Source organism: Lynx canadensis, chromosome D2, assembly GCF_007474595.2.
Source record: "Lynx canadensis isolate LIC74 chromosome D2, mLynCan4.pri.v2, whole genome shotgun sequence".
Lineage (NCBI taxonomy): Eukaryota > Metazoa > Chordata > Mammalia > Carnivora > Felidae > Lynx > Lynx canadensis.
In genome coordinates this window covers 32,132,122-32,204,210 of record NC_044313.2, presented here as the reverse complement: position 1 = coordinate 32,204,210, position 72,089 = coordinate 32,132,122, and the positions used below count along the sequence as shown (strand labels likewise).

General features: G+C 36.4%; 1 protein-coding gene and 1 non-coding gene across 5 annotated transcripts; both read left to right on the top strand.

Annotated features, from left to right (window-relative positions):
- Positions 1-33,295: 33,295 nt before the first annotated feature.
- ZNF518A (zinc finger protein 518A) lies at positions 33,296-61,853 on the top strand. 4 transcript variants are annotated; one of them, XM_030334393.1, is made up of 6 exons: positions 33,296-33,378; positions 35,867-35,952; positions 51,532-51,682; positions 54,409-54,458; positions 54,994-55,117; positions 55,267-61,853. In XM_030334393.1, exon 6 carries the CDS (start codon positions 55,390-55,392, stop codon positions 59,848-59,850), a length of 4,461 nt encoding a protein of 1,486 aa, XP_030190253.1. In that variant the 5' UTR covers positions 33,296-33,378; positions 35,867-35,952; positions 51,532-51,682; positions 54,409-54,458; positions 54,994-55,117; positions 55,267-55,389; the 3' UTR covers positions 59,851-61,853. The 4 variants fall into 4 exon arrangements, with proteins under 4 accessions (XP_030190253.1, XP_030190254.1, XP_030190256.1 ...); XM_030334394.1 differs by lacking the exon at positions 33,296-33,378 and adding an exon at positions 33,565-33,931; XM_030334396.2 differs by lacking the exons at positions 33,296-33,378; positions 35,867-35,952 and adding exons at positions 35,965-36,593; positions 37,268-37,375.
- Positions 53,454-53,556, top strand: LOC115527809. Its single transcript, XR_003973046.1, has one exon. It is a non-coding gene; the product is annotated as a U6 spliceosomal RNA (small nuclear RNA).
- Positions 61,854-72,089: the final 10,236 nt, after the last annotated feature.

The following is a 72,089-nucleotide window of genomic DNA, read 5'->3' as shown; positions in this document are numbered from 1 at the left end:
AATATTCCATTGTATGGCTATACCCCTTATTGTTTATCCGTTCATCAGTTGATGGACATTTGAGTCGCTTTGAAGAGGCAATAATCCTTTATTCTGTTAAGACTGAAATAAAACAAACCAGCAGGTAGTCTACTCCAATATATTAACAATTTTAAAACATTACCTTATGGATTTTTATGGGACTGACTGGGCAAAAATATTCTGTAAAAATATTGACGATCTAAATAACTGTGATTAAGATTCAACCAAGGTTTATGAGAAATGGTGCAGTACTACAACTATTGCCAGTCCCTATTCAGAGTTACATACAGCTCCCAAATTGTTTGTGGAAGACTTCTCAACAATGCTTAAAGATAAGCTGTTGCCTATAGATTATGTGAACATAAAGACATGAGTGTTCTAGAAGACAGTCAGTTACCCTAATGACAATGTAAAAGTTTTCACCATGTATGTCCAACGCTGGAATCTTACATCATTTACATTATTATAAATGTATTCTGTTGAAGTGAGAGAATTCAGAGCCCCGGTCTAAATGTCATGTATGTGCTTTTTTACAAACTGTCTCCATTATTACTTCCTCCTTCACCTAGGACAAACTACAGGAAAGTGCTCTACAGATGGTTCTAAGAAGTCTTCAATGAAGCTAAAGAGAGCAGATTTCTCTAGTGTGTCGCCACCATCCCCCTCTGGAGACTTGGGAAGCAGAAGGATAGCAGTGAGACAGAGTGAAGCTGACATGCATAGAGAAGCTGGGGTAAGAGACCCATGGAAAGAGATCTGACAATTTTTATATCTTTGTTTCTGGGAGTTTCTGAGACCCAGTATCCTTTCTGCCCTTTCAGTAGTTGTGTGTTCAAGTTTTCCTTTCATTACAAAGGATATCAGACCTTCATATTTTTCTAATAAATCTATCTTTTTCAGACCAGTTTGTTTGTTTGTTTGTTTGAAACCAAAAGACTCAATGCATACATGATTATTGCCATATATATATATATGGCAAGAAGTAGGCGGCTTCTCTTTCTTTTAAAAAAATTTTTTTTTCACATTTTATTTATTTTTGAGAGAGAGAGAGAGAGAGAGAGAGACAGAACACAAGTGGGGGAGGGGCAGAGAGAGAGAGACACACACACACACATACAGAATCCGAAGCAGGCTCCAGGCTCCGAGCTGTCAGCACAGAGCCTGATGCGGAGCTCAAACCCACGAACCGTGATATCATGACCTGAGCCGAAGTCAGTTGCTCAACCGACTGAGCCACCCAGGCACCCCGGAGGCTTCTCTTTCTTAACAATTTGTTTAGTATCTTCCCATATTATTTCTAGGCATCTTACACATATGAAATATCCCTTTATATTTACTTTCATTTACATGGGACTGTTTTACTTGGCAGTGCTGTGGAATTCTATGTTAAGATATATAAAATGTACGCTGTCTTTAAAAAAATTTTTTTTAATGTTGACTCACTCCTGAGAGAGAGCATGAGCAGGAGAGGGGCAGAAAGAGGGAGAAAGAGAATCTGAAGCAGCTTTCATGCTGTCAGCACAAAGCTCAATATGGGCTCAAACCCACAAACTGTGAGATCATGATGTGAACCAAAGTCAGATACTCAACTGACTGAGCAACCCAGGCACCCCATAACCCATCTTTTTAATAGGTGCATAATATTCCATTGCATGGTGTGCCCCAATTTATTTAACCAAATAATTGATGAATATTCAAAGGATATTCCCAATTTCATAAGTATTACAAGACAAAGATATAAAATTCATTCATCATTTATTAATTCAGCAAATATTATTGTGCCCACACTATGTGCCTCTTTGCCAGGTAAGGTAATTTCTGCAGTTTCTTTTGGTGTGGAGGAGAAGATAAGCAAGTAAACAAATAAATGTGAACTAAATAATTTCACCTACTAGTAAGTTCTGCGAAGAAAAGAAAACGTGGATATTTGATGAAGAATGAAAAGTGTGGATGTAGCACTTCTTTCTGCGGAGGATCTCAGCTGTTTCTAAAGGATGACATTTGGCCTAAATCCTGAGTGATACAAAGGATCCAGCCGGGTGAGTCAGGGCAGAGGGAGCACCAGAGCAAATGTCCTAAGGCAGTAAGGATTTGGCACTTTAGAGGAAAACAAATGAGGTCAGTTTATCAGTCACAGTTGTTAGTTACAATCAGTAGAAACCAATGTAACAGTTTAAGGAGAAAAAGAATTCACTGAAATATACTAGGCAACCCACAGAATCTCTGGGATGCTCAGAGAACCTATATTGGAGACTGTCTGACAAGACAAAGTCTCAAAATCCCATCACAGAATTGGTATAGTGGGGACGTTGGTAGTGTGACTACTGGTTGTAGACGCTATGGCTTGCACCAACGACAATATTACCACTGCTGGCTCTGAAATTCAAACCTACTTGCCACCATCCCCCTACCCTTATTTGCAGTACGTGTCTAATTTAAAGTCTGAACAAGTGACTCACTAATGTAGACCTTATATGTGTATTTTTGCACGTTTATATTGATACTTCTATAGACTCAATTCATAGAAGTATTGAATTTAAACAGAAACACATCAATTCTTTTTCTACTGAATTGTATTCCCTAAAATATGATAGTAATTTACACTCCCACCAACAGTATATGAGTATGCCAGTTTCTTCAAAGCCTCATCAATTCCAGGTTTGTGTTTCAGAGTAGTTTTGTAAAGCTGGACACACCTAGACTTGATTCTGGCTCCATGACTTAGTAATTGTGTGTCAGTGGGCAAATTTGTCCATTCTCTGGGTTTCATTTACCTCGTAATTATAGTATGGAAGTGATAACCATGTTGCTAAGACTGTTAGTTGTCCCCTAATACTCATTCTCCCCTTCTATATTCATAAGACCCCAATTTTTAGTTAGATCCAGAGATGTCCAGAATCAGTACTAAGTTACTAGCTTTTCTTAGTCATAGCCAGTATCAAAATCTGCAGAATGGGTGTCAGCTGTTTGTAAGAAAATACTGGAAATAATAAGCACTTTTTAAATGTATTTATTTTCAGAGAGAGAGCACAAGAGGGGAGAGGCAGAGAGAGAGGGAGAGAGAGAATCCCAGGCAGGCTCCACATTGACAGAGCAGAGCCCCGTGCAGGGTTAGATCTTACAAACCGTGAGATTATGACCTGAGCTGAAATCCAGAGTTGGACACTTAACTTACTGAGCCACCAGGTGCCCCAATAATGAGGCACTTTTTACAAAAATTAATGTTACAAGCATTCTTTATGATACAGAGGATAACACTGTGTAGAAAACTTCAGATATTTATGCTTCTGAGTTAAGCGATTTAAGAATAGTTAGACTCTGAACATGAAGAAAAAATTTAAATATCTTAAATTATTTCTTTTGCTTACATATCTCTTTTATATATTTTTTTATGTATGGACAAAAGTGGCATATAATTCAATTCATGTCTAAATGAATCAAAAAGTTCTACTTCAATAAATACACAATAAAAATTCTAAGTGATAAGAAAGTATTGTCACAATTTAATTGGAAATGTTTTTTATATTCTTAGATTCCATTAAAATATGAACAGTAATGGTTTCAAATGTTAATTGTTACTTTCTTCTATAGTAACAGAACTCTCAAATTTAGTAGGACATAAGACTGCCAAAAATAAAGATTCAGGCTCCATTGCAATTAGGTCACGTGACTTAGTCTGGCCAATGAGACATGAGTATAAAAGATGTCTGCAGATCTCAAGTCAAGACAGTATGGTACTGGCACAAAAACAGACACATAGATCAATGGAACAGAATACAAAACCCAGAAATGGACCCACAATTATATGGTCAACTAATCTTGGACAAAGCAGGAAAGAATATCCAATGGAAAAAAGACAGTCTCTTCAACAAATGGTGTTGGGAAAACTGGACAGCAACATACAGAAGAATGAAACTGGACCATTTTTTTACACCACACACAGAAATAAATTGAAAATGGATGAAAGACCTAAATGGGAGACAGGAAACCATCAAAATTCTAGAGGAGGACACAGGCAGCAATGTCTTTGACCATGGCTATAGCAACTTCTTTCTAGACACATTCCGGAGGCAAGGGAAACAAAAGCAAAAATGAGCTATTGGGACTTCATCAAGATAAAAAGCTTCTGCACAGTGAAGGAAATAATCAATAAAACTAAAAAGCAGCCTACAGAATGAGAGAAGATATTTGCAAATGACATAGCTAATAAGGGGTTAGTATCCAAAATCTATAAAGAACTTACCAAATTTAACACCCCAAAAATAAATAATCCAGTTAAGAAATGGGCAAAAGACATAAACAGACATTTTTCCAAAGAAGACATCTAGATGGCTAATAGACACATGAAAAGATGCTCAACATCACTCATCATCAGGGAAATACAAATCAAAACCACAATGAGATACCACTTCAAACCTGTCTGAATGGCTAAAATTAACAACACAGGAAAAACAGATGTTGGCAAGATGAAGAGAAAGGGGGACACTTACACTGTTGGTGGGAATGCAAACTGGTGCAGCCACTCTGGAAAACAGTATGGAGGCTTCTCAAAAAGTTAAAAACAGAACAACCCTCTGACCCAGCAATTGCACTACTAGGTATTTATACAAAGGATACAAAAATGCTGATTCAAAGGGGCACATGCGTATAGCAGTGCTATCAGCAATAGCCAAACTATGGAATGAGCCCAAATGTCTATAGACTGATGAATAGATAAAGAATAGTTGTATATATATACAATGCAATATTACTCAGCCATTACAAGGAATGAAATCTTGCCATTTGCAACGACATGAATGGAGCTAGAGTGTATTATGCTAAGCGAAATAAGTCAGAGAAAGACACATGATTTCACTCCTATGTGGAATTTAAGAAACAAAACAGATTAATATAGGGGAAGGAAAACAAAAGAGAGAGGGAAGCAAACCATAAGAGACTTTTAATGACAGAGAACAAATTGAGAGTTGATGGAGGAAAATAGGTGGGGCGGTGGGATAAATGGGTGATGGGTATTGAGGAGGGCACTTGTTGTGAGGAACACTGGGTGTTGTATGTAAGTAATGAATCATCATATTGCAACCTGAAACCAATTTTACCATATATGTTAACTAACTAGAATTTAAATAAAAACTTGAAAAGGGGGAAAAAAAAGAGGAAAAGTTGTGCCCTTTCCTTCTCCCTCTCCCATACTTACTGATAAGAATCAAGATATAGTGATGAACCACGTTAGGGCGTAAACCAAGGGTAGCAAACTAGAAATGACTGAGCAATGAGACAGAAGGAGTTTAGTTACCTGACACTGTAAGTCACCATACCAATCCTAGATTTCTTAAATCTAGGTTGTTATGTAAGAGAGAAATAAATTGCTGTCAAGTATATACTGTAGTATCTTAGATCTCTATAACAGGAGCTGAACTTACACCCTAATGAATATAGTTCACTTACTTGAATTGTGGTGAATATTATTAAATTAGATAATGTATATAAAATACTTAGTAGAGGCATGTAATAAATGTGTGCTAAAGTAACTTGCCTTAAAGTCTCAAAACAAGCCATGGCAGGTTTTAAAATTTAATTAAATTTCTGTTTTTCCTTTATTTGTGCATTTAGTAAACACTTACTGAGAATTTACTATATTCCAACTACCATATTTGACTCTTGGTACAGAATGGAGAACAGATATAATAATATATAGTAATAAAATACAATGAAAAGCCAGGTGCTACAGTATAAGTGTTTACTCTCCAGAAGCTGGTCTTGAGATGAAGCAATATGTCTGATGTTACTGGGTAGAAGTGAGAAGCAACCAAACATAAGAAACTCAGATACCCAAACAGGCAGCCCATCCTCACCCTGCTGCCCATTGTATACCACAGGCAATAACCCTAAGCAACTTGCTTTCATCTCTCCCACCAAGAAGGCTGCACTGAGGACTAGTAGGAAATCACAACTGCAAGGATGAGTTCACGGTCAATTGTCATGAGTTACTTAAGGATTGTAAACTCTGAAAGAAAAACCAAATAAGAAAACTCACACTCAGTGAAAGAACTAATAACGAATAAATAAAATTAATATTCTTAGATAATAAGGTATTTGATATATAAAGCAAGAACAAATGGGTTTTTCAAAAAATACTTACATTTTTAGAAATGAAAAATATAATTGCTGAGAATAAAAGCTCAGTACCTGGGCTGAACAACAGAGTAGACATAGCTGAAGACTGGGGTAGTAAGTTGGTCCATTGGGCAGCAGGAGGGAATGATAATAAGAAAGATAAGAAGAATAGCTTAATATATATATATATATATATATATATATATATATATATATGGCTTACTATCTTCAAAGCATTGTTCTAACCTATTTACTGATCTAAAATTCATATAATTCTCATAATAAGCCTGTCAGGAATGTGCTAGGATTATTCCCATTGTATTGATGAGAAACATATGGCACAAAAGGACTATAACTCATCCAAAGTAACACATCTGGTAAAAGAGCAAAGATTTGAATCCAGGGTCTGGTTTTCAGAGTCCATATTTTAAACTCTAGGCTATACTGGGATGATGGAGTGTTTAAATTAAATATTGAGAAACAAAAGATCAATTGAAAAACATTAACATCCATGAAGAATTTCAGGAGGAGAGAATACAGGGAACAGAGGGAAAGAAATAACAAACAAAAAAAAGATATGAATCCTTAGATTGAAAGGAGCCTTCCTAGTAGAATAAATAAGACATATTGAACATAGTATGGTGAAGTTTGGACAATTTATAGTGAAATTTTAGAAAATCAAGGATTAAAAAACAATTCTAAGAGAGGAGATCTTAACAGTGCTTGCAAAAAAAAAAAAAAGGAACTACTATTTGAGATTATTTATTTATTTATTTATTTTGCATTTTGTACATTTATATCATTTTAGGCTGTATACAATAAGGATTTGAGCCCATTTACAATAAGGGTCAGACATATGGAAATTCACTAAAAAACACTAAAATTGAGCCAAAAGCAGGAGGGGAAAGGAAAGTTTGGGAACTTTAAGGGATAACATAATTCACTTGAACATGGTGAGGCATCACACTGGGATCTGCATCTCCCAACAGCAGGGAATACAGAAATATGAAATTCTGTAACTCTTTTAATCTGAGCAGCAAAAAAGCATAAAAGTTGCTTAAGGAAGATAAAAGTGTTTGTTTTGGGAATTGTGGTAGTTCTACTTTTTTGTTTTTGTTTCTTAATTTTCCTTTTCCCTTTTCCCCAAGGGTTGCATTTTTATTTTTATTTATTTATTTATTTTTTATATATATGAAATTTATTGACAAATTGGTTTCCATACAACACCCAGTGCTCATCCCAAAAGGTGCCCTCCTCAATACCCATCACCCACCCTCCCCTCCCTCCCACCCCCCATCAACCCTCAGTTTGTTCTCAGTTTTTAACAGTCTCTTGTGCTTTGGCTCTCTCCCACTCTAACGTCTTTTTTTTTTTTTTTTTCCTTCCCCTCCCCCATGGGTTCCTGTTGAGTTTCTCAGGATCACTATTTGAGATTATAATAGAGATGTCAATTACCTTCTTTGTGGTCAACAACTCACAATGGATACATATATCAAAACATCATGGTGTACACCTTAACTCTATACAATTTGATTTGTGAATTACCCCTCAATAAAGCCTGGAGAAGAAGAGGCAATCCAAAAAGTTATCAGAGATAACCTACAAAAGGAATGAGAATCATTGAGGTCAGATTCTCATCAGCAATAGTGAAATCAAGAAGAAAAAAAAACCATGAATCAATATCTTCAAAATGGTAAGAAAAAGAATTTCAAACCCAGAATTCTATACTTAGCCAAAGAATCTTCCAAATTCAGTGGTGAAAATTATATTTTAAGACATCTCAACAACTCAGGAATTTATCACCTACAGATCCTCTCTGAGCAAACTGTCAAAGGAGCACTTCTGCAAAGAAGAGTGAAATGTAAGAAAAAAAGGTGGACATATAATTAGTAAAATTTATTATTAAGTAAGTATTGTTTGTAAAGAACTTCTTAATGTTAGTCTGATGTATATGCTCTAAATAATACTGTTATCAAGATTGAGTTTTCCAAAAGTGGACATAGGAAAGCATTACGTAGGAAAGTAATGCTTTCAGTTCCACATGCTTTTCAGAAACTTGTCATTCTTCATCATGATTTATTTCTCCTCCCTTTGAAGGTGGTCAGGTTTGTGATTGTTCTGACCAGTAGAGTGCACAGAAGTAACACTTATGCAGTTACACATAAGCAGTCACTTATGACTTCTGAGGGTAGGTCATAAGGATAGAGCTTCATCCTAGCTCTCTCTTATGGGAAGTTGACTTTGGCAAAACCAGCCACCATGCAGCACAGAAGTCCAAACTAGTTCACAAAAAGAGGTTGTATAGAGAGGCCTCTATGGAAAGGGAATGCACCTCCCAGCCAGCATCCACCACCAGACTTCTGAGTAAATTAATTATCACATGAGTCTAGTGCCCAGTCTTTGAGTCTTCCAACTGAGACACCAGACATTCTAGAGTAGAGACAAGCCATCCCCTCTGTGCCCTGTCTGAATTTGTGAACAACAAAATCCATATGTATGGAAGTTGGTGTTTTTTTTAACATTACATTCTGGGGTAATTTTTCACAGTCATAGCAACTGAAACATGTCAGTATTGTAGATAGTATATATAGGAAAAGATACAAGGGAAGTAAAAGCATTTTGTCATTTTCATCAAATATTTCGTGAACTCTACACTTGATAGAGGAAAGAATAAATTTAATGAAGTGTCTAATAATTAAGGATAGTTATTAAATGAAAGATGCAGATTTAACTTTTTAAGGCTTATTTATTTATTTTGAGACAGAGGGGGAAGAGAGAGAGAGAGAAAGGGGGAAAGGGGCAGAGAGAGAGAGAGAGAATCCCAAACACTCCGTGCTGATCGATGCGGGGCTCGATCTCATGAACTGTGAGATCATGACCTGAGCTGAAATCAAGAGTCCGGCGCTTAAATGACTGAGCCATCCAGGCACCCCCAGATTTAATTTTTTAAATCAGTTTTATTCTGTTTATAAGAGATATCTGGAAAAATGTCATAATGAAAGGCTAAAAGTGAAGAAATAGGAATAAATATACAAGGAGACCTAATCTAGCAAAGATAATATCATAGTAGAGTTTAATGTGAAATTATTAACAACAAAAGAGACAATTTCTTAATGATAAAAGTAATCCATCATCAAAATCATTACCTTTGCTTTGTCCAACTTTATAATTCAACATGAATGTAGAAAAAACAATATAATTAAGAGGAAGAATAAGCAATTTCAAACCACCGATAAAGATCTAACACACTGTTTCAGAAACTGGTTGCTCAACCAGAAAAAAGGTTTATAAAAATGCTTATCTAAATTTATATATAAATTTAAATGAATATATGTAAAACTTTGCATCCAACATAGAAAATGTATTCTTTTCAAGCATGCACAAAGCATTTACAAAAATTATATATTGAGACACAACAGAATCTTCAACAAACACTTTAAAAACTGATAATACAGAGACAGTGTTCTCTGACCCACATGAAATAAAAATAAAAATCAATGCAAAAAAGATAGTTTAAAAATTAATTTGGAGGGGCTCCTGGGTGGCACAGTCAGATAAGCCTCCAACTCTTGGTCTCAGCTCAGGTTGTGATCTCACTGTTTGTGAGATCAAGCCCCATGTCGTGCTCTGCACTGACAATGTGGAGCCTGCTTGAGATTCTCTCTCTCTCTCTCTCTCTCTCTCAAAATAAATAAATAAACTTAAAAAATTAATTTGGGAAACAAAATCCTCACTTCTAAACATCTTAAGGTCCAAATAAGAAATCAAAATGGAAATTATGAAATCTTTAGAAATGAAAGCCAGTGAAATCACTACTTATAAATGAGTAGTGACATGAAGCTAGCTAAAGTGGAGCTTAGAGGGAAATTTATACTTTTTACATATGAGAACACAAGAAATATGAAAAATAAAGTGAGCACTTAACTCGCAAAGCTAAAAATAATTTAGAGTTAGCCCAGAGAATATAGAAGAAAACAATAATATAAAAGTGTAATTTAATTATTTAATAAAACAATAAGAGAAACAAATAATATCACCAAAAGGTTTTTTCTTTTTAAAAGTAAATAGATCAGTATAAAAAGGTAGAGAAAGAAAGAGAAGGATTTAGCTCCTAGGAGAGTAATTTGAATGGCTATATTCAATAAATTTATGAAACTTACCCAAAATACATTATTTTCTAAGAAAATGTAAGTCAAAAAATCTTTTAAAAACCTGGTCAAATAATCATTCAAAAATCATAATCAGTATTAAATTTTCTACTCTCTACAATAAAGATGTCATCTCTACATAGGTTTATAAGTAGTTCTGACAAACTTTCAAAGAACAACTAATCACTGTCTTATACAATCTGTTGAAAACATAACTTAAAAAAAAAGAAGAAGAAACTACTCAATACTCATGAGGCCATATAAAATCAATGAAAAAAATTATAGGCAAATTTCACTTTTGAGCATGGATGTAAACACACTGTACCAACAAATTGAATCAAACTACATACTAAAAAATACATCCAGACCAAGTTCACATCAGAAATTCAACAGTGGTTCAACAACTAAAAATTCTATCATTGTAACTCACCATACTAACATATCAAATTGGAAATATGACCAGTCAATAAATAGGGGAAATTGTTGATGATATTCAAAATCTATTCATGATCTTAAAAAAAAAAAAAAAAAAAACTCTTTAGCAAACTAGGATAAAGAGGTAACTCCTTGGGGCACCTGGGTGACTCAGTTGGTTGATCCTGATTTTGGCTCAGGTCATGATCCCAGCGTTGGAGGAATGAACTCTGTGTCAGGCTCCACACTGAATGTGGAGCCTGCTTAAGATTCTCTTTCTCTCTCCCTCTGCTCCTCTTCCCTGCTCACTCTCTCTCTTAAATTAAAACAACAACAATAACAACAAAAAGGTAGCTCCCTAATGTTGTAACTGATGTCAATGCAACCCCTCCCCAAAACATATTAATCATTACATATAGAAGTATTTTCATCAAAGTTAAGACACAGTATGGATGTATGATTTTTTTTTTTTTTTTTTTTTTTTTTTTTTTTTTTACCACTACTACTCAAGATTCTACTGGAGACCTTAGCCCTCTTCAGATTGCCTTTACATGCATTTAAGATTCTTCCAGGTCTTTCTGCCCTGATAGCTCATTTCTTTTTATTGCTAAATACAATTCTACTGCATGAATGTGCTACAGTGTGTTCATCAGCTTATTCACCTTTCGAAAGACATCTTGGTTGTTTCCAGTTTTGGGCAATTATAAATAAGGCTTCTATATAGACATTCATGTGTAGACTTTGTGTGAACCATAATTCTTTCAATTCATTTGGGTAAATACCTTAGGAGGACAATTCCCAGATTGTGTTGTAAGACCATGTTTAGCTTTGTAAATAACCGCCAAATGGTCTTGGACAGTGCTGTGCTATTTGTATTCCCATCAGCAATAAATAACTCTCCTCCACATCTTCCCCAGTATTTGGTGTTGTCAGTTTTTGGATTTGAGGCATTCTGATAGGTGTGTGGTGGTATCCTATTTTGTTTTAATTTGCATTTCCCTAATGATATATGATGTTGAAAATCTTTTCATGTGCTTATTTGTCATTGGTATATCTGCTCAGGTGAGGCATTTGTTCATAGTTTAGCTCATTTTTTACTTGTTTGTTTTCTTATTGTTGAGTTTTAAGACTTCTATGTATATTTGAATAAACGTCTTTTATACAACTTCTATAAAAATTTTTTGGCAAATATTTTGCAAATATTTTCTCCCAGACTATAGATTGTTTTTGCATTGTTTTAACAGGATATTTTGCAGAGTAGAAGTTTTAAATTTTAATGAAGTCCAACTTAATCAATTTTTTCTTTTATGGATCATGCTTTTGGTGTTGTAGCTAAAAAGTCATTGCCAAACCCAGTGTCAACTAGATTTTCTCCTGTGTCATCATCTAGAATTTTTATACTTTTGCAATTTATATTTAGGTCTATTATCCATGTTGAGTTGTAGTTGTGAAAGTTGTAAGCATCTTTGAGGCTAAAGAACTGAACAGAGATTCAGTAGCTGCAGGGTGCTAGGGAGGCAGGATGGAGTTAGAGATTGGTAAAGGTGGAGAAAATGTCTAAAAGCAACAGACCTTTAGAGGAAACCACAGAAAAGCCTAAGTATCTAAGCTTTAGCTTAAAGCCTAAAATATCTAAGAAGTAATGGCAAAAAAGTAAATCATCTTTAATAAAGCCTAAAAGCAAGCCTAGACAGGGTTAAGATGATCTACTTGCACTATATCTATGTGCCAGAAGACAACTTAACTGGCTCAAGAAAGAGATAGTGTTATTCCAAACCTTTACATTTTTAATGCACAATGTCTGGCATCCAGTAAAAATTATTAGGAATGCTATAAAAAGGTCCACATAACCAAAAAACCATATTAAAAGCAGATGGTAGAAATATCCCCACAGATGATTCATATACTGGAGTTATCAGACAGAGAACTTAAAATAACAATAATTAATATAGTTAAGAAAATGGTGAAAAATATGGAGAATTTCAACTGGTACTTAAAGCCTATTGAAAGGATCAATTGGTTATTTGGAACTGAAACAAATTATAACTAAAATCAAGAAACAAATGCATGACTTTAATAAGAGATTAGACACATCAAAACAGTTTAACTAGAAGTCATATAAGTAGAAAGTATCAAGATTAAAGTACAAAGAGAAAAGAATGAAGAATACAGAACAAGGATAAGAATATATAGAACATGGTGAAATGTTCTAACTGTGTGTAAATCCCAGAAGGGAAGGAGAGAATAGAATAGTAGCAATATTTCAGAAAATATTGGCTGAGATTTTTCCAAAACTGATATAAGGTATAAAATTACATATAAGAAGGTGCAAGGATCCTAGGTAGAATAATCACAAAGAATGTAATGCTTGGGATCATCATAGTCAAAGACTCTCCCGCAGCTCCCCCCCTCAAAAGAATCATAAAAGCAAACTGAGAAAAATAAGATGTTATTTTCAAAGGAGCAGCAACTGAGTTTTCAATGGAATCAGTGGAAGTCAGCAGGCAATAGATTGATACCTTTAAGCTGTTGAAACTATCTATAAATTATGCTAGAATTCTAGGAGCACCTGGGTGGTTCAGTCGGTTTGGTGACTAACTCTTGATTTTGGCTCAGGTCATGATCTCATGGGTTCATGAGTTTGAGCCCAGAATCAGGCTCCACGCTGTAAGTGCAGAGCTTGCTTGGGATTTTCTGTCTCCCTCTCTCTCTGCCTCTTCCCCACTCACTCTCTGTCTCTCTCAAAATAAATAAACATTAAAAAAAATTATGCTAAAATTCTATAACCAGCATAAATATCCTTCAAAAGTAAAGCAAAGTAACAAAGTTACCAAAATAAGGACATTTTCAGCAGCTCCCCTCCCTCAGCAAAAAAGCTGAGAGAATGTATTGCGGGCAGACTTTCACTTAAAGAAATACCTAAGGTGGTTGTTCAGAGAAGAGAAAAATGGCCCAGATGGAAGAACAGAAATGCAGAAAGGAATAATAGTACTGAGAAGGATAAATATGTGGCTATATAAAAATGAATGTTGCCTTTACAAAATGATAATAATAATTCTTCGGGCTGAAAATATATAGAGAATGAAAACTATGACAACAAAATGATTTAAAATGTGTAAAGTTCTTTCATTGTTTGTGATGAGTTAAAATTACTAATTGCAGAGAGACTCTAATCAGCCTAGAGTGGATAATGTAATCTCTGTGGTAAACACTCAATGAGCAAAAGCTGCATAATCAGGAAAGCAATAAGAAAAAATAAAGAATAAAATAGTTGAGTCATTTAAAAGAAGAAAAGAATTAGTAAATGCATTAGTAAACTGTGAGATAAGTCAGAGGAAAGCATCAGGAATGAGGTACAGAGGGACGCCTGACTGGCTCAGTTGGTACAGCGTGTGACACTTGATCTTAGGATCGTTAAGTTCGAGCCCCACATTGGGTGTAGAGATTACTTAAATATAAAATATTTTTAAAAAAGAATAAGGTACAGAGAGGCAAAAGGGTGCAAATGTATGGAAGAATATAGGAGGCATAGTAAATAAAGTGAAAAGGTATTACATATTGTCTAATATATGCATAATTATGGTTGTAATTCCGGAAAGAGAGGCAAGAGAGAATGGGATAGAAACAGTGCTTGGAGAAATCACAGCTGAGATTTTCCCAAGGTGAAAAGTGCTCCCCAGCCTCAGAGCAATCTCCGCTGATGTCCACCTTCTGGTATTCTCCTCCTATGTGTAGCTTCCTCCCACAATGTAGAGGGCTTAGTTGTATAACAATAAGACGCTGGAAATGAGGGAGTGTGACTTCCAAGGCAAGGCCAGAAAAGACATGAGCTTTCTCTCTTGCTCCCTCAGATCGTTTTCTCAGGGAAACTACCATGTCTTGAAGACACTCAAGCAGCCCTATGGAGAGACCCATGTGGCAAGGAACTGAGGTCCACAGCCAGCAACCAGTGTATGCACTTGGCAGACACGAGTAAGCTACCTTGGAAGCAGGTCTTTTAAGCCTCATTAAACTTTCAGATAACAACATTCCGGGCTGACATCTTATATATAACCTCAGGAAAGACCCCCAAGTCAAACCCAGCAAGGTAAGCCACTTTGAAATTTCTCACCTACATGAGCTATATGAAATAATAAATGTTGATTGAATTATGCCACTAAGTTTGGAGTGATTTGCTATGCACAAACAAACAACAAATACAGATAGCTGAGCCTGGAAGTGGAGTCTTGCTATAACAAAAACATAAAATATGGAGTGACTTTGGAACTAGGCAGTCAGTGGTACCTGGGTTAGGGAAAGCATGAAGACCCTTTATGTGTTTGTTATAGACGCCTGATGGCCTTCAAGGAGACAGCAGGTGAGGACTTAAATGAAAGTGAGAAAAAAGTCTCCTGAATGTTGAAAAAAGTGGATTCTAGTTGTATGGAAACAAAGTTTAGCAAACAGTTGCCTATAGTAACATGGAAGTTAGAAAATATACCAGAAGAGCTATGTGATCCAGCTAAGGAGAATTTTCAGGCAAACTATTGAGAGTGCCTTCTTTCTTCTTAAAAAAATATTTATTTATTTATTTATTTATTTATTTATAATTTATTTTCAAGTTAGCTAACATACAGAGTATATAGTGTGCTCTTTGCTTCGGGAGTAGATTCCCATGATTCATCACTTACATACAACACCCAATGCTCATCCCAATAACTGCCCTCCTCAATGGTCATCACCCATTTTCCTCTCCCGCTGCCCTCCCCATCAACCCTCAGTTTGTTCTCTGTATTTAAGAGTCTCTTATGGTTTGGCTACCTCTCTGTTTGTAACTTTTTCTTCCTTCCCTTTCCCCATCGTCTTCTGTTAAGTTTCTCAAATTCCACATATGAGTGAGAACATATGATATCCATCTTTCCCTGACTGAGTTATTTCACTTAGCATAATACCCTCTAGTTCCATCCAGGTTGTTTCAAATGGCAACATTTCATTCTTTTTCATTGCTGAGTAGTATTACATTGTGTGTATATACCACATCTTCTTTATCCATTCATCAGTTGATGGACACTTGGGCTCTTTCCATAATTTGGCTGTTGTTGATAGTGCTGCTATAAACATTGGGGTACATGTGCCCCTATGAACAGCACTTCTGTATCTTTTTTCTTATAGTAAAATATAAGAGGGGAGACATAAGCCAAAGGTAAAATATTTTTAAAATCTGGGGGAGAAGAGTCAGAAATCATTGAATTAAAAACTCCCAGCCTCTCCAAATGACACAAAATGCTAAAATTAAGAAATAGCTTCCTAGCAAGGTTCAAATTCAAGGCACTTTAAAAAAACATGACCTAACAATGGACTTAAAAGTATTACTCTAAAAACCTTTTGAAGGTCTCAGATGATGTCTTAGTGACATTCAGTCAGAAGATAGGGGTTATATGAAACTTAAGTGTGTTTCCCCTCAACAGTATCAGCAGAAGCAAAAGGTAAAGAAGGGCTTACCTCAGAGAGATTTGTGGTGTGTCTTCTGTCTAATGGAGTAAATTCCAATAGCATCCACAGCATAGCCACAAAGTTATAAAGATATTTGTATTGGCAGAAACACCATTAACTTGGACTTAAAGAATCAGAGACAGTAACAAGGAAAAGAGCCTTTGGATTCTGAAACTTTTATAAGCAGGAAGCAAACTGAGAAAATCGTGTGACCAAAAATAGTGGTATGTTTCATAAAAAAGAAAGATAACTCAAATTTAAGAGCCAAGAGCCCAAATGGAGGAGCCATGAAACAATGTGAATCATGTCTGTGCAAGAGTGGAAATGAGTTCTAATCAGAGATCTTCTAAACTTTGCCCAGTGAGATTTCAGAATTGCTGTGGACCATGTGTTGTGCTCATTTTCTCCTTTCTGAACAAGAGCTTGCATAGCAGTTATCCTCTGCTATACCAACCATTCTATGTTTGGCATGGAAGGGGCAGATAACTTGCCTCTGTAGTTCACATGACTTCAAATGAAAAGGAGCAGTACTCAAGGGGATTGTATTAAGAACCTACACTCATGACTCATGCACACCTGGACCTGATCTAGATATAGAATTTTGGACTTTGAACTCATGGTGTAATGAGATGAATCTTTTGAGAATGAGTATGTTTTGCATCTGAGAGCAAAAGAGGGCGGAATGTGGTAGCCTGCCACCAAGATGGCCTCCAGTGATTCTTGTCTCTCACTATTAACACACTCATGTAGTCCCCTCCAACACTGAATGTAGTTGAATATATAACCAATAGGGTGTTATAGAAATGAGGGAGTATGACTTCTGAGACTATGTCATGAAACACACTGTGCCTTCCATCTTGTGGTCTCTTGGATCACTTGCTTTAGTGGAAGCCAGCTGCCATGCCAGTAAGGGCACTTAGCTAGCCCTATGGAGAGGCCCACGTGACATTACATTGAGATTATCTGCTAATGACCAGCATTTTTTGCTTACTAAGCATTTGAGTTAGACACCCTGGGAATAGATCCTTTTTTTTTTTTTAATTTTTTTTTTTCAACGTTTTTATTTATTTTTGGGACAGACAGAGACAGAGCATGAACGGGGGAGGGCCAGAGAGAGAGGGAGACACAGAATCGGAAACAGGCTCCAGGCTCCGAGCCATCAGCCCAGAGCCTGACGCGGGGCTCGAACTCACGGACCGTGAGATCGTGACCTGGCTGAAGTCGGACGCTTAACCGACTGCGCCACCCAGGCGCCCCAGGGAATAGATCCTTAACCCAAGTCAAGCCTTCAAATGACTGCAGTACTGGTAAGTCTCCTGACTGCTATCTCATGAAACATCCAGCTAGAAACATCTAGCCAAACTTCTCCTGGATACCTCACCTACACAACCTATATGAGATAATAAATGTATTTTGGTTTTGTCTGCTAAGCTTCGGGTAATTTCTTGCATTTATAAATAGCTCATACATGAAACATTTCTAAAACTGAGGGTTTTTGTATTTAAAAAAAAATGAGCAGGATAAATATAAGAAAGAAAATCATACTAAACACATAAGAACTGACTGCTGAAGTCTGAGACAAAGGAAAATTATCTCCTTACAAAGATTTTAAGACACATTAACTTCAATGAAACAAATATTGGATAGATAGCTGTGACTTTGCAATAGGAACAATGGCAGCCAGAGACAACAAAGATAATTTCGGGGGTGCCTGGGTGGCTCAGTTGGTTAAGCATCTGACTTCAGCTCAGGTCATGATCTCACAGTTCGTGGTTCAAGCCCCACATCAGGCTCTGTGCTGACAGCTCAGAGCATGGAGCCTACATCAGATTCTGTGTCTCCTCTCTGCCCCTCCCTGCTCCTGCTCTGTCTCTCAAAAATAAAAATAAACATTAAAACATTTTTAAAAAGATAATTTTGACATAGTGCAAGAAAGCAATGACCAACCTAAAATTCCATACCAAACAAAAATAAGGTGAAATAAATGTATCTTCAGAAAAAAACCTGAAAAAAATTAATCACCAGCAAATCCACTTAAAAGACATAATAAAGGGTATTTCTTGTAGGCAGAAGGAAAAAGATCCCAGCTGGAAGCTTGGAGTTGCAGGACATTAGAAAGCAAGAAATTTGAATCAGTTATAAAACAGTAATGACAATGTACTTGGGGGTTTAAAATATAAGGAGAATTAAAATACATGAACAAAAATAGCACATAAGTCAGGAGAGATGGGATTGAATTGAGATAAAATGTTCTCTATTCATTGTCCAGAATAAGAATAAAGTACTAATATACAGTAGACACTAATAAGTCAAGAGTGAATAAAATAAGCTATAGATAAAGCACTTAAAGAATAAAGAATAAATTAATACCAATCTGTTAAAAGACAGAAAATAATAATAAAACGATCAATTCAAAAGGAGAAAAGAGAACACAGAAAAGGTAGGACACATAAAAAACAAATACACAGTAAATTTAAATTCACAAAGGACCATGAGAATACACAAGAATTTGAAAGAATAATAAGGGAAAGTAGAAAGAATTTCTCATCATATACCAAGACATATATACAGTATTAAGAGAGTGTTCTTTTGATATAAGTATAGAAAAATAGAACAATTGGCCAGAAGACAGCCCGTAAATAGAACACATTCATGTGGATACTTGATAAAGGAAAAAAAAAAGTTCTGTAGAACAGTAGTGAAAGGTCTGTTTTTTCAATAAATAATGTTAGATATCTTGATGGGAAACACGGGGTGCCTGGCTGGCTCAGTGGGTAGAACATGCAACTCTTGATCTCAAGGTTGTGGGTTCGGGCCCTGCATTTGGGATGTGGAGCCTACTTAAAAAAAAAAAAAAAAAAAAGAATCATGGGCCTCGATGGCAAACAAATGAAGCAACTACTTCTAAAAGTACAAATTAAGCAATAACACTTCTAGAAAGTAATATATGAAAAACTCTTCTTTTTTTGGGGTGGGAACACAATTTTTTTTAATTGAGATATGATTTATATATAACATTATGTTAGTTTCAGGTGTACACCATAATAATTTGATATGTGTATATATTGCGAAACAATTGCCACAAAAAGTCTAACATTTATTACCACACATAATTACACATTTTTTTCTTTTGATGAAAACTGTTAAGATCTACTCTCTTAGAAACTTTCAAATATTCAATACAATATTATTAACTACAGTTGCCATGCTGTATATTACATCCCCAGGACTTATTTATATTTTAACTGGAAGTTGTAACCTTTGACTGCTTTCATCTACTTCGCCCAGTCCCCGACCCCCATGTCTGACAACCACAATACGTTGTATCTGTGAGTTTGGTGGATTCTTTTTTTTTTTTTAGTCCCACATATAACTAAGATCATGCAGTATTCGTCTTTCTCTGTCTGACTTACTTCACTTAGCATAATGCCCTCAAAGTCTGTCCACGTTGTCACAAATGACAAGATTTCCTTCTTTTTAATGGCTGAATAATATTGCATTGTATATGTATACCACATTTTCTTTATCCATTCATCCATTAATAAACACTGAGGTTGTTTCCATGTCTTGGTTATTGTAAATAATGCTGCAATGAACATGAGGGCGAAGATATCTTTTTGAGTTAATGTTTTCATTTCCTTCAGATAAATTCTCATAAGAGGAATTGCTGGATCATATGGTAGTTCTCTATTTCATTTTGGGGAGAACCTCCATACTGCTTTCTATAGTGTCTACACCAACTATATTCCCAAAAAAAGTGCATAAATGCTCCCCTTTCTCCATATCCTCACATAATTCTTAAGCAACATAAAAAGACCCTAACTCTAAAACTGGACTACATTAAAATTTAAAAGTTCTGTTCATCAAAAGATACCACTAAAGGAAATCCTACCATTTGTAACAACATGAATGAACCTGAAAGACATTATGCTAAGTAAAATAAATCAGTCAAAGAAGGATAAATACTGCATGGTTCCTCTTATGTGAGACATCTAGAACAGTCAAACATATAGAAGCAGAGAGTAGAATGGTGGTTACCATGGGTTGAGGGGAATTATTCAAGGAGTATAAAGTTACAATTATTCAAGATGTGTAAATTCCAGAGATCTGCTGTACAACATAGTGCCTATAGTTAACAGGATGGTATTAAAAATTTGTTGGGAGTGGATTTCATATGAAGTGTTCTTACAACAAAACAAAACAAACCACAAAAGAAACACAGAGAGACCTTTTAAGGTTATGGATATGTTTATTACTTTGATTGTGGAGATAGTAACATGAGTGTATACATATGTCCAAACTCACCAAATTATATACATTAATTGAGTGTAGAGTTTTGTATCCCAGTTATACTTCAATAAAGCTGTGGGAAAAGGGAGACTGAAAACAATCCATGAAGGATGAGACTATACTCATGACACATTCCATCTACAGAGAACTCATATGCAAAATACTGTGTCTAAAGAACTCCTTTAAATCAATAAGACATACAACTAAACAGGAAAAAATGGCCAAAGACTTAGACACCTCACAAAAGAGAATCAAGTTAGCCAATAAATATATATATAAAGGTGCTCAACTCATTATGAAAGGTAGAATACAAATCCAACCACAATGACGAGTATTAGTGTACCTATGAAACCACTAGTACTCTCATACATTCCTGGTCAGAATACCAATTAGTATAATCACTTTGGTGATGATATGGCAAAATGTGCTAAAAATAAATATATATGGGGCACCTGGGTAGCTCAGTTGGTTAAGTGTTGGAATCTTGACTTCAGCTCAGGTCATGATCTCATGGTTGTGAGATCAACCCCCAGTTGGACTCTGTGCTTAGTGTGGAGCCTGCTTGAGATTCTCTCTCTCCCTCTCCCCTTGGCCTTACTCAGCTTGTGCTCCCTCTCTTAAAAAAATACATATACACAATCATATGATGTAGCAGGTCCGCTCCTACATATATATCTAACATAAATGTGTGCATATGTGCGGCAAAAGGCATGTATAAGAATGTTTACAGCAACATTATTTGTGATTATCCCACACTGGAAGCTAACTGTCCATCAGCAAGAAGGATAAATATATCTTGATATATTCAGACACTGTAATAGTTCACAGTTATTTAAAAATTACTATATGTTTGCTATGCAAGAAAATGGATGACATGTTGAATGAATAAATTCATACAAGTACACATCATACTGTGTGATATCATTTATATGAGGTTCAAAAATGAGGTGGCTAATTTACGGTGAATATAAGTCAGGAAAGTGATTAGTTCTTGGTAGGGGAGAGTGTGTAGAGACTGGGAGAGGCTATGAGGGGGTTTCTGGGGTACTGACTTTTTTTTTTACATCTGTGGTGATTATATAGGTGTTTTTGCTTTGAGAAAATTCATTGCACTATACGTCTGTGATTTTTCTACTTCTTCGTATTAGAGAAAGCATTTTGAATGAACTCACTCTTCCTAAGACAACGACTACAGAAAGACACCAGTTCTTGGCAGCCATGTTATGGCACGTGCCCTGACAGCAATTGCTGGCTCTGCTACTTGCTTATCCCTGGAGAATCATGTTTTCCCTGGTCTCCAGTTGAGTTTCTTACTTTTCCACCAGATCAGCAATATTTTTAAAATGGTTTTGAAATTGAGGTAGCATTTTTCAGGACTGGACAGGGAGATGCTTCTCTACACATATAATTTACGAAAACATTGTTTCAGAAGATGTTAAATCATTTGAATTCCGAAATCTATTTTCTCTGAAGGCAGATTCAATATGACTTTATGAAAACGTTGGTACTTCTTCTAGAAAAGCTGGCCATTGAAATATGATTCTATCAAAATACAACTATTACTACAAATGTGACTATGGAGCTTATGGTGAAAACACTAGCTCTGCAAAAATCCTCTCTTTCCAGACATAGGCGCTACATTAAGATATTGAATTAAACAAATGTTTGTGTAATCTCCATATTCCTCCAGAGGAGAAAGGAAAAGACAATCACTGTAGTTTTTATTTTAAGATTATTACTCCAGGTCAAAGAATTTTCTTAATGACTGGAATATGAACAGGGCAGCATTAAAATCAATATAGATAATTTTCTGTGGACTCTTATTTACTTGAGATAAATTAAAGAATATTAAAACTTACTGGAAGTGTTTTCTTGGAAACAAAATGGTAACAGTACTACTAATGAAAAATATAGTTTCAGAGTCATCAAATAGAGATGGAATTATTTGGCCATGTAGGAGGATAGAAGAAAAGATTTGACATGAATTGTAACTACCTTCTCACTATTTCCCCATCCTCATATACAATCAGAGATATTTAAACAGCTGGAAAAATGTACACAAAATATACCTACAACCTAATGATGTCACCAATGACACATGGTTTTTAGGATTTCACTTTCCAAAAATCGCTAAATGTTACTTCATTTTCTGTTTTTCATTTTAAATCAAATTTTTATCCCTTTTGGAGTAGTGTTTAGGTATTTTTCAATAGCTTATTATTAGTTATTGCTCAAAAATGTATATTCAGATGATAGGCAGGTTTAATGTTAATAAATTTTTAAAATTGTGTTTTGCATGCTGTTTTATAACAGATGAAGTATGTTTAATATTTAGTTTTCCTGTTTTCAAAATTTCATTGATTTTGAAAGTTGTAAAGAAAATATTCATCCTACTATCCATATTTCAGTGTTATGTGTAGTGAAATGCAATACTGTTTATAGTGTCATTTTGTCCTCATTTTGGAATCATTAGGTTGTATGGTATTGATTCTAGGATATGTGTTAAGATGTTCTTCATGTCTTAAATTGTGTTCAAATTTTGTAAACACCCCATTTGTCTCTTCTTAGCTTTTAAATGCTGGAATGTAAAATTAGACCAAGCTTGCTGATTTCACTATTCAAATCTGTATCCTTACTAATTTTTTTTTCTGCTTGACCCATCAGTTTCTAATAGAGATATATCAAAATCTTCCTCTATGATTGTGGATTCCTCAATGTTTTTCTTTTAATTGTTAGTTTTTGATTTATAAATTCCAATCCTCTTTTGTTATGTATAAGTTTAGGATTGTGTTACCTTCTTGGTGGATTGTTCCTTTTACTATTAATATGTAGTGATACTTTTACATTTCTTTTTTTTTTTAATTTTTTAATGTTTATTTATTTTTGAGAGAGAGAGAGAGAGAGAGAGAGAATGAGGGACAGAGGGGCAGAGAGAGAAGGAGACACAGAATCCAAAGCAGGCTCCGGGCTCTGAGCTGTCAGCACAGAGCCCAACGTGGGGCTTGAACTCACAAGAGTGCAAGATCAAGACCTGAGCTGAAGTCAGAGGCTTAACTGACTGAGCCACCCAGGCGCCCCTACTTTTACATTTCTATATAGCTTCTATCTTTAAATTCTATTTCAGACTCATTAATATTTTAAACATATCTTCCTTTAGTATTTTCTTAGTGTATCTTTCTATCCTTTACTTTCAAACTTTCTGTATGGCTTTAAGTTTTCTCTTGTAAACACCATATAGATGGTATTTATTTTTGTGATGTATTCAGAAAATCTACCTTCCGATATCTAAGCTTGATCATTGAAATGATTATTGATATACTTAGATTAATTTTTGTTTACCATAGTACTTGCATTTTCTATTTATCAACCTTTACCATTATATCTTTTTTTAAAATGTTGAATTGAACACCTTTACTGCCTTTTGATTCCTCTCTTGGTTTGGAAAATATAGAATATACGTCTATTCTTTTAATAGTAGTCCTTCATTTTTTTTTTTAATTTTTTTTTTAACCTTTATTTATTTTTGAGACAGAGAGAGACACAGCATGAGTGGGGGAGGGGCAGAGAGAGAGGGAGACACAGAATCTGAAGCAGGCTCCAGGCTCTGAGCCATCAGCCCAGAGCCTGACACGGGGCTCGAACTCATGGACCGCGAGATCGTGACCTGAGCTGAAGTCGGACGCTTAACCGACTGTGCCACCCAGGCGCCCCAATAGTCCTTCATTTTTAAAGTACATGTATATGTATAAAATTTTCTGATAATATCTGTAATTACTCAGTATTTCTATTTTCTGAATATAATATGACTTTATTCATTGAATACCAAGCCTAACTCCAAATCCTGTAATTGTATAAATTTCCAGCCTCAACTTTTTTCAAAGATAAGAAAATGTTTTTTTAAAGAGTTCATTAATTTACAGACATATTTTGTAAGTTTCAGAACTCACTGTTTTCGTTAAATCTCATACCTTCCCCCAGGTTTATTTATCTTCTGGTTGAAGTTCATTCTTTTAATAGTACTTTTGTGGAGGATATATGGGGAGTAAATTAACTCAATCTTCATATGATGGCAAGTATCTTTATTTTGCCCTCATTATAATAGTTTACCTGGTTATGAAGTCTAAGTTGATAGTCAATGTCTCTCTCTTTTTTTTTTATAATTTTTTAAAATGTTTATTCATTTTTGAGAGACAGAGAGAGACAGAGCATGAGCGGGAAGGGGCAGAGAGAGGGAGACACAGAATCCGAAGCAGGTTCCAGGCTCTGAGCTGCCAACACAGAGCCCGACGCGGGGCTCGAACTTACGAACTGTGAGATCATGACCTGAGCCAAAGTCAGACAGACGCTCAACTGACTGAGCCACCCAGGTACCCCAATAGTCAATGTCTCTTAATACTTCAAAAGGTTAAGCTATTGTCTTACAGCATCTACTATAGTATTGAAAAATTTGTCATTAGTCTGTCATTCATATTTAATCTGTCTTTTGTAGTTGAAAATTTTAAACAATTTTCTCTGTACTTTTGACATTCTTAAATTTCACTATGGTGTGCCCAGGTATGTTTTTTTTAATTTATCCTACTGAGTGCTTGTAGTACATTGTAAAATGAAGAACTCTTACATTTCTTCAATTCAAAAAAATGGGCAGCTTTTGTCAGTTCAAACGCGGCTTTTCTACCATTAACATATTTGCATACTTCTGGTACTTTTCTAATAGATATGTGTTGGAGATAATCTATCTCTGTGTATATTAACTGCTCTTTCATATATTTTAATGTATTTAACCCCCCTTGCTGCATTTTGGGAAAATTGCTCAGTGCTATCTTCACATTTATTCTCTTTTCTATCATAGCCACTATAGACTTTCCCCAGGCTGTCACATATTATTTCAATGGCTATTCCAGGATAGTTTAATTGTATTTTTAATTGATGCTTTTTATTTATTTATTCATTTTTAATTTTTTAATGCTCATTTATTATTTTGAGAGAGAGAGAGATTGAGAGAGAGATTGAGAAAGAGCAGGGTCCAGGCTCTGAGCTGTCAGTACAGAGCCTGACTCAGGGCTCGAACTCACAGACTGCAAGATCATGACCTGAGCCAAAGTCAGACGCTTAACCAACTGAGCCACCCAGCCATCCCTAATTCATTCTTTTTAAAGAACTCAATCTATTTGAATTTCATTTCTTCCTGCTTCATAATTCTTTGCTTATTCTTTTTTTTTTAATGTTTTTATTTATTTTTGAGGGAGAGAGAGAGCAAGTGGGGGCCGGGGACAGAGAGAGAGAGACAGAGGACCCAAGACAGGCTCTGTGCTGACAACAGACAGCCTGATGCGGGGCTAGAACTCACAAACCACGAGATCGTGACCTGAGCCAAAGTTGGTCACTTAACTGACTGAGCCACCCAGGTGACCCTTGCCTTTTCTTTTTAACAACATTATTCCTTCGTTTACCTTTTTGAGGCAGTTTATTTCCCCCCAGAGTGAATTTGCATTCTGAAGTTTGATTTCATAGATTACTGTCATAGCATTAGATTACTTTATGCAATTTGGAATTTAATTTAATTCAGTGGGAAGTTTATCTTTTGTTTGTTATTCCCCTCCCCTCTCCTGTCTCTCTTCCCTGTCTGGTTATTTCGAAGCTGTTTTTCTCAGCCTAGCCAGCCCATGGTGAACAAGATTTTATATTACAGATTGTAGGTCTTCTATACGATTGGGGCTGTCACAATTCCCTATAGAGCCAATGGAGAATTTTGTTTTGTTCCTGGGTCTTCCTGGGCTTTTCTTGTTCTTTCTCCTGACTTACATTTCCTATTTCCTACTTTCTGTATCTTCCTCTTTCTTGTGAGGAAGCAATATTTTAGAGAAGCATTACTTTTTTGGTAAAGAGTACAAGAGAGGTATATTTGGGAGAATTTCCCTTTCTGAAAATGTTTTGAATCCACTCTCGTGTTTAATTGATAGTTTGACTGATTATAGAACCCTGTGTTGGAAAATCATTTTTTAAGTATTTAGACTTTGGAGGTGTTACTCCATTGTGGTCTAGCTATTTGTGTTCTCGTTGAGAAATCTGACTCTATTTTTATTCACAATCTTTTGCATGTGATTCGCTTTTCCTTTCTGAAAGATTTTATGTTTTTTATATCCTGAATTTTACAATGATATATCTTGGTGTGGTCATTGTGGTGGGCATTCAGTGAGTAAATTCAGGATGTAAGTTTATGTCCTTCAGTTCTGGGACAAGTTTCTTGTATTATTTATTTAATAATTCTTTCTTGTTTCTCTTTTTTTCATTTTCTAGAGCTGCTATTAATTGAATGTTGAATTTTATTTTTTTATGTTTTCTATTTTTTAATTCTGACTTTTTTTTCTATTTTGGAGAGACTTTTTACAATTTTATTTTCAAAACTATACTATTTTACAGCATACTTTAAATTTTCAAGAGCTCTTTCTTAGCCTCAGGATATCCCCTTTTCACAGTATTTCTATTCTTTCATAGATGCAATAGCTTTTCTTATTTATCTGAGGATATTATAATTGCTTTTGTTTTATTTTGCTTTCTTCTCCTTGCTGCATCAATGCTCTTTCTTCAGAGTTACTTTCCTGTTTTTGTTTTTTTTACGAAAAACAATCTATATATTTTTAGAACCTTTTCTTGAATTTCTGCTTATCCTTGGCTCCTTAAAGTTTATACTTAAAAGTGAGGCAATTAGGGACACGTGGGTGGCTCAGTCAGCTAAGCATTTGACTCTTAATCTCAGCTCAGCTCTTGATCTCAGGGTCTTGAGTTCAAGCCCTGTGTAGGGCTCCACACCAGGTGTGGAACCTACTTAAAAAATAAGTAAAAGTGAGGTGATTAATTAAACATTTACTGGATTGGTTATTAACCATTGGACTTTATTTTGGAGTCTTAGAGTTTTATTGGCAAAACCCTAAATGTTCATCTCTATGAGTGTTTTTCTTGAATTCTATCATTTCACCAGAGGGGAAAAAGGCAGTGGTATAATTTCAGATTGGCCTCTTTTTCATTTAAATCTTTTGGATCTTTGCCTTTGTTCTGAGAGCCAATTTGCATATTCCTCGTTTCTTGAGTTTGAGAAACATTGTCCATCTTGGTGATAGGATTAGTTGAAGTGAAGACCTATTCTCCATGGACACATTTCTTACTTTCAGTTGACTTACTTGGTAAATGCCAAACTGTCAGGATAATGTCTTCCTTTTCTGTTGTGGTCCAGGTTTCCTCACCTGTTAGGAAATCTATGAAATAAAAAACAGCTTGTTATGGGGTCTCCTTCAGCTTCTCTCTTCACTTTATGCCAACTTTAAAAATACTCTGGAAAATGTAGAACTATAATGCTGTAAGCAATTATAAGTATATAAATAGAATTCTGCTGTTATTTCTCAGGTGGCAATTCACTTAATCCCAGAGTATAAATCATGATTGGTTTAAATCAGTCACAACAACCCTGTTTTGCTTTGCCATTCCCTTTGTTCTAAAGGGGAATATAGGACTCAGTCTGGCCAGGGAAACATAAGAAGGTTTTTGGAAGAGATTTTTCTCCCTGATAAGAGAAGACAGAACTTTTTTGCTTCTGTCTTTTAATATTTCTACATTTTTCAATGATTTCTTGTTCTTGCTTTGTATACTATCTTCCCCAGTATCTTTAAATATAGTTAGCATGTTTATTTTATTTTATTTATTTTTTTATGGTAGGCTTCTTCCTTAGTTTTCTTTTCTTTTCTTTTTTTCAATATATGACATTTATTGTCAAATTGGTTTCCATACAATACCCAGTGCTCATCCCAAAAGGTGCCCTCCTCAATATCCATCACCCACCCTCCCCTCCCTCCCACCCCCCATCGACCTTCAGTTTGTTCTCAGTTTTTAAGAGTCTCTTATAGCATGTTTATTTTAAAGTCTAATCTGTTTTAATTCTTTTCAGATGGTATATGTTATTTGGTTTGATACCTTTCTTTTGGTTAATTTTTCTTATGAGTCTTGGGAGCTTGAGTTCCTCTTTCAGGTGATGTGTGTTTGGGTCGGATGAAAAAACTGAACCCTAGTTAACGTGTGCCCATTAGTGTGTGTCCCTTGGTGTGTGAATTAATATGAGAGGAAAGAAAGAACCCCAGAGCTGAGAGACCACATGCCCAAAACCACTGCTGAAGACTGTTGCCCACCCACTCAGCCCATTACATCATGAGCAACTTTTTCCTTTTTGTTGATTAGCCTTCAGTTCACCACAATAATTCTTGTTATTGCCTTTCTTTCCTACTATTAAAGAATTATTTAGTTTCTCTGAACAACAGCAAGGCAAGTCAAACATTTCTGAGATGATTTGCTCTTAACAGATAAGATTTCTATCCGTTTTCCTTTATCGCTACAGTGATGATTCAGTTATCACTAAATTGAGATATTTTTGACTGAAAATGTAAGAGCTAGGGAAAACAGGTATAAATGAGGGCTTTTTGGGGGGAAAACTGAGTTATATGATCCCTCTATTCAACCTTATGCCTGAGGACAGAGGCAGGTATTTGTATCCTCTGGCACTAGGAAGACGTTCTGAAATATTAATTGAACTCTGGGCCACTTTTGTAATTTATATTGTGATAGTGTCATCTATCTCCTCCATCTGTCTGAGGCATTCTGAATCTATTCTTATATCAATCCTGGCTCTGGTTTTGTATATTCATCTCCATGCTGTCTTCTGTGTTTTCAGCTTCCAATTGATACCTTTCCATATATATCTATAACGTTTTCAAATAGAGCTTTTCCTTCTTCCTTGCATTTAATACTTTCCTCTTAAACAAGTTATGCTTTTCCTATTGCTGCATTATACTCTTTACTCCTACTCTATCCTGGCTCTCCAGGATTACCTCACTGCCTTGGAGAGTCCTGATATCAATAGAAACAAGGCACGTAAAGCTAATTTAAATGAGTTACTGGTTTTTTTTCCATCTTTAAAAAAAATTTTTTTTAATGTTTTTATTTATTTTTGAGACAGAGAGAGACAGAGCATGAGCAGGGGAGGGGCAGAGAGAGAGGGAGACACAGAATCTGAAGCAGGCTCCAGGCTCTGAGCTGTCAGCACAGAGCCCAACGTGGGGCTCGAACCCACAGACCATGAGATCATGACCTGAACTGAAGTCGGACGCCCAGCTGACTGAGCCACCCAGGCGCCCCTTTTTTTTCCATCTTATAATTGTTTCTCATTTACTTCATCAGGCATTCTAGGATATACTGCAAAGATTTACATATCCCCTTAACTTCCACTCCCCCAACAAACAATATTAACAAAACATAAACATCAACGTTAATACAACTTCAGGACCACTGAGGCACTATATATAGTAGTATTAAGGAATATGTTTATTTAAAACAAGAAAATCTGGGGTTTTGTTTTTGTTTGAAGGGAGAAGTTAGAAAAATTTGCAGGTGGATGCAACTTGGAAATTTTAGAGTAATGAGTCAGATGATTTACTCTTACAAGTTCTTAAGTGTAATTTATTGATGTTAACATGGTCCGGTGTCACAGGTCTCACAGAAATTAGAGTTACCCTTAAAAAAACTTTCCAAAGCAATCAAATCAACTTACATAGTATTTAATCTCTACCAAACAGCATGCACACACACACACTCCAAAAAAAGCCTTATACTTCTTTATTCTTTTAAAACATCAAATAATGAAATGTACTATACTTATGAAAGTATATACAAAATAGCATATATAACATATATGTGTACCAGATTTGTTTTCTTAAAAGAAATATAATTAACAAGCATTACATTTCCTCTTTTTATTCCTCTAAAGACTTGAATTATCTGTGCCACCTGCTCTCTTGCCCGCAGGATACAGGGATTCTTAGAAAGAATTTGATGTGATTGGGGATAAGGAGAAATACCCTAAAATATTTCGGTATAGTTTATATAGTTTAATGTTCTTCATTGATGAAGATAGTATCCACTGAAAGAACTAAGAAAGAGTGACTATATCTTTAGTAACAATTTAATAAAAATAGCAGCATATCTAAAGTCTTAATCATCTAGGAAGTATGAGTTGAGAGGAAACTGGCAGGGATACCTATCCTAAAAAGATCATCACCTGTTATATTTGAAATCCCAGTTTTGGAATTGCTCTGTTGAATCATTAAATCTTTTAGATATTAAGAATCTGCTACTGAACGAGTTACTCCTTGAGAGATCACATCTTATTTATTAGAAGCACAGTTTCTAGCGCATGGTAAGGGGTTCAAGAACATATCTGCTGAATGAATATTAAAGAACAACCATGCAGAGGACTTTGGCTCAACTCAACTAACACTTGTTTGATGGCTTGAAGATAGTAATCAACCTATGGTATTCTTGACCAGAGAGTGGGACCATTTTAAGCTAGATTACCAGGTTCTTGGCATTTTTATTTTTTCAATTTTGGTTGTACTTGATTATATTATTGGAAGTAGGGAGTCTGGACTTGAGAGATCAGCAAAAAGGAGAGAGCCTTTTTCAGAGACTCTTACTCTTTAAATATTATTTAATTCTTTAGTTACAATTGTAACAGCTATCCTTTATATAATATTATACAATACTTATGACATACCAAGCTATCTACAACTAAAAGCATGCTGTTTTTGTAAATATACTGTATATATTTATGTAAATATATGTATGTATAGGCTTATTGTAATTTTATTACAATATGGCATTACCTATGATTCAGAGGTGTGAATCCCTAAAGTGAAATGTAATTCCCACTTGTATACTATTTTTTAGGAGAAAATTTCACTGTCTTGAAGTGATCTGCTTCCTGACACAATCACCATTATTTATATATTTAAAAGGAGAAAGAGGTTTGTAATCAAGATGGAAACTGTGACTATCACCTCCATCATCACTTCTACCATGGGTACTGTGGGCGCCATGGAGTTGATTTCTGTCTTCAATCTACCAACTGTTATGTATTGCATAATTCTGTGCAACTCAGAGATTAAGTGCCCTCAGCTAGTAAATAGCAGATTTAGGTGTTCAGAGGAATCAACAATTTACAGCATTAAATTAACTCTATCCCCAATAACTATCCTTCTCAACTACAAAATATTTTCTTAAACTATGATTCCATTTTCTCTGCTTTGTATTCTTTCTTTCTCTCTCTTTTAACATCTCTTTCCTTCCTTTCTGTTTTACTCTTTTTTTCTGTGCTAACCCAATGTTCAAAATCCAAAAAGTGGGCAAGAAAGTGGGTGGAGGTTGTATGATATGGATGATGAAAAAGGGAAGAGAGAAGTTTGTGGTTGAATGATATCTTATTTACTTTAAAAAAAAAAAACAAAACAACTCACACATATTCCAGTTCTTCCATATCATATATACAGGTGTGCAATGTTTTCAGATGAACATATATGTATAAGCAAATATGAAGTTAATAATGCAAATACTGTGGAGGAGAGGGGTGCAATTTCTTAATTTGAAAAACAAAAAAACAGCAATTACATCAAAACACAAAACAAACAACTCTATCATCTTCCCAGCTATCATCTTTTTTGCTATTAAAAATAAAAACTCCTGATCCTTTCTTTACTCTGTGATATGTATGCGTGTGTGACTTGCATGCAAATGAAGACCAGAGAGAGGGGGATGATGTTTAATGCAAAATAAAATCCATTTTGTAAACATGTTCTCTATCTGATAAGGGCCTCCCTTTTGGTATTTACAGAAGATTTCTCCTTGTGTATTTTATACAGGCATATGAGTACAAGATACATAAGTACATCTAAGGTGGATTACTGCTCATTTGCGTTTTCCAGGAGGCATCGTGCAGACCAATAGACCCAGTGATAAGAAATTTCCTTAAGGACAAGGAGGATTCCTCAGTGTGCTTTTTATTAAAGGATGCAGAAAATCTTGTGTCTGGCTACAGGTTGACATTTTCAAAGCATACTCTAAGACAATAAAAAATGTTTATGATAAACATTAAATTTTTTTTTCAACGAAGACAACTCGATTGCAGTTTCACTTTTAATATTAATATGTTGATGTACACCTCTGCCCCAATCAGATTTTTTTTACAGTGTTTGCTATATATATTTATATATATATGTATACATTATATATATGTATATATATATATATATATATGAAGGTATATATATGTAAGTTTATAATATGTAAAAAGTGAAATTAATAGGTCGGCTTTCAGAAATGCTCTACAAGAGACAAGGGGAGCCATTCCGGCCTTTGGGAAAAACCCAATCATAATATTAATTGGCCTCTTTGTCCAGCTCAGTTGTGTGATGTTGTGGAAGGATTCCTTTGATGGGAATGAAATCTCCCTTGTTGTAACGACAGTTTTCAGATCAATTATTATATATGTGCACGTTTGGAGTTCAGTATGTCTTCCTGAGGGTCTTGGGCAGCTTCCTTCATTGACGTGGGCTGCAATGGCTGCTAAAACCTGGGAGTCAAAAGCAACGAGGAGGAGACGCCATTTGCAAAGCCGGAAATGATTAAAATCTCAGGGTTGAGACCATTCCCAGTTAGTAAGGGCTTGCCAAGACCACAGTTCCTGCTTCTGGTGTCTACTCTGAAGAGCATAGAGTAGAGGTTTGTCTACCCCAACATGGGCAGTAGGATCTCTGCAGCTGCTGGAGAACACAGGGGGAGGGTGAGTCACTGGCGTGGCAGGCATCGGGGAAGCGCGCTAATTTGAGAGGTCAGCGGCAAGTCCAGCTCAATGGCCTAGTCTCGCCAGGCTAAGGCGCGAACCCTGCCGGCCTCCGTCCTTTTCCGCTCGCTTCAGGTACTGCCCGGCGGATCCCTCCGCCGCAGCGTGCGCTACCGGTAGCGCCGCGATCGGCTTTTCGGCAATACCCGGATGGAAGCGTAATGGCCGCCATCGGGGACTCGCAGGCAATGGGGACCACGACAGGTATTCCCTATGAACGGGGCCGCTCAGACTTGTTAGGATGCCGGGACTTCTAGATGGCCAGCCAGAGGGCAAAGTACGAGTTTGTGGGGGTGTCAGGGTCCCCTGAACCGGCTCAGGGATTCGCCTCTCGTGATAGGAAGCGCCTGCTAAATAGTCCCGGCTATTCAGCGCTTCCGCCTAACTTGCCGCAAAGTTTTTCTAGAGAAGTGGGCTCTTTTACCCGGCGCTCCTGCAGGCTGCTAGAGCTAGCCTTCTGTTTCTTAGCTGGGTTTGCACTACGTTCGGGCTCTTTGAACTCCACACTCTCCCACAGCTTAGGAGCTGGAGCGGGAGCGCGGCGACAGTGTGCCTCCGCGCGCCCGAGGGGAGCCGAACCCCGGAGGAAGGGGCGGATCGGGCGCGGTGTTTGGGACGGAGCGGGGCGCGCGGCGCTCGAAGCACCCACTCGGCGCGTTCCGGGGCTGGTGGAGACAGCATGGGCAGTCCTGCGGCCGCACCCCTCGAGCTGTAGATTCGCAGGCCCACGGCAGCCCGACTCGACGGCGTCCCCATTGTGGGTCCAGTTTGTGGTCATTGGAGGTCTTTTCTTGCAGATACGCACAGCTCTCTGGCGCGCGCTCTCTCCTCCAGAGTTGGCCACAGGCGCCCTTCCTTGCAGACCCCAACCACACCCAGTGGCAGATGGATTTCTTTGTAACTGGCTTTCTCACTTGTAGGGTCCATTTTGAGTCTATTCTTAACATGGGGTCCTCATTGTCAAGTAGACAGTCTCTTCCTAGATGGATATGGTAATGGAATATATGTAGGGTGAATGTATATGAGGTAAAATGTTGTAACTTAGGAAGAGCAACAAAACAGATGTGGTAGCTTTAAGGTTCAGAATACAAAAGTTTAGGCTCAGTTTTCTTTTTAGGTTTAAATTTGGGGCGTTTAGTGTTTGTGATCTATTTTAGTGAAAACATTCGTTTAGTATGTTTGGATATCAAAAGTCTAAAAAAACACCAGAAAAATAAAATAAGTCAATATTTAAGGAATTCGTAAGAATGCTTGAACTTTGTGTGGCTGTAGCAATGGTGAAACAAGACGCCAAACTGTACATCAGGGTAGGAATTTCATTAACTAGAGCGTCTGTGTGTTAGGCCTAGTTTACTGTTTGTTTTTTTTTTTTTCTTTTTTCTTTTTTATGCAGCAAGGGATCGGATTTGAGTGTACTCTAAAATTAGTATCCTCAGGTTGAACAGATAGAAACCACTTAAATCGATGCAGTGGAATACCCTGACCTCTTTTAACTGCAAATCCGTAGAAATGGATTATCTTTCAGCAAAACTATATGTTTCTGATATTCATGAAGAAAGGCATTGCATTGTATTAACGTTTTTCAGGCGTTAGCATTTCATGAGTATGGTAAGCGTAGTAGACCCCGTTATTTTTGTTAAAATCCTCATAAATAAGATGATCCCCAGGTTTAGAAAATTGTTAACAAAAGGGAAGGGAGGGATAAAATATAAGTATCTAACCTATATTGCACATCCAAATTTTTCTTTATTTTTTGCAGTGAAAGTAAGTATAAATACCAATTCAAAACGTTTTAGATATGGTTTTTGGAAGGGTAAAAGGATCAACAACCATGATGAATACCTACTATGTGCATTGATAATGTATGAGCTTTTAAATGGTTGAGATTTTTTTCTCATCACTCTTAAAATCCTATCCTATTCTCTGGTAATAGTATGTTGCGGTCCCAAGTTTTTATATCTTGAAGCATTCCAGAGGATATATTTTAGCATAAATACACAATTTGACTTTAAAACATACTTTAAACATGTCATTTAATGTACTTTTATTCTTTACTTTTCTGTTTGGAATTGTTCTTACTGAAGCAATGTTTGCTTTAGATCACTTAATACAACTTTTTTTTTGATGATAAAAGACTTGAGGGTTTTTTTGCTCAGTTCCTTTGGGTACTCTACTAAAAAGTTTTGTGATAAAGCACTATATAAGCAGAAGAAAAGAATTGTAATAAAGTTGAAGTTTTTATTAATTATCTGATCCCAGGTGTGTAGAGGCTATGAATGTTTCAGTTCTACATGGGGTATTGACTTTACATGGTCAGCAATATACATGGGATACTAGCACAATGAGTATTAAGAGGTAGTATTTTGGTAGTAGGATATCTGGGGTGGAATCAGATCTGGATTGTTCTAAGATTGTGATATTGGGCAAGATTCATTTTCCTGATCTTGTAATAAATGAATTGGATGGGGTCTGAGCTCCCTTCTAAGCTTTGAGTTTTCTGATTTTTATAAATTTATGATGTTATCATGGAGTAGCAATGATGGGTTATTTGCCTAAGGGCAGAGAGGTTTTTTTGTTCCTTTCAAATTTAAACACATAAGTTGAATATGAAGCATAATTGAATCACGAGTATAAAAAACATTTTACTAACAGTTTATGCAGTCAGTTTTAAACTCTTGGTCTTCATTTCCAGATATCGTCTCTTCTTTTGACCACTGTTCCTGATTGTGGCTTTGTCCAAGCATTAAATTGCGTGCCTTTTGTTCCTTGAAGAAGGAGGTATGGTAAAGATTGAAGTATTATAGTAGTAGTCTATTAAGCAGTAAGTTAATATGTTTTGATATGGGACAAAAAAATAAGAGTTACGAGTTTTCATAAGTTATAGTTTTATGTTTGGCTTAAATAAAAAATACAGATTTCCTTTTAATGTTGGCAGAAAAGGTAGTTTTGGTTTCCTAGTTTGTTATTTAACATTTCATTAGAAATCTAAAGATAATTTAAGCTGTATTTTTCTAAACATAAAGACAACATTAAGGGCTTCTGGGTAATGAACGATGGAGACATATATGGTAGGAAGATGTTTTGAAGTTGTATAAATGACCAGAAGAGTGTTTGTGTTTTGCTCTGGTAAGTGTGAAGTAATGCTCCTAAAAAAAACCCCCGATATTTATATCATGATTAACGGCATCTACATTATGAATCAGGAAAGATATTTGGGAATCACTGTGGAGTTATGACTTGTTTCCTGAAGGCAATCATCTGAACATCCTGGTGTGAACAAAAAGAAGGGGGAAAATCTGCCATCGAATCCATGGTATTGTAAGGAAAGCTTTGCAAACTCAGTGGAAAATATTGTACTCTTGTACAAAAATACAGTTTATCTACCGTGGAAGCACAGTTTTTCTTGCTGTTTGTTTTGGGTAGGTACTGAGATACCACAGTATTATAATTCCCCTCACCAAATGCAATAAGTATACCCAGAAATATAACTCTAAATTAGAAATAAGATTATGTACGGGACACCCGGGTGGTTTAGTTGGTAGAGTGCCCGACTTCAGCTCAGGTCATGATCTCACGGTTCACGAGTTTGAGCCCCATGTCAGGCTCTGTGCAGACAGCTCAGAGCCTGGAGCCTGCTTCAGATCTCTCTCTGCCCTTCCCCAGCTCACTCTGTCTCTCTCTCTCTCCCTCTTTCGAAAATAAATAAACATTAAAAAAAATAAGATTATGTATATAACTACTAAAAAAGTGGAAGAGGACTATACCAACTGAAATTATTACTTTACTAATCATAACCATGTTTTGCCATGAGTTTTACTAGCAGATGGTTTTCTTTTCAGGGTCATTTTTCACAAAGGCAGGAATGTTTTATTTTATTAGAAGTTAATATCTAACAACTACAGTGAGTACAAAGCAACAAAGCTTAGATACCAGGTTATTATTTATGTTCATTTATATGTGTAATTTCTTCCTACATAACAATTGTTTGACCTCTAACTGAATTAGGTTTGCATGGGTACTGTGTTGTTTTCTGAATAAAGTAAATGCTGAGTGCTAAAAATTTTCTTTACTGTGTTTGATCCAAAATTCTCAGAAGAAGTTACACAATGAAGAGTGAGAACTTCAAATGTAATGAAGTAAACAAGAGGCTGCTGTATGATGACTTACCAAAATGATTTGGATTATTCCATCTTGAAAAATTGTGAGCAGAGTCTGACTAAATTTTAAATTTACTTTTTATTTTTTTAAGTTTACTTACTTATTTTGAGAGAACACGTGAGAGAGAGAGAGAGAGAGAGAGAGAGAGAGAGAGCAAACAGGGAAGGGGGCAGACAGAGAGGGGGAGAGAGAGAATCCCAAGCAGACTCTGCACCTTCGCAAGGAGCCTGATATGGGACTCGAACCCATGAACCATGAGATCATGACCTGAGCCAAAACCAAGAGTCAGGCGTTTAACTGACTGAGCCATCCATGTGTCCCTGACTAAATTTTAAAATCGTGATCGGTATGACTGCATGAAATAGGTATCAGAATTAAGTTGCATGACTTGAAGCTTAGGATAATTAAGTAGGTCTCACATGGGTCTTATTTTAAGAAGTGGTAATAGCCAAAAACAAATATTGGCTTTGTGGAAAGTCTAGTAAGTGCAAAATGTGGTAAAATCGTCACCAATTCCTAATTAAAATTGGGTTGTTAGAGGTTATAGCTGGTAGAAAAAAATTAGGCATATATATGTTTTTGTTGACCTTGAACAATGTGGGGGTAGGTAGATTTCCAATTCCATGCAGTTGGAAATCTGTGTGTATTCTTTTGACTCCCCTAAAATTTAACTGCTATAAGCCTTCTGTTGATTGGAAGCCTTACTGATAGCATGAACAGTTGAATAACACATACTGTGTATATGTGTTAGAGGCTGTGTTCTTAAAATAAATGAGGATAAAGTAGGCTAGAGAACAGAGAGTGTTATTAAGAAAATCATAAGGAAGAGAAATATATATTTGTAGTACTGTATTGAAAAAAATCTGTGCATAAGTGGACCTGTGCAGTTCAAAGCTGTGCTGTTCTAGGGTCAGCTGTATGCTAATTTGCTCAACTCCGTACCTCTTCATTTGGGGAATCATCTCTTCGCCTATCATGTGTGGTTGATAGGCTGCCTGTCAGTCGTATACTCTTATAACCCAAACCTAGTCATCCCTATTGCAACAGTGATTGCGTATTGATCCAGCAGAGCCAATTAGAATCCTGTGACATTGATGTATGAATGCTAGGAGAAAGATGCTCCCTTTTTTCTGAAGTTATTAATCTGGGTGTTAGTAGGATTCTTATTAATTAATTCAGATTAACTCTTATTAATCTGGGTGTTAGTAGTAGGGTGTTAGTGCATTCTTTCCCACATGTATAAGAACGCTATCTGTAGTAGGAGAAAGTGAAACCATAAATAAATGGGAGATAGGTTGAGGTAGCATGCCAATTTCAGTTCCAGGGACTGTGGTATGAGATATCTATGGTTTTCTTTTGATTCTGTCAGCTACCGTGGTGTCCTTTCCAGTCCCATGAGCCAAAATTTTATATATAAATTAGTTTGAATTGGATTGCAGCAGAAAATGTTCTGATGAATGTTTGGCCCTTATGAATTTAAGGTCTATAGCTTCAAGTTGACCATGTCCATCTACAATTTGCCCTTTTCTTCCACCTTATGAAGAATGCCCATTATTCATTCATCATTCATGTATACATTTAGTCCTTCATTCAACCTACAAACATTTGTTGAGTGTCTACTATGTACAAGTATGTGCAGCTGCCTGGATAGTCAAGGATTGTACCTACTTGCTGAGGATGATGGACTTCCTTTAATGTAGCACATTTTTATATACTTAGGTTACACAGGTCAACAAGAGTGTGATGAGAATAATCAGTGCTGTGCTCAGCATTTTAGTAATATGAAAGAATAAAAGGAATTGTTTGCCTTCAAAGTGTTTACAGTTTAGTTAAGGAATCCAGATTAATGTGTATGAAATGACACAAACAACAGGTAAATGCATATACATTCATGTAGTCTGGATATTAAATCTGAGTTCTGATAGAAAGGAAATTAGTGAGGGCTAGAAGGTTTCTTCAAGGAGGTATGAGCGCAAATAGGTTTTAACTTATGAGTCATTTTGATAGGCACAGAATAATTGAGGAAAGGATGGAGTTGAAAATGACTAAGGACTGATCCAAGATAGGGAGGAGATTGGTTTGACTGTAACGGTTTGTATTTTGGGGAAATGAGAGGTAGTGATAATAAGGTTGACTATTTTAGGTAAATCCACGTATGAGGCATTTGGAAAGCCAAACAAATTTTATTTTCTGTTAAGGTGGAGATTGCTTTGAATAAAATGTTTATATTTCTTTGATGCCATTTTTGTGATGCTAAGGTGCAAAATAAGTGTAATCAAGTGATGGAAATTTACTTGTTGTGGAAAACAACTTGTTATATTTTCTGCCTTGGAAATTTTTTATTTTTATTTAAAAAGATTTTTTTTAACATTCATTTTTGAGATAGAAAGAGTGAGCGTGGGAGGGGCAGAGAGAGAGGGAGAGACAGAATCTGAAGCAGGCTCCGGGCTCTGAGCTGTCAGCACAGAGCCCTATGCGGGGCTCAAACCCACAAACCGTGAGATCATGACCTGAGCCAAAGTTGGAAGTTTAACCGACTGAGCAATGCAGGCACCCCTGCCTTGGAAATTTTTTAAAAACAATCATTAATTTGCGGTGTTGTTCTGTTTTATACATATTATACACATATATATAAAATTGGTTTCTTTTTTCTTACCTGCCCCTTTTTGAGAGATCCCATAGTAACAGTGGCATAACCATACCCTTCCTCTAGAGAAACAGCCAGTTCAAAACTAACGTTGCAATAGATGTAAAAGCATTCTGAAAGAGATAAGGAATTAAATTAATGTTTGATTGCTCACATAACAATTGTTTTGAGCTCCAGATACTAGGAATGACGTATAGGTTAATGTGTCATTCTTTCATTAAATGCTGTTGTTAACTTCACCTTTTTTCAGTAACCAGTTAGCTGATATTCAACTCAAGAGAATTAACATTTGGAACATTCCTGTATACCAGGGTTGGCAGACTTTTGCCGTAAATAGCCAGGTAGTATATATTTTAGGCTTCGTTGGCAGTATGATCTCTACACCTATCAGCTGCTGTTGGAACACGATAGCAGCCATAGACCATATGTAAATGAACAAGTGTAGCTATGTTCTAATGAAACTTAATTTACAAAAAGCAGCAGGCCACATTTGGTGCACAGGGTGTTGGTGTGGACCACCTGTCATAGATTTAATGAGACATTTTATGCCACAGCTTCTCATAATCGCATCTTCCCACTATCTTCCTCTCTAGTAACTATGGATCAGTTATCTTTATTATTTTCTAAGTTTACCTCTCCTACTTGTTCACTTTTTTTTCCTTCATCATCACTTCTTATCTTTCTGTTATATCATTTTCATAAGCACGTAATCATACTGTAATTTCTCCCAGTTTAAAAAAACAAACAAAAAATAACTCCATTTCAATTCCTTTGTCTTTTGGCCTTTTATAGTAAAACTCCTTAAAAGGGTTGTCTCCCTTTTATAGTAAAACTCCTTAAAACGGGGCACCTGGGGGGCTCAGCTGTTTGGGCGTCTGACTTGATTTCAGCTCGAGTCATAATTTCACAGTTTGTGAGATTAAACCCATGAATTATTGTTAACATGTCTCTGCTGGTGATGTGGAGCCTGCTGGGGATTCTCCCTCCCTTTCTGCCCCTCCCCTGATTGAGCACGCTCTCTCTCTGTCAAAATAAATAAACATTAAAAAAAAAAGTTATCTGTACTGCATCTATATCTCCCTTTTTTTCCTCCCATTTTCTCCTAAATCCATGCTAGTCATCCCTTCTATATAACCCCACTGAAACCATTCTAATCAGTGTCACCAATGGTCTTGACATTAAGTCCAGTGGTCAATTCTCAGTCCTCATCTTACTTGAGAGAGTTGATCAATACCTGATCCTGGAAACACATTGTTCACTGCTTTCAGGACACCACTCTCTTTACTTACCTCATTGGTCATTCCTTTCATCCTTACCAGCTGGTTCTTTCTCCTCTTTTTCCTGTAAATGTTGTAGCATCTTGAGGCTCAGGCCTTGGACTTCTCTCTTTGTGTACTTACCCCTTGGTGATTTCATTCAATTCTATATACATGAATACATACACACACCAGTGATTCCCAAAATTTTATCTTACATCCAGACCTCCATATTCTGTATTCAGCTACACATCCACATTTCCACTTGGCTGTCAGCTAGATACCTGAAATTCCACTAAAACTGAACTCTTGATATATATTTTATACTTATTGTTCCCACTCTGTCTTTTCTGTATTAATAAATAGCAGTTCATTTCTTCATTTGCTGAAGTTGGAACTTTGGGAGTTATCCTTGACATGTCTCTTTCTCACAGACCAAACAGAGTCTGTCAGCATATCCTTTGGCTCTATCTTCACAGCATATCCACGGCCTAACCGTATCACATTCTCTCCACCAAGCCACCGTCATCTCTGACCTGGATGTTGTAGTGTAATTATCTCCAAAGTGGTCTTCTTGCTTTTACTCTTACTTCCTTCCCAAATACTTTGTTCTTAACATTGTAGCCAAAGTGATCTCTAAAAAATAATTCAGCTTATGTTACTTCTTTACCCCAAATGTTCCAGTAGCTTTTCATCTTGTTTATAGTAAAACCAAAGTCCTTGTAGTATCCCTCAGGCCTTGTGTCAGTTCCCTCATTACTTCTTTGACGTCATCTCCTACTGCTTTCTTCCCTGTGCTGTTTTCTTGTTCTAGGCCTACCGACCTTGCTCTTCTCTGAACATGCTAGGGACGCTCCATACTCAGGGTGTTAGCACTCATTATTTCTTTTCTTGGAATGCTTTCTGCCTCAACGTTTTAAGATCTTGGCTTAAATAAGACTTTTTCAAATGAGGGCTACCTGACTTCATATTTAAAATTGCAACTCTGAATTCTGCCTATTTTTCACCATAGGTATTTATCACCTTTGAATATGTTACACATGTCATATGTAATAGGAATTTACTTATCTTGTTTATTATCTAAATAGCTAGTAGAGTGTTATGTCCGTGAGGGGAGGGGTTTTTGTCTGTTTTATTCATTGCTGTATTCTCAATACTTAGAACAAAGACTGGCACAGATTTGGTGCTAGCTACATGCCCAACACTATGTCAGATGCTGGTGGTATAGCAAAAAACATGACAGATGTGTTCCTTATACTTATGCAGTTTTTATTTCAGTGGTAACGACAGATAGAAAATAAATTGTCAAATATATAAAATATTGCCAGAGGAAAAAAAAGTGTTATAAAAAAGAAATACAAGGAGCTTAGAGAATAATATTTTTCTGGTTGAGAAGCAACGCTTTATATGTTGGGGAGACCCTTCTGAGGTAATGACATCTGAGCTGAGACCTAAAAGATGAGAAAGATCTAGGCATTTGAAAACTAGGAGAAAGACCAATTCAATTCAAGCAGGGAACAGCAGGTGCAAAGGTCTGAGATAGGAAAGGAGTATTTGAGGAACTGAGAGGCTATCTGTGGTAGCTTGCTGGAGTGCATTTACAGATGAGGAAATTGGTATGAGGTGAAGTTTAGGAGAGAGGTCCAGGACCAGATGTCACTGCTCCTTGTAAGTCTTGGCAGAGATTAAATTTTGTTTTAAGTGCTTTGGGAAGCCACTGTAGATTTTAAAGCAGGGAGCGTTGTGATCTATTTTATATTAAGATCACGTTTGCTCCTGTGTGGAGAATGGATTCACAGGAAGGTGGTGGGCAAGAGAGAAGCATGAATGCCAGTTAGGTTATTTTAATCCAAGTTATAGATGGCAGTGGACTGAGAAGATGGTGGTGGAGGTGGAGAGAATTCAAGATGTATTTTGGAGATAGAATTGACAGGACTTGCTTATGGATTAGTGTGGGAGTAAGAGAAAGAAGGCGCAGAATGATTCCTTCACTTCTGGGATGAGTAACTGGATGGATTGCGGTGCCATGTTACTATGGTGGGGCAGCCTGGGAAGTGGAGTTTGTTTCTGTCCTTGAGGCAGGTGCTTTATAGAGCCAGAGAAAAATGAAATAGTTTATATTGTTTTGAGAAGCAGAGGGGAAATGGATTACATGTTGATACATGTTCTCCCAATCGAATAGCCATAAATCTTGATTCCCCCCCCACCATGTGTTCCAAAATCTTAAGTAAACTCTGCCTACTCTGAGTTACTGCCACAACAAAATGACAAAGAAGAAAGGCACGAGAGATGAAATAACCTTTCTCCTTCCCATACTAAATTTGGTGGTCTTTATTTCACTTTGGATAGATTACTTTGATTTTTCTCCCAATTCCTACATATTGAAAATGTGATTTCTGACCATGTGAGAGAGAACGTGCACGTGCGCGTGAGCTTGTGTGTGTGTGTTTAAATCAAATTCCATTGCAGCAAAAAAAGTTTACGTGATCTGTAATGTTTGCTATTTGCTATAAAGTCATTTAATCTGAAATCACAGGAAGTCAGATATTTGGGTTGCAAATAAAAGAATGAGTCGGGAGTGTGTTAGGACCCTGTGTACCAATCATCTTGACTTTCGTGAGGCATAAATGAAAAATATAAAATAGAACTTCTCTTTAAGGGAGGTAAAACTTAAAAAATGAAATGATATAACTATAAAGCAGTGTAATGAAGTGGTGAACAATGGCTGTACTTTAAATGGATATGCAGAGAAGGGAGAGATTAATGTGTATTGCAGAAGGTTTCGTGTGCCTATAGGAGGTAGAATTAGACAGGAAGTTTGACTAGTATGGAATGAAGATAGAAGGGGATGACAAGCCTGGTGAGAGGAAGCAGGATGAACAAAGATAAATAAAAGTGTATGTGTAGGTAGTGGATAGCATCTTAGATATTGGGCACTGTACCTTATGGATAATGAGCAGTCATCATCTCAGTAATAAGAAATAAGATTAAGGGGTGTTTGGTGGCTCAGTCGGTTAAGTGTCCACTCTTGATTTCCGCTCAGGTCATAAACTCGAGGTTTGTGGAATCGAGCCCGGTGTAGGACTCTGCGCGGACAGTACAGAGCCTGCTTGGGATTCTTTCTCCCCCCACTCTCTGCCCCTCCCCTGCTCATGCTCTGCCCCTCCCCTGCTCATGCACAGAGAGCATGACAGCTCTCTGTCTCTCTCTCTCAAAATAAATAAATAAGCTTTAAAAAAAAAAAGATGAACCTGAACTGCTTCTGTATTTTAATTTTTCCATTTTGTACTCCTTCATAATTGTATCAGTGTCACTAGCCTACCTGAGTGGTACATGGCTCACATGTATTCTCGCATTTTGAACATTTCTGAATCTGTACTTCCTTACATCTGCATATTTAACTCTTTATTTTTCTTTTCTGTTTAAGTTGTTTATTAGGCCACAAAGATTTGGAGGGAGCTGGCTTTTATTATGTGTGTATATGTATACAATATGTATGTGTATATATACATATATACATATATATACAAAATAGATACACATACACATATATATGTATTATATATGTGTATGTATATATATATATTCTACAAAATTTATTCTTTCACTTGTTTAAAATATGATAGGTATTAGGGGCGCCTGGGTGGCTCAGTCGGTTAAGCGTCCAACTTCGGCTCAGGTCATGATCTCGCGGTCCGTGAGTTCAAAACCCCGCGTCAGGCTCTGTGCTGACCACTCAGAACCTGGAGCCTGTTTCAGATTCTGTGTCTCCCTCTCTCTCTGACCCTCCCCCCGTTCATGCTCTCTCTCTGTCTCAAAAATAAATAAACGTTAAAAAAATAAAAATAAAAATAAATAAAATATGATAGGTATTATTAGCCCTGTAGGTGAACTTTTTAAAAACTTAAAAAACAGCTATAAAAAAAACTAAGCCCAGAGTCTATGTTTCAAGTCATGAAAAGATTATTGTTTTGAAGGCGTTATATGGTTCTGCTTTGAAAATATGTTTTAGGGTTTTTTGTGTTTTCTTCTAGATCCCTTTTAGACAGAACTTTACATTTTTTCAGTAAGCTCTACTGATGCATGCTGCTTTTGTTTTACCTCTAGTTATATATTCATATGACTGTTTTGAATTCAGTTATCTCTGTAGAAAAAATTTGGTGATTCAAGGAATGAAATTGTTATACAAAATAATGACTAATTATATTAGTCTTTCTATCTGTGTAATGTGACAAGTTAGGTTACAGAGCTACATGCTAAGTTACAAATGGGGCAAAGCTAAAATCAGAATTTTTTAGTTCTTTGTTTACTGTTTAAGCAACTGGAATGTAATAAAGAGCATATAGATTCTTCCTTTTTATACCATTTCAATAAAGCTAAAGACTGTAAAATGTCTTTGCTTTTTAGTCTGTTGTAGACAGCAAACGAAACTCTAAGAATGACGCTTTTTGATTTATTCTATTCAAATGTTCTTTATCCTTGGTGTTTTACTTTGGGAATCATTTTTTTAAAATTTTTCTGTGTGTTTCTTAATATGCGAACACTGCCAGTTCTGTGGTTCCTTACTCTTTATGTGGATTGTCACTTAGTTCTCTGATTTTCCAACTTCTATTTTTACTGTCTCCAATATATCTTGCTTTCTAGTAGCATTCTAATAATATTTCTAAAATAGTGCCTTTATAACTTCTCTCTGCTCATGGGCTAGCCATGGCTCCTGGTTACCTTTCATTTCAAGTTCAAATCTGTCCTCTGTAGTCTGTTCTCACTTAACCTCCCTATTATACATTTTCTCTGTGATCTCAATCCTGCAGTGCCATGAGAGAAAAATGCCTTTCTTCAGTGTTACTCCATTTTTCTGGTCTGGATAGCCTTTGCTCCTTTCTTGCAAGTTTAAGTCCTTTCCTCTTTAAAGGATCATCACAAAACCTACCTTTCTTTGAATTAAATGCAGTCAGCATTGATCTATCAACTTAATGCCTTAAGAGTCTTTAGTTACAAGTAATAAAACCAGCTTAAGCTAGTTTAAGTTAGGGTAATCTGAAAAGGAGGAATTTATCTTAAGGATACAGATTTCCTAGAATTCAAGGGCAAGAATAGATGCAGGCCGCAGTAAAGCCTTGGTGGTAGTAACATTGCCCTCTTGGTTCACTCTGGAGTACTTACGAAAGCTGATGATTCTCTCCCTGCTGTTTGGGTACGTTTGTCTTCTGTTATGCCATGCTGTCATTCCCTAAAAGAAATTAATATGTTGTCAGTAGTTTAGGACGTATCTTTCTATAGATTTGTCTATGCTTATGCAAACATACCCTCATACTATCTTTTCTCCTGACATGAAAATGGGGATCTTTCCTCCTAATTTAAAAATGTGTTATATGCCGTCATCTGCAACTTCCTTTTTTAAAAACAAACAAAAAAATTCACAATGAAATCAATTCAGTACGTACATCTTTTTGTTTATAATGTTTTCGTGTGGATGGATGTTGCATAATTAATCATTTTCCTACAAATGAACATTTAAGTGATACCGATACATATGTTGTACTTTTATTTATGTAAGATGGATTGTTAAAAGTGCAGTTTATGGGAGTATACTTAGACAATGTGTAGGAAATTTATCATTTTCAAGGAAAATATAAATTGCCTAAAGTGGCTCAAGCAGTGGAAACCCTGAAGAGCCCAGAAACTGTAGAAGAGCTTGCAAAGGTTGGAAGGCCTAAAATCTAAAGAGGTACCAGGCCCATGTGGTATTTTTGGTGCAATCGTGTAATTTTAAGGAGTAGGCAATTTTCATGTTTAGTGAACTAATTCCAGAGGAGATGAAATTGTGGAAATTATTCCGATTTTATTTTACATATTCTCCATAATGCCAACATCAAAACTATTAAAGATAGCAGAAAATTCTGAATAAAATTTTGTCAGGTCAAAACCAGCACTTTATTAAAGAAAAATATGCTTAACTAATGTAAAAACAGTTCAACATTATACTTGCTGTTCATTTCATTGTATAGTATACAGGTTTCCTTCACTATCTGAAACAAGAGTGGTCCTATGAAACCTTTTGTAGGCTGAAAATGGTATAAAGTGAAGAAACAATTACCATTCCTTTAGGTGGAAAAGTTTTGGGTGTTCTCAGAGCCAAAAAATAACCTTAGTCTTAGGCTTTTCTGATATCTTGAGGCATATCTTGTTGGTGGAGGCAGAAATAATTGCGATAAAAGCACAGATGCTCACAAACACAGTTCAAAGCTATGGCCATGTTGAATGCTGACATGTTGATTTGTAGTTCCTGGGGAAGGAGCTTGGTGGTGCCACTCACTGCTTGGGGTGTGCCCTGCCTCTATAAGAGCTCGCTGCGAACAAAGGCTGAAAGCTGTTTCTGCTCTTTACCTTTTGTGTAAAACCATGTCTTTTGGTCAGCAAAAACATACTAATGTAGGTCTTGTAAGTGAAGTGGCATAATGCAAACTTTTTGAAAAGTGAACTTTCAAAAAGCAGGGGATACCTGTATAAAAAGAAATAGTTGAATTTAGATCGTTACAGTTTTTCCTATTTCTTTATCTTTTTTCTTTTTAAAAAGTTTTTATTATTTTTTTAGTGTCTTTCTTTTAACAGTGTATTGAGATCAGGAAGCATATTGGTTGATTACCATTTGTTTTCTATGTAAAATACATAAAACTTCTTATGAATGTATAACTGCATTTGTAATTGTTACTCTGGTAGTGCCAACTTTTTTACTTTTTTAGGTAACATCATGGCTCACAAATTCTTAAATAAGCAAAAAATTGCTTCTCAATAGCATGAATTTATATACCATGAGTGGCCTCTAATAGCACGATTTTATATTCTTTTGAGCATTATGTTTGCCTCCAAGTTTATGGCTGTTATACAGTCTTTTCTGCAGAGGTGTGATTGGGTACTTGTGTACTGATGTGAGGAGTGTAGTGTTGAATGATACCTATTTTGTTTTGATTTCCACCGTTTAGTGTCTACATCCCACAATTTTGTGCTGGCATCAGGTTTGTTCAGAAAAAACTCAGTTGGTTTATGGCAGAATTCACTTGCTTTGTTTGAGAATTTCAAAATTTTCGTGGCTTCGTACCACTTTTTGATAAAGTTTCATAACTGTGGTCTAGACGCAAAGAGGTCATTCTCCTCACATCAAAATGTAAGCTGTTTGCTTATGCTGTGATAAGGAGGTATGCCAATGTGGAGGCCGTAGTGATCCAAGGACAACATTTTAAGAAACAGTGACTTAGGATACACTAGTAATCACTATAAACATTTTTATGTGTGTATTCCTGACTTCTTACTATGAGTCTGTATGGGTCTATGTCTCTTCTCTATACACCTATTAATTTTTGAGCAGATTAAACCCTAATATGTCTACTGTTTGTTTCTTGTTTTTTTTTTTCATTGAATGCATCTTGGATCTCTTCCTATCAATAAATGTAGGTTTGCAGTATTGTTTTTTTTTTTTAATTTTTTTTTTCAACGTTTATTTATTTTTGGGCAGAGAGAGACAGAGCATGAACGGGGGAGGGGCAGAGAGAGAGAGGGAGACACAGAATCAGAAACAGGCTCCAGGCTCTGAGCCATCAGCCCAGAGCCTGACGCGGGGCTCGAACTCACGGACGGCGAGATCGTGACCTGGCTGAAGTTGGACGCTTAACCGACTGCGCCACCCAGGCGCCCCATGCAGTATTGTTTTTAAAACTGAATAATATTCCATTAAATGAAAATACTATAATTTATTTATTTTACTATTTTCTTTAATCTTTTTTTTTTTAAAAAGCTTATTTATTTTGAGACAGAGAGTGCGCGCACACACACAACTAGGGGAGGGGCAGAGAGAGAGGGAGAGAGAATCCTAAGCAGGCTCCCCACTGTCAGCGCAGAGCCCGATGTGGGGCTTGATCTCACAAACCATGATATCATGACCTGAGCTGAAATGAAGAATTCGACACTTAACTGACTGAGCCATCCAGGCTCCCTGTGAAAATACCATAATTTACTTATTGGTGGACATTTTGTTATTTTTGATTTTGTGATTTTGTAAGCGATGCTGCAATGAGCATGATTATTACCATTAAGATACCTTTCTAGAAGTGAATCAGTAGTTCTATACTTGCTTTCCAGTTGTGTATAGATTTATATTGTATATTAAAAAATATATACTATTGTGTATGTAACTATATGTAACATAACTATGAATTGTTTATAATAAATATAAATGAATATATTACATAGCAAACTGTTCTTTGTAAAGATTGTATCATTAGTATATCATAGTGACTCTGTTACTAGAAAATGAAATTTTAAAAACGAAGGCATACAAAATACAAGTCAAAATGTTTATTATTCGATTCAACAGATATGAATTTAACTCAGTTTGCTACAGTAGTTTCTAAATGCTTACTCCCAGTTTCCATACATACGTCGTCATGGACTAGTGACAGATGTTTTATGGACCATCGGCAGGACCATATTTTTAGTAGCACTATTTTATTTTGGCCTAGGAGTCAACGTAGAAGGGGGCAAAAGAGGCTGGGGTGAGGTTTATATTTCATCCATATACGGTCATTTAATCCTCTTGCTTTTGATATGGTACCCACTCTCTCACCTGTGTCTGGTATCCCCTGTTTAAGAGAGTGTGTTTACTTTTTGCAGAGAATAAACTGCTGCTGTGGTGGGGAAATAGCAGTTACCTAGCCTGGAGTGAGAAAGGGAATCTTGGCATCAAACCAGAACTCAAGCAGCTTTCTCCAAATTTCTCTTTGTTTTAGCTTTCTCCTCCCTTCTTCCCATTTCATAGTTACTTTGTACTGCCAGTTCCTAAGCCTTTCAAAGATTCAGAGTGTAAAATAGGTTAGTTCTTAGCTTTCGCCACTGTCTGTCTGGGATTCAGTTTTCTTGGGTCTGCAGGGTCATTTACTAATTTTTCTGCTTTCCAGCATTTAGGAAGTTGTTGCTATTGTCATGTTTCCTGTTTCCTATTAATTTTTCTTTAAGGACTCCTTACCTACTTGTCATGTTGTGAATGTTCCCCTCCTCTAGTTTTTTTTTGCTTTTCTTAACTATTAACAAAATATTTACTTTTATTTCTATTTTGTAGATTTTGTTCTTGACAGATATTTCTTCTATAACACATTATTCCTTTCTTTTAGTCCTTGTTTTTCTGATTGAAATTTGATTTTGCTGAAGTATTTACTTGAAACTTTATTCCAGAAAGAGTACATGTATAGCGTATTCTCTAAATCATTTTGCACATCTAAAATTGTGCTTTTCCCTCATGCATTTTCCTAGGTATAGAATTAATTCTTTGGTTAATCAGTTTTCCTCAGAACTCTATATATTCTAACATTTAGAATTGTGACTAAAATGTCTGATTAATATTAATTTCTGCTTAAAGTTGGCATTGTTGATGAAAAATCAGATACCTTTTTAGATAATTCTCCCTCTACCTTTTTTTTTGTAGCATTTCATTTTTTCTTTTTAAACTCAAAAATTTGACTAGGATAAGTTGTAAACATTGAGGTTTATATTCTCTTCTCACTAATCTTGCTTGACTTTTGAGGAACTTTTGATTTTGAAAATTCAGGTCTTTAAAAAAAAAAAACCCAAAACTCAAGATTTTTTTCTTGTTTTCAAAATCATTATTCTCTGCTATCTGCTACTTTTTTCTCTCCTTCATGACAATATGTTCTTAGTTTTCTTTTTTTAGTATATCATCTCAGGTCTTGCTAAAATTGCCAATTACTACTTGATTCTTCCCCTCTAAGCCTTCTTTTTTCTGCAGTAGTGGCTTTCATGTAGTTACTATTTTTCATTGCCGAATGGGGGAATGAGGAAGGGTTTCTCAGTGCTCAGTTGTTTTCCCTTTGTTGAGCTGTTTCAGCTAGTGATGTTTCTGCCTACTCCCCTCCCCACCTTTTTTTTTTTTTTTTTTGAGAGAGAGAGGGAATCTTAAGCAGGCTCCACACTCAGTGCAGAGCCGACATGGGGCTTGATCCCACAACTCCAGGATGGTGACCTGAGCCGAAATCAAGAGTCGGATGCTCACCCAACTTAAGCACCCAGGTGTCCGGAGATGAATTCTTTAAGAATGAACCAATTTTTTTTTTTCAGTTTTTTAGTTAAAAGGAGGTGAAAAGCTAATGTAATTTTTTCCTGACAGCTTAGAGATAATTTACTTATGTCGATAAAGGACAGAACTGTTAAACAGAGGAAGATAGGCATGGATAGAGGAAGATTTATCTTTGTTCAGAAATAATTTTCTCTTTATATCTTTCTCAACAGCTGGTGCTAGCAACTCCCAGCTCGGCCCCTGGACCTAGCTCAAAACTCTGGATTCATTCTCTTCCTTCCCGTACCTCAGCCCGAGCTTTCTGTCTCCCCAAAGGGTACCACATGATCTTCCTCTCAAGTCCTCACTTCCTCGAATCCCAAGGTATGTAGGGAAGGAGTAGGCTGAATTATGTCCTTTACTTTCTTACGGCATAATAGATGCTTATTATATGTTAGTTAAATGCATGTCCCCTAGTGAAATTCTTCCTTGAGAGTGGTGCTTGACAGTGAATTAGCATTTGTATTCACTCTCCTCTCTCTGGACTCTATCTTAGCAAACACGTTGCAGTATGTGTATGGAATCTTTTTCTAGTTTCTTGTCATTTTGTAGGTCTTTATTGTATTTTTTGGTTTGTGTTTCAGTGGGCAGTTGGAAGAAGGAAATCAAACGGCTTAAGTTGCCACCTTGATGCAGGAAACTCTCCAGGTTACTTGAAAGGGCCAGGCATACTTTATGCAAATAGTATTATTTCAAGGCTTGATGAGATGTTGGTTAAGTCTTATGAGGTAGTAATATGTAGAGAGAGGACAGTAGTTTCAGTGGCAGATTTAAAATCAGTAATCTTTTTGGTAAGGTAAAGATTGAACTGTAGTGAAAAGAGCATTAGCTAGTAGGTTGGAAGATTATAATTCCTCATTCTTTTTTTTATGTTTTCTGATGTGTTCACAACACAATACATTTTTTTGCCCATAGGTGGTAACCATATTGTAATTTGCTACCAGGTGTCGTCTTTGATTGCTTCCGCATACTTAGGTTGAACATAGTTGAAGACAAATAGATTTTCCCCATTTCAAATTTGAGGGTGAAAAACCCCAAACTACCTAAAATACACAACCCCCCCCAATGCTGTATTGTACATGCCATACATTAAATATAAAAAAATATTGATACTCAGTATTGATTACTTAGCAGTTACTAAACTTAAGTAAAAGCTAAGTGGATTTCTTAATAAGGTGGTCCCTTTTATTAATTGTTTTGCCTATGAGGAAAGGACGTGCACTTTAATGGATGGAATTTGTGAACTCTGTTTTGGCTGCCATGTATCCCACTTAATTATTTTCTATTCTTTGTGTCCTGGAACGGTGAGGTTGCTGAAATGTCAACTCTGAACAAGCAATGTATTCATATATATGTCCTGCCTCTTCCTTTAGACTGTAAGCTGCAGTAGGGTAGAGACCATGTTTTTGACTCTTTCCATAGCACCCAGCAAAATGCCTCACAATCACAGTTGTTATTTATTAGTAAGTTTTGGTTGGTTGACTTGTTTAAAATCCTATTTTTAAACTGGTTGCCAGACTCTGGGGTATGTGTTATGTTATAAGAAAAATTTTAAATTGTACAGATATTTTGAAATGGAATTGATGATATTTAGAAATCCTATCAATCTATTTTTAGCATTACCTATATATTTTTGGACACATGTACTGTTACCGCAAGAAACAATTTGCCTTTTATAATAAAACCCACGATATAGTCTCCTCTTGATTACATGTATAATAGAAAGGCTTGAGTATGGATGGTCCAGAGTGACCATAATATGATATTTAGGCAAATGGGGAAGAACCATTATAGGTGTTCTTAAAAGTTTCACATGTTTGAATCTCACCCTTAGATTCTGGTATGGGGAAAACTCCATAGGTGATTATGATGCTGGTCACCGTTGAGAATGTGACAGTCTGCAGGGAATCTTCTCAGTTGGTGTGGAGTATCCACCAGGTGTCGTGAACTTTCTTCTGGCCATTTGTTAGTTTTTCTTACTTTCGAAGGAAAAGTTTTTACATTTAGCTTTAAATAATATAGTAAATTTTTAGTAAAAATTTTAATAATTTACTGAGTTAGACACAGTCTGTAAAAACATTTAGGAAACCAGTGTGTGCTTTGGCAGCACTTATACTAAAGTTAGAACAATACAGAGAAGATCAGCATGGCCCCTGCGCAAGGATGACACGCAGATTCGTGAAGCGTTCCGTATTTTGTGCAGTTCCCGAGTGTCCTACCACCCACGGCAGATTAACTCTGAGGAAATGATATGAGTCAGAGGATGGTGTGTAGCACTGAATAGTGAAATTCTGATTTTTCACTATTAAAAAAAAATTCAGTAGACTGGTACCCTACTAATGAATTATCAGTTTAGTATTTATATATTTGAGACTACTAAAGAATGTGTTTTTTAGACCCAACCAAAATTACTAAGTGTGAGAAATATTAAGAGTCTCTTAATATGTAATGTGATGTAACTTTTATCTATGGTTTCTTAATAAAGGACTTCTGAAATAGTAATGTTTCTTGTTACTTAGATTAATTGAAAACATTTTTAAAGTTTTTATTTATTTGATCTCTCTGCCCAGTGTGAGGCTTGAACTCACAACTTCGAGATCAAGAGTTGCATGCTCTTCCAACTAAATCAGCCAGGTGCCCCTAGATTAATTGAAATTTAAACCTGAGACCTTTGAATAGACATTATGGGTGAAGCTCAATGTGATTTACACTTTATTTTCTTTAGTTTATCTAGTTTTCTGTTACTCACAATATATATTTAAGATCACAAAAGTAAGAGAAGACAATTTTTCCAGTACACATTTTGCTATTCTGCGGAACCTTCAGTATTCAGATTTCAATCTCACCGATGTATTATCACATCTTACTATTTTACTATTTTTTATTCCTTTGCAGTTTGACTCATAATGTGTCATTCCGTGGTCATCACAGTAGTGATAGCTACAATTTATATAGCACTTTACAGGATACCGTTACATATATTTTCTTATTTAATCTTTACAACAACCCTGTGAAAGGGGAAGTGCTAATTTTTCTTTTTCACTTTATAGATGAAGAAACGAAGACAGAGATTGAGACTTGTCTAGAGTAACACAAACCAGTAAGTGTTGGAATTAATGGAGGCAGGTAGTAATGGGTGCCTTCTCCTATGCCAGGGGCTTTCCTTGCTGCCATGTACCTGGGTTCTAGGGACAAAGAGCCAAGATGGTCAGGAACCAAAAAGGTAGTAGGTGGACTTAATCGTACCCCAGCAAAATGTGTTATTCCTTCTCATTTTTTTCTCTCTCTCTCTCTCTCTCTCTTTTTTTTTACACCATTTAGTAGTGATAACTTGAAAGAGCACATAATATCTTTTTGTTGTTGTTGGATAAGTGAAACTTATTTTAAACATAAGTTATCCCTGAGGCACTAAGGAAGTAGAAAATCTGGAGGGAAGTCTGTTGAATTTCTCAGAGGGTAATAGCTATAGGGTCAGCTAAGGAAGGGAGAAAGTTACTAGTACATGTGTGTAATTGGAACTGAAATTTTTATGGCTCTCATTAAGATTTTTCAAATCCTGTTTAAAGATTGTAATATCAATTTCATATAGCAATCTTAGAGCTTAAGGGTGCTTATCCACTTGTGGTTTTCTTTAGATGACAGAACCGAGGTGCAGAGAAGTCGAAGCCTGCCTGGTGTCCCAGAGAGTGGCTGCAGGTAGAGCTTGTAGCTGCTGACTTCCTGATTAGCGCCATCTCTGCTTCCAACTCTTACCTCTTGGTAAGCTGTCCTTGAAGTACTCCACAGTCTTTTCTATCTCTTTTTATGTGTTTGATCAACATTGGCATTTTGTATCAAAATGAACTTTAAAATTCATGAAAATTACTGATGCTTACGTGATGAAAATTCAATTCTTTGTTTGATTTCAGGTGAGTTAATGTGGGAAAAATCCTCGTATTTTGAAGATGTCTTGCAACAGTATTGTTTCCTGTTTAAGTTACAAGTAACTTCAGTTTTTAGAGAAAAAAGAAATTGGGTTTTTTTGTTAAATCATGCCATCTGAACAGAAACAGTTATTTTTTGATGAAAAACAAACTATTTTAAAAAAAGATTATGATGTGAAAAATGAGATAGTTGATACTATTAGATCAGTGCTTAGGCCAAAAATTTCAGAAAGTCGTTTTCATTATGAACTAAAAAATGTGAAAATCGATTTGCCGAAGATAAATATTCCAAATGAAGTCTTTTTGAAACATGAAGTTGACAAATACAGAAAGTTATTTCAGCGTCAACCACAGACTGCAAGAAAATCTATCAGTATAAAGACTGTAAGCTGTGTAGAGGAGTGTATGCTGCTCCAGAAGTCTGAGAGAGTTGAAGAAGAGGGTTTAAAAATGTCGGCAAAAATACTCAATTTCAACTGTTTAAAATGCCGAGATAGCACTCGATATAGCCCAAATGATTTACAGAAACACTTTCAGATGTGGCACCGTGGTGAATTACCTTCATATCCTTGTGAAATGTGCAGTTTTTCAGCAAATGACTTCCAGATATTTAAACAACACAGACGGACACACAGAAGCACTTTAGTAAAATGTGACATTTGTAACAATGAGAATGTGTATACTTTATTAGACTTGACAAAGCATTTTACATCCACACATTGTGTAAATGGTAATTTTCAATGTGAAAAGTGCAAATTCTCCACCCAGGATGTTGGCACATTTGTTCAGCACATTCATAGACATAATGAAATCCATTATAAATGTGGTAAATGCCATCATATATGTTTTACCAAAGGAGAGCTTCAGAAGCACCTTCACATTCATTCTGGTACATTTCCCTTCACTTGTCAATATTGTAGCTATGGTGCCACTAAGAGAGAGCACCTCGTAAGACATGTTATAACTTTGCACAAAGAACACTTATATGCGAAAGAGAAACTGGAAAAAGACAAATATGAAAAAAGGATGACAAAGACTTCAGGACTTAAGCTGATACTGAAAAGATACAGAATAGATGCATCAAGGAAGACATTCTGGAAACGCAAGAAGATCAACAATGGAAGCGACCGAAGTATAGAAAAAAACACTCAAGTGCTAAAAAAACTGAACAAAACACAGGCTAAATCTGAAGACCAGAGCCATCTTGTTCAAGAACATTTAAATGAAGAAAAGGACGAAAGACCACACTGTGAGAATAACGATAAACCTGCTGAGTTAGGGTCAGAAAAGCCAACTCTTCTGTCCACTGGGCAATATAATAGAGCTGAAGAGGGATCACATTCGACTCTAGGTTTCTTGAAGACTGCTGTACAAGGACCTACAGTGTTGATGGTGAAAAATAATAGAATAACAATTCCTGCTAACTACAGTGCTGATTTTATGGGTTTTAAGATGGTGGATGGAAAACAACATATTGTAATAAAATTGTTGCCTACCAGTAAACAGAATTTATATTCACCAGGCTCACAGCCAGGTGCTGCAAAGGATGGTACTGGCAATTTGCAGCCCCAGACACTGGACACTACTGGATTTTTAGCAGGAGTAACAACTGAGTTAAGTGACACCGTTTACATGAAAGCAACTACTCCATTTTCGTGCTCATCTCCTCTACTTTCAGGGAAAGTCCTATCAGAAAAAGAAATGGCTTTGCTATCTCAAACGGGTAATATGCTTCAAACAGTGGATGATGAAAAAAGCGTGTCGTCTTTGTCAGCATCAGGATTGGTTACAGCATCAGTGAATTTGGCCACAAAAGTTGAAACAAAAGATAATATTGACTTATGGGGAAGTTACATTCCTCAGAGTCACCCTGAGATACCAGGTGCTGCCATTAGAAGTCCAGATAAAGTCAACTCTGCTACCAAACAAAATGCATACAACAGCGGAGATATGCATAACTATTGCATTAATTATGTCAGCTCTGAGTTACCTGTTGAATCTTCCAACCACGGATCATTACCCTTTCATAATTACTCAAAAGTAAATAATTCTAATAAACGTCGTAGGTTTTCAGGAACAGCGGTGTCTGAAAAAGAACCCTCATCAAGCAAAACAGTTGTTCAACAACCAATAAGTGAATCGGTTTTATCTTTGGTGCGAAAGGAGAGCTCAAATCCAGATAGCATGTTAGCATCTCTTAGCCTGTTAAATACTAAAGATGGAACTTTAAAAATGCAAGCTGAAATTGAAGAACAATGTGTGTTAGAAAAAGGACAAAACATTGACGGACAGAACTTCTACACTAATGAAAATCAAAATTTAGAGAATGTGACTGAAAAATCTAAGTGGGATGACATTTCTAATGTTGAGTCACCTATGATGCCTAGAATCACATCTGTTTTCTCTCTCCACAGCCAACAGGCATCAGAATTTTTGCCCCCTGAAGTAAACCAGTTACTTCAGGATGGGTTAAAAACAAAATCTGATGTAAAACAGGACTCTAGTAAGACTCCAGATAAAGGCCTGCCACTTCATTGTGACCAGTCCTTTCAGAAACCTGAGGGAGAAGGCAAAATAGTTGAATCTTCAAAAGACTTCAAAGTACAAGGTGTCTTCCCAATTCCATCTGGTGGTATAGGGATTAATGTGCCTATAAATGATCTGAATTTAAAGTGTAGTGGAAAAGAAAAACAAAATCTGTCAATATCACAAGATGTGAGAGATTCAGAAAAGGCACCTAGAATTTCAGGTATTGGCACATTACTTAAGACTCAGTCAGATGCAATAATAACACAGCAGCTCGTAAAAGATAAACTGCGAGCCACTACACAAAATTTAGGTTCTTTATATAGGCAGAGTCCACTTCTAAATTCAGAACCAAAAAAAGCTATATTTGTTCAGACTCCAAAAGGCTTTTTTGTACCACTGCACATTGCTAACAAGCCTGGATTACATGTTGTTTCAGGAAGACCACTTCCATTGGTTAACACACAAGGTGTACCTGCTTCTCTTCTTTTAAACAAGAAACCCGGGATGATTTTAACATTTAATCATGGGAAACTTGAAGGTGTTTCCACTGTCAAAACTGAGAGTGCTCAAGCTTGTGGAACTACAGCTAAGGAGCCTTGCAGAACACCTTTTTTAAAGGTGGAACCAAACAGTAATTGTCTGACACCTGCACTATGTTCCAGCATTGGCAGTTGCTTGAGCATGAAAAGTAGTTCCGAAAATACTCTGCCGTTAAAAGGCCCGTACATTATTAAAACGTCAGCAAGTTCTTCAGTGAAAGCTGTTCCTACTCCTAATGTAGCTTCTGAGCACCAGGGCACCAAGTTGAATATTTTGGAATCAGTAAAACAGCAGAATGAGATTTTTCCCAAACCACCTCTTTATACCCTCTTGCCTGATGGCAAACAAGCTGTTTTTTTAAAGTGTGTGATGCCAAATAAGACTGAGCTGCTTAAGCCTAAATTAGTCCAAAATAGTACGTATTATCAAAACATACAGCCAAAGAAACCTGAAGGAACACCACAAAAAATATTGCTGAAAATTTTTAACCCTGTTTTAAATGTGACTGCTGCTAACAATCTGTCTGTAAACAACTCTGCATCCTCATTGCAGAAAGACAAAGTACCATCTAATCAGACTACAGGAGGAGAGCAGAGAGAGCCAGAATCTTCTAGAGATGCCTTACCCTTCTTACTAGATGATATGATGCCAGCAAATGAAATTGTGATAACTTCTACTGCGACATGCCCAGAATCTTCTGAGGAACCAGTGTGTTTCACTGACCGTTCAGATACCAGGGTGTTAAGGTGTAAAACAAATTGTACAATTGAGAGAAGCTTCGATAGAAAAAAGACTTCCAAAAAAAATTTTCCAAGAATAAAAACTCATGTAAGAAGTAAAGATTCTGAAACTGCCTTTGTACCTAGAAACAGGAACTGTAAACGAAAGTGTAGGGAGAGTTACCAAGAACCTCCAAGAAAAAAGGCAACATTACATAGAAAGTGTAAAGAAAAGGCAAAACCTGAAGCTGTCCGTGAATCGTTTGGATTTAGCAGACCGAGGCTTTCAAAAGATGCAGTCAGAACTTTGCGGCTTTTCCCATTTAGTTCCACACAGCTTGTGAAATGTCCTAGGAGAAACCAGCCAGTTGTAGTTTTGAATCATCCTGATGCAGATGCCCCAGAAGTAGTAAGTGTAATGAAAACTATTGCTAAATTTAATGGACGTGTACTTAAGGTTTCATTGTCAAAAAGAACTATCGATGCTTTACTGAAACCGGTTTGTGGTAATGCTTCACAAACAATTTATGATGATTTTTCCAAGAGGCATAAAACATTTAAACCTGTTAGTTCTGTGAAAGAAAGATTTGTGCTAAAATTAACACTCAAAAAGATGAGCAAAAACAATTATCAGATCGTGAAAACTACCTCTGAAAATGTTCCAAAAGCTAAATTTAACTGTTGGTTTTGTGGTAGAGTATTTGACAATCAGGATGCTTGGGCTGGTCATGGGCAGAGACATTTAATGGAAGCTACTCGTGATTGGAATATATTAGAATAATTTACTGTAGTTACCAAGGAACAGAGAAGTAAAAGGGTCTTAGAAGAAAACAGTGGGTTGAATTACCTTAAGGTAATTGTCTACTTCAGTATATACCTAAAATTGAACATCGGAAAGTAGGCTGTATTTCCATGGGAGACTAGAAAAGTTTTATGTGTGATAGTTGCAAATGCTGTCACTGGACACATAAGCTTTGAAAGAAACTAATCACAGCACAGATGTACCTTGATTTAGTTTTTTTTAAGTGTGTTGTTGGGAAGTTAGGGCTAAAGAAAATTTTGATAAAACAGTTTTCCCAGTTTAGTTATTTAGGGACTCTTAGTAGAGGGTAACGGCTGACAACTGCATTCCCTCTCTTCTTCCACCAGCCTTAGGAATCTGATAAGTGTAGCTCCTCTGAAGATGGAGAGAGCTCTTTCACCATGGAGCTGAAGGAGTTCCTCATCATTTGTGAAGATACACTAAGAGAGCTTGAGTAAAGAATTTAACTTTACATCTGCTTGATAGAGCTGTTTTGAAGGGTATTAGGTTCCTTAGAGTAACTAAGTACAGTTATACCTCTTGATGCTTGAAGAGAGTTTTTGACAAGTACATCTTTTTTCTCTTACGCTGTGTCCCACATCAAGGATTGGAATACCCTCCCAAGGTGATTTTCTTTTTCTAAATGGCTGTGTCAAGCACTGTAGTAGATGAGAAGCCTCAAAAGAAGAATTAAACTCTCTGGGTCTAGTTTGAAGTCTAGTGAAGGAACTTGAACATTTTTCTGAATTTGATGATAATCTCCAGTGATTCTCTTGCACAGAACTATGCTTATTTGATTTAAATTGTTTGTCCCTCTTAAACCAAATGGCCCATTTTTTACTTGGTTGCCATGCATTTAAAAAGTGGACCATAGACGCACTTCCAAGGGAATGGCTTTTCTTGAAAATAAAAAATTATTCTCCAGAAACCATATTTTGAAACAAGATTAGCAAAGCAAATCAGATTTTTGCTGTTTAATTACTGTTAGGTGTCTAAACATGTACTCTCTGGGACAAACCATTTTTGTTAGCACCTTTTCAGTATGATTGACAGCCCAAAGCAGATTCTTTACTGTTTGTTGGCAGTTGAAATAAAGAAGCATTAATAGTGGATTCAGTGACAGTGCATAAAATTTCAGGACAGATTCCTAGGGGACATACCTAGCAGGTAGGGTTTTAAAATGGATATTTTCATGACAACGACAGAATCATTGACTGAAACTTCACCGTGTAAGTTTGGATCAAATTTTGTTGGATCATTGGATAACGGAGTCCTTGTATTACAAATTACTGTATAATTTTTGTTATATTGTTACTACAAGTGTTACAACATTTTCATTGACTGAAAACTTCAGGGCTTCTTTTCTGTATATAAGAAAGAATTTAAACCTGTACATATTTTTGTACCTTTCAGTTTGTTATGTAAATTTTGCACAGAAAATTTTTGACATAAAAAGTTTATTTTCCTTCAGTTTAGTTCTGTGCATGCACTAATAAAACTGGTTGTTTAATTTAAAAGGAATATGTAAGACTTTACCCATGTCCTTTTCTTGGTTTTTATTTTAGATGTAGAATTTTTTTTTTTTTTGGGTAAATTCATTTTTCAGGGATTGAACACTATTGTTAGCAAGTGCCTAAAAGATGTGAAACAGTTTACATATGTCAACTGTAACAGTAGGTCCCAAATGGGCCCATTCCCCCAAAAGTTTTATTTTAAAGAAAGCCATACATAGATGCTTCAAGCTATCTTGCTATGCACATTATACATGTACTTTTTTTGTGCAGTTTGTCTACTTTCCTAGTGAAGTATTTTTTGTATAAAACCTGTTATAATTGTGTTTCTTAAATTGAGCCTAAGAATGGAGTTGATTGGAAATATACAGTATATATTAATAACGTATATGGTGTTTAAAGAATGATAAGCATTGTTAATTTCTGTAATGAAAATTTTCTTCAATTAAATTTATCTTAAGTTTGTGTTTACACAGTAATTTTTTTTACTGTACTGAAGTCAAATGGGAATTTTATTCTAAAGGGAAATACTTCTATTTCAAAAAAGTTTGTTTCCTTTTATGCTAGGGAACTGTGTCAAATAAAGTGTGGATTTGCCCCCCCAAAATCATAGATGGAACTTTGTTTGAGAACAAACACTTAACACCATAAAGTTACTATAGTTATGCTGATGAGGAAAATCATAGAGAGGCTTATGCTCTTTAGTACCCTAACAGCAATAGAATTGAAATGCTCTGCTGTTCTGGGTAGATGTATTATAACTCATTGCCTTCCATGAATAGAGAAGAGAGAGCAGCAACTATCATGCCAATGTTTGCAGGATTATAAAAACACATTTCAGAATAGCCATGCTGGTAAAAATCTAATGTTGTGATGCATACTTTTTGCCTTAAAGTTTTAAAAGCCATTTTAAAAAGCTTCATGCCCCAGATACTCTAGTTAGCCCCTTTTCTGATTTGTTAGGTTATTCTGAAGAAGGCAAACTTCCTTGGAACCTCTCTCTTGTGGAGTGGAAAATCCAAAATCAAAACCCACCATCCTTTCTTTTCTCCTAGCTGAAACTGAACTAAAGATTGTTCTCTAAAATAGGAATAGCCACTAATTTGAGGTTGTGACTACACTGGAAGGGTTTTATTTTTGCAATCCAACTTCTTGGTCAGGAATTTGTTTCATTTTTCCCTAGTTGTCCATCTCCAAGGAAATGGACCTATTTGCATTCGATTGAAAAAATAGTTTAACTTTCAAAGAGTTTACCTTTCATCTTACTAAGCACTCAGTGTATTGAAATGTGATATATATATATGTGATATATATATGTATATACCTATATATAAATGTGATATATATACATATATATATATATATATATATATATATATATAACACATATTTTTTTTTTAATGAAAAATTGTGGTTTTGTTAAGGGGTCAGCAAAGTTTATAAGTAAAGGGTAAGTTAAGCTAGTAAATAATTTAGGCTTTGTAGGCCATTTAGTCTCTGTCATAACTTCCTAAATGAGCCATGAGCTGAATTTGGCCTACCAAACCATTCACTAACCCTTGTTTTAGTTCTCTCAAAGGTCTGCCCTTAGAGTGGGATTTTTAAAGTTAGTAACAAATTTGGTGCAGTTTTTTTGTGATGTACACCAGCTGTATAAAAGTTACAAAGTATAAAAACTAAAGTATGCATATAAAGTTACCAACATAGATGTGTTTAAAAGTGAAGGGAATGTAAATAATGAAAAGGATTAGTGGTTGAAATGGATGGGCCATCTGTGTGCAAAGGGTCATGTAACTTATGGAGGGTTTAAAAATGAGATCAAACAGTTGTGAGAATTTATGTTCAGGTTAGGTGAGAAATACTAGTTCTTTAAGTGATTTGAAATAGCTGTTAAGAAAAGTAATGAGTTCTTGGGTGGGGGGAGAATGGAGGTGAGGTGAAAACAATATTAATTCCATATAGCTAATTTACTGATCTTTTTTCCATTGTCTTCCCCGCCCCCCCCCCCCCCCCCCCCACCATTGACATCTGCTTTTTTAGCTTGGGATATGAACCATTTCTGTTGGGGTATTGGCTCTGTTCCTTACTTCAGCAATTTGCTAGCATTCTTATTTTCAGCAAAGTGCCTTGACTCCATTCGGGATCTTATCTGGTTGAAACTTGCTGGGGGAATTTTCAGGGCATTATTTGTTGTTAGTTAAGAATGTAGAAAGAATTAGCTAGTTCTGCTAATTAGCTAGTTAAGAATTAGCAGAAAAATTTCCCTATAATGCAGAGTTGAAATAGGATCAGCATGGTTGACTTTAGTGTTCATTGGTTTCAGTATGTTCTTAATTGTACAGTTGAGAAGTAGCCAATATCTTGGAAGAGGTGTTTGACCAAGTCTTCTTTGAATTATTTGTTTTTAGTTCCGTCTTTTGAGCTGCTGTTAGTAAGTGCCCCCAACGTAACAATCTTCTTTCTTTGAAAAGTACATATCATTATTGTGACATTGTAAACGTTTGAGTAAATAGTGTAGGAAGAATGTTAATATGTACATCAATTTCAAATATCATGATTTTTAGTCAATGCCAAGAATGTACTTAACATAAAAATGCTCATTCCTAGTAAAGTCATTTTTGCTTTTTTAGAATTCTTCCTTAATACTTCAGAGTCCTTTAACCAAAAGTGAAGGTAATGTTCAGTTTGTGACTGAAACTGCTTCTTTCAGTTAAGGTGCCGGTTATCATCAATTACTTCATAAGTTACTGCTAATGTAAAAAGACAGGAAAGCAAAATGAAAAACTTGGAGACCAAAATACTATTTACAAATAACTTCATTTCAATATTTTGAAAATCCAAAGGAGTACACTGAAAATTAGCTTTTCTGAACACTTAATAGTAATCAATTGTGAAAAAATAAAAGAAGACCCATTTATAGTAAGAGCCACAAAATAATAAATTTAAAAGTTGTGTGAAGCTGCCTAAGGAAAATCCACAAAACCTAACTGGGAGATACACAATGTCTCTGGGTATAAGATGAAATATACCGCTGTTTGGTAGATCCCATTTTCCACACAGGTGTCCCACAGAAGGCTCATATCAAGTGGGAGGTGGCAGTTGGTGGGGCCCACTGTACCACCCTCAAATCCTGCAGCGTAAGGAGAATCAGGGCAGGAGCCGCTCTTAGGTGCAAGTCCCCCTTTTGCACACAGCTGTGTTGCAAGAGATCTGCTCTGGTGGGCTGGGCATCTAAACGGCAGCTTCTATCTCTTCTAGCTTTCTGGGGGGCAGAAGAGCTATTATTCTGTGCACACTCAGCCCCTGATGAACATTAGCAAATTCCATCCTCCCTGGTTCTGGGCTATAGAAGGTCCATACTGAGAGGTGATAGACGATTGTCACCCATGTCCTTCTCTAGCTCCTGGCACAGCTACTTTGCAGGGAAGAACTAGGAGACGTTGAACAAAGAGCCAGTTTCCCATACTCTGCCCCACCCCCACCCCCACCCCAACATGCTCCATAGCACAAAGGCACAGGGGTTCTGTTCAGGGGAGGGTTTGAGTGAGCTTCAAAGACTTGACAACACACTTGACATTACCAGGGGCCTAACTTTACCTGGAACAGACTGGAGCAGAGCAGGTATAAACTGCTAATGTAAAACAAATCATATAAAAAATTTAAAACAATAGAACAAGCAGCTAGCAATAAATGGAGGCTAACCATTGCAGGTAATACCAATAAACACCAGCCAGAAAGCGTAAAGACAAGATCAGGGAGAGAGACAAAGAGAATGGATAAAACTACAGACATCCCTTGTGATCAGAAATAATGTGTTTATGTTCAAGCCTGCACCACATAGAAGCGACCAGACAGGGAACATCTGGGCTACAAGTCCAGATGACAGAATGTAGGGCAAAACTTGTCAACTCCCTAGACAGTCAAAGCAGACTCCAAGCCCCACACGGATCCAGTGGTGATGGGGGTAAATCTCCCTAATTCAGGGGGCTTAAGCATAACCTCATTAATTAGTGGCTGGTTATAAAATGATGCTGACTCAGAAGCAACCCGTAGGAAGTCAGGCTTAAAGATAAAAATGAGAGAGAAACAAGTTGGGCAGTAACATCAGAGGCTGCACACTGTGAAGGGATATAAACTTCATGAATTAGTCCAGCCAAGTCACTAAACAAAACTAAGCCGGGAGTGAGGAGGAGAACTACTATGCAGAGAACCTACAATATGTTACCTAAAATGTCCTATTTTCAACACAACATTATGAGACATTCAAAGAAGCAGGAAAGTGTGACATGGGAAAAAGCAATCAATAGAAACTTCCTTTGAGGGATACCAGATGTAGTGTAAGTGTTAAGCAGCAATTATAAATATGTTCAAAGACCTAAAGGAAACCAAGTTTAAAGAACTAAAAGAAATGCTGACAGTGACTCATCAAATAGAAAATGGAAATAAAAAGATAGAAAATAAAAACTCAAAGAAAATTCTGAAGTTGAGAAGTTCAATAGCCAAAGTGAGACTTTTCCTAGCGGGGCTCAACAGATTTGAGCTGTCAGAAGAATGCACAAATCTGAAGATAGATGGGGAGAGATTATGAAATCTGAAGCACAGATGGAAAAAAGAATGAAGAAAAACAGTCCTCCTCATACTACATACACAAAAGTTAAATCATAAACCAAAATGAAAGCAAAAACTAGAAAACTCATGGAAGTAAATACCGTGAACTTTGTTTAGGCAGTCTTCTTAAATATTCTTAAACAAACAAAAAGAAATCAGGAACTTTAAAATGTATAGAATTTTTATTAGAAGAGGTTATGAGCTGATCTATTTCATCTAGTTTGGCTGGTATCAATTTCAGTAATAAAAACTTTGTTATACATCATTCCTCCCCTCATGCTATTATTGTCACAAATTATATCTTTATAAGTTCGGTGCCCATCAATTATTGCTGTATGCATTTTACTTCTAAATTGAGAGGAAAAAAGTTAAAAAATGCATTTGCTGTCTTTTATAATTACCATGATCAGTTCTGCATGTCTTTGTATGGATTTGAATTACTATCTGGTGTCCTTTCAGCCTGAAGGACTCCCTTTGGTATTTTTGTGTAGGACACGTCTGCTAGTAATGTTTATTTGGGAATGTCTTAATTTTTTGCTTGCCTTTTGAAGGATAGTTTTGCTGACCATGGAACTGGTTTACAGTCTTTTTCCATTCAGCACCTTGACTATGTCATTTTACTGCTTCTGGCCTCCATGGTTTCTTTAGAGAAGTCAGCTGTTAATCTTATTGAGGACCTTATATGTGATGAGTCACTTCTCTCTTGCTGCTTTCAAGATTCTCCCTTGTTTTTTTTAAAGTAGTTTGATTATAGTATGTCTGGGTATACATATCTTTGAGAACTTGGAGTCCCTGGAGCTTCATGGATTTGTAGATCAATATTTTTCAACAGATTTGGGGAGTTTTCTTCAAATATTCTTTTCGATGCTTTCTTTTTCTTCTCTCCTCCTGAGACTCACATTATGTATATGCATCATGCTTGTTGACTCCGTTTCTTAGGCTTTCATTTTTCTTCTTTTTTTTTTCTGTTCTTCAAACTGGACAGTGTCAACTGATTTATCTTTAAGTTTATAGATTCTGTCTTCTGCCTGCCTAAATTTGTTGCTGAGCCCCTCAAGTGACATTTTCATTTCAGTTATACTTTTCAACTCTACAATGGAAAAGTTCTAGAATTAAAAGTTCGTTTCATGGGGCGCCTGGGTGGCGCAGTCGGTTAGGCATCCGACTTCAGCCAGGTCACGATCTTGCGGTCCGTGAGTTCGAGCCCCGCGTCGGGCTCTGGGCTGATGGCTCAGAGCCTGGAGCCTGTTTCCGGTTCTGTGTCTCCCTCTCTCTCTGCCCCTCCCCCGTTCATGCTCTGTCTCTCTCTGTCCCAAAAATAAATAAACGTTGAAAAAAAAAAAATTTAAAAAAAAAAAAAAGTTCGTTTCACAACTTCTGTCTATTCATACTCTCTATTTGGTTGAAACATATTTACTTTCCTTTTGTTCTTTAAACATGGTTTCATTAAAGTCTTTGCTTAGAAAATCCAATGCCTGGGCTTTCTCAGGATTTCTGTTGATTGCTTTTTCCCCTGTGTATGGGCCATATTTTTTTCTTTGCATAACCTTGTACTTTTTTTTGAAAACAGAACACTTAAAATATTATAATGTGGCAACTCTGAAAATCAGATTGTCCATCCCCTCCTCCGTCCCAGGGTTTGTTTTTATTGCTGCTTGTTGTAGTTGTTTATCTAGTAACTTTTCTGAACTAATTTTGTAAAGTCTGTATTCTTTGTCATGTGTGGCCACTGAAGTATCTGTTATGTTAGCTTAATGGTCAGCTAACGATTGGACAGAGATTTCCTTAAACACACAGAATGGAAAAGCACCCAGAATGTTTGCCAGGGACTGTGTTTTTGTGGTGCATCTCCAACACTCAGCCAGACAGTTTTCAACTCTGCCTTAGCCTCCACTACTTTGATAGAGCCTCCAGGTTAGTCAGAGATGACAGTTTTGGGGCTTCTCAGGGCTTTGGTTAGCACACACACAGCCCTGACCATGCATGTTTGTCTTCTAGATTCCTAGGAATATGTGGTAACTTTACGAAGCCCTTAAGGACATCTCATTTCCCAGCTGTCCTCCCTAGCTTTTTTGATCAGTCTGTTGATTGCCTCAAATGTTATCTATCACCTCAGGCAGCAGTAACCAAAACATTGGCCTGTTAATGTTTCAACTTTGCCCCTAGGTAGCGGCTTTAGCTCCAGGCAAGCTTCAAGTCAGACAGAACCAGTCTTCCAGGAAGCCACCAGACTAGCCGAAACAAATGATTACAATTCTTTGTGACTGACATCTGTTCTGTTCTGTCTATTGCCAGGAATGGGACTTGTATCTTCAAGGCCACTGCTAACGTCACATTTAAAGGTGAAAGACTGAAAACTTTCCCCTTAAGATCAGGAAGAAGAAAAGATGTGCACTCTTGCAGTTTCTATTACACATAATACTGGTTGTTCTAGTCAGGGCAATTAGGCAAATGAAAGAAAAAACATCCAGATAGGAGAGGAAGATATTAAAAATATCTGTAATTTTAAATGACATGATCTTGTATGTGAGAAATCCTAAGGAATCCACTAAAATTTTTGTAATCAATTCATGAGCTAAGCAAGGGTGCAGAATACAAGATCTATAGAAGAATCAATTCTACTTCCATATGTTAGCAATGAACAATCCTAAGCGAAACTGAGGAAAAAAGATCCCATTTATAGTGTCATCTAAAGGAATAAAAATAGATTTGGCAAAAGAATTGCAAGACTTTTACCCTGAAACTATAAGTCATTGTTGAAAGAAATTAAAGAAGACCTATATAAATGTAGAGACATCCTATGTTCATGAATTGGAAGATTTAATATTGTTAAGATGGGAAGATTCCCCAAATTGATCCACAGATTCAATGCAATCCCTGTCAGAATTCCAGCTGCCATTCTTTACAGAAATTGACAAACTGATTCTAAAATTCATGTGAAAATGCAGGGCATTCAGAATAACCAATAGCTAAAACAATTGTGACGAGAAGAATAAAGTTGGAAAACTTATTTTCCCATTTCAAAACTTCTACAAAACTACTGTAATCAAGACCGTTTAGTACTGACATAATAACCATACAGGTCAATGAAATAGAATTGAGAGTCCAGAAATAAACCCATATATTTACGGTCAATTGATTTTTGACAAGAAAGCCAACGCATTTCAGTGTGGGAAGAATAGTCTTTTAACAAATGTTCCTGGGGCAACTGGATATCCATGTGCAAAAGAATGCATTTGTAAACCTACCTTGTATCATACATAAACTCAAAATGGATCACTACATGTTAGAGATAAAACTATAAAAATAATTAGAAACGTAGCTGTAAATCTCTGTGACCTTAGGTTATAGTTTCTTAAATAAGACACCAAGAACACAGCAATCAAAGTAGATAAATTGGAATTCATTAAAATGAAAAAACTGGGTTTCAAAGAACTCAAGAAAGTGAAAAGAAAACTCATAGAATGGAAGAAAATATTTTCAAATCACATATCTAATATGGGAAATGTACCCAAAATATATTAAAATGATTGTGATTCAATAAAAAGACAACTCACTTAAAAATGGTCAAAGGATTTGAATAGATATTTCTTCAAAGAAGATACACAAATAACTAATAACCACATGAATATATGCTTAACCTTTTTAGTCATTAGGGAAATGTAAATCAAAACCACAGTGAGATAGAACTTCACACTCTTTAAAATGGGAATAATCAAAAAGACAATAACAAGTACTGGTGAGAATGTGGTAAAACTGAAACTCTCATACATTGTTGGTCAGAATTTAAAATGGTGCTTTGGAAAATAGTTGGGCATTCCTGAAACTGTTAAATATCATTACCACATGACATAGCAATTCCATTTCTAGATATAAACCCAAAAGAAATGAAAACATTCACTCAAAAACTTGTACGTAAGTGTTTAGAGTGGTATAATCCATAACAGCCAAAAAGTGGAAAACAGCTCAAATGTACTCAACTGATGAATGAAAAACAAAATATGGTATATCTGTATTATATATTATTTAGAGATAAAAAGAAATGGAGTACTGGTACCTACTATAGCATGGATGAACCTTGAAAACATGCTACATGAAAGAAGCCAGTCACAAAGGGCACGCATATGGTATGATTCCATTCCTATGAAATGTTAAGAGTATGCAAGTTTATAGAGACATAATAGCTTAGAAGTGAATTATGATGGGGATTGATGGAGAATGGAGAGTGTCTGCTTATGGGTATAGAGGTTTGGTTTTCTGTTTGGTTTTGTTTTGTTTTTAGAGCAAGTGCGAGAGGGGCAGGGAGAGAGAGAGAGAATCCCAAGCAAGCTCTACCCTCAGCACAGAGCCTGACATGGGGTTTGATGCCAGGACCCTGTGATCATTAGCTGAGCTGAAATCAAGAGTTGGACGCCAAACCAACTGTGCCACCCAGGTGCCCCTGGAATTTCTTTTTGATGTGACAGTGTTCTAAACAGATTGTGGTAATGGTTGCACAGGTCTGAATGTATAAAACCCACTGAATCATATAATTTTAAGTGGGTAAATTTTATAGTATGTGAATTATATCTCAATAATGCCATTAAAATTATCAACTAGTAAAAGTTGGTTAACCATTAGAAAGGGGAAATTGGATGCTAAGGAATATAGAAATGGCAAATGTAGAAATTACTATTATTTTTAAGAGTGAGAAAGAATAAACAAGAAAGAAACTAAGCACTTAGAATAGGACTACCCAACCCTTATTCTGAGATTCAGACCTTTTTGAGGAGGTTGTAGCTACCACAGGTACATTCAGCTGGCCAATAATAAAGATGGTGCTGGTCTTAGCTGGTCTGTAGGCAGTAGCTGTGAAACTCATTGGAGGGTGCTGGTCAGCTAGAGCTCCTCTTTGTAAACAATCTGCTGAGCATTATAGAAACTCACTGGCAGGTGCTGCCAGCCTTTTACTGGTCCACAGGAAGCTGCCCCACTGAGTGGCAGAGAAACTCACTAGAGGGTGTGGTCAAGGTGGATCCTACTAGGTGGCTAAGAGAAATTTGCTAGTGAGCACTGGTGGGCTAGAGCGAGTTAGCAGAAACTGGCCTGTGGGGCAGCAGAAAAACTCAGTGGATGATATCACAAGCCAGAACTGGAACTGCTATGTGGTTGAGAAACTCACTAAACAGTGATTGTCACTGGGCATCCCTAATCCACTGATGGGAAAAATCACAATGGAACTAGGAAGGAACCACCAGTGAACTTCTTAGGGATACTTGTTACCCTCTTACCAGTGCATTTTTCTTTCTTTCTTTCTTTCTTTCTTTTCTTTCTTTTCTTTCTTTTCTTTCTTTTATGTTTATTTTTTTTTTAATTTTTTTTTTCAACGTTTATTTATTTTTGGGACAGAGAGAGACAGAGCATGAACGGGGGAGGGGCAGAGAGAGAGGGAGACACAGAATCGGAAACAGGCTCCAGGCTCTGAGCCATCAGCCCAGAGCCCGACGCGGGGCTCGAACTCACGGACCGCGAGATCGTGACCTGGCTGAAGTCGGACGCTTAACCGACTGCGCCACCCAGGCGCCCCTCTTTTATGTTTATTTTTGAAGGAGAGAGAGACAGAGGGTGAGTGGAGGAGGGGCAGAGAGCAAGGGAGACACAGAATCCAAAACGGGCTCCAGACTCTGAGCTGTCAGCACAGAGTCCAACGCGGGGCTCGAATTCATGAACCACAGGATCATGACCTGAGCCAGTCAGACACTTAATCAACTGAGCCACCCAGGCGCCCCTTACCAGTGCATTTCTGATGGCCTTGGTGAACACACTTGTTTCCTGGAACATAATTTTCTGGTGGGTCTTCTGCCCTTCATACATCTACTCTGGCATGCTTACTTCCCTGAGTCTTAATTTCTGTCTCTACTATCTTTCATAGCAATTCAGACATTTTAGCCTCAATCAGTAAAGGCAATCACTTTCTCTAGTCTCGCAGGAGCCACCCAGTGAATTTGCACCACCTCCTATGGGTCTTGCCAGGGTGTTAAATTCTGTATCCTGAGAAGTGCCCTTAAGTTAATAAATTATTTCTTATCTAGTCTTATATTCTGGCTCGTTTGCTCAAGA

Bases quoted from the DNA above. Each gene is read 5' to 3' on its own strand.
- ZNF518A (XM_030334393.1), top strand. From the start codon at position 55,390: ATGCCATCTGAACAGAAACAGTTATTTTTTGATGAAAAACAAACTATT.